Source organism: Tursiops truncatus, chromosome 12 (genome assembly GCF_011762595.2).
Source record: "Tursiops truncatus isolate mTurTru1 chromosome 12, mTurTru1.mat.Y, whole genome shotgun sequence".
Lineage (NCBI taxonomy): Eukaryota > Metazoa > Chordata > Mammalia > Artiodactyla > Delphinidae > Tursiops > Tursiops truncatus.
In genome coordinates this window covers 86,363,767-86,435,263 of record NC_047045.1, presented here as the reverse complement: position 1 = coordinate 86,435,263, position 71,497 = coordinate 86,363,767, and the positions used below count along the sequence as shown (strand labels likewise).

The 71,497-nt window shown below is 45.7% G+C and overlaps 1 protein-coding gene and 1 long non-coding RNA gene across 4 annotated transcripts; both read left to right on the top strand.

Annotated features, from left to right (window-relative positions):
* Positions 1-18,990: 18,990 nt before the first annotated feature.
* On the top strand, positions 18,991-27,400 carry TBXT (T-box transcription factor T). 3 transcript variants are annotated; one of them, XM_004314988.3, is made up of 8 exons: positions 18,991-19,196; positions 19,679-19,943; positions 20,706-20,840; positions 21,669-21,730; positions 21,846-21,907; positions 23,891-24,064; positions 25,109-25,238; positions 27,127-27,400. In XM_004314988.3, exons 1-8 carry the CDS (start codon positions 18,991-18,993, stop codon positions 27,398-27,400), a joined length of 1,308 nt encoding a protein of 435 aa, XP_004315036.1. The 3 variants fall into 3 exon arrangements, with proteins under 3 accessions (XP_004315036.1, XP_033723256.1, XP_004315037.1); XM_033867365.2 differs by having other exon boundaries at positions 23,888-24,064; XM_004314989.3 differs by lacking the exon at positions 23,891-24,064.
* Positions 27,401-35,305: 7,905 nt separating this feature from the next.
* Positions 35,306-41,775, top strand: LOC141276112 (uncharacterized). The gene is made up of 4 exons (XR_012325062.1): positions 35,306-35,528; positions 36,625-36,715; positions 41,229-41,311; positions 41,718-41,775. It is a non-coding gene; the product is annotated as an uncharacterized lncRNA (long non-coding RNA).
* The last annotated feature ends 29,722 nt before the right edge of the window (positions 41,776-71,497 follow it).

Sequence of the window (71,497 nt, the reverse complement as noted above, 5' to 3'; positions counted from 1 at the left end):
TCAGAGCCTCCCTTGGCCGGCTGTCCTGTCCATAAGAATTTGGCTGAATGTCTTCAGAATATTCTCTTTCTTTGGGTTAAACCAACTCCAATAATTACAGAAATGCAGCAAGACATGATTGAATCATGGACGGTCAAGGTCTCCTCTTCAGTCCGCTGATCCATTTCCTGCACACAAGGAGAGAAGCAGGGAGCTCCATGGCGGGTACCAATGTGACACCCACGCTCTCTTAGAAGCCAAGGCCCCAGCTCCTGGGAGCACTTTGTAGTATTTAATCTGTGCACTTGGGAGACACCCTGTTCACTTTTCTAACGAATAAGAACTGCAAAAGTTCAAATTTAAAAAGATTGCAAGACCAGGTTTTCCAAAACCTTCATATGCCTCATTGTTCCTTTATTTTGCTCCCATTTTCCCATATTGTGTACGTGGAAATGTGAAGATTTCAGATTCTTAGAAGCGCAGATGACTAAGGACAACCCATCTGGGGGAAAAAAGGTCCTTGCAAAGTTGAGTTTGCAGCCAAACTCAGAGCCAAGGTTAGCGGGACTCCTTACTTCTGCACCAGATACTGCAGCAAAGGCCACCACCCTTGTGGGAAGCTCCTGGCGGCCCTTCGGGGCCTGCAGCTCCTGGGCCGCAAGGATGACAGGCTTGACCCTATCCCCACTGAGCATCCAACAAAGGTGCCTGTAAAGCACCAGAGGTCGTGTGAGCCTGAGGCCCCAGCCCAAGGGAGGGCCCAGGACCCGTGGCCTTGGCTCCAGTTGGGGGAACCAACACAGGCAGCGATTCCGAAGCTGCCCGGCTCCGCTCTGCGTGGCTCTGCTCTGCGTGTTCAGAGACGCAAGGAGATGCTTCTCCCCTCCGCTACCCAAGACCCGGCTCAGCAATTAGGAGAAACTGCTCCCGGCACCACAGTGGGCCTTCAGGGGGCATCCGTGCACGTTTTGTCCACTCTTCTAGCTAAAACGTCTGCTAGCTTCCTTTACTGCTCCACTTGCCTTTGGATGACAGGCGAAGTCCCTCCTCTGAGACTGGGTTGACTCACTGCCTTTCCCTCCCCTTCTTGCCCACAAATCCATCACCCCTTCCAGGAAGCCTTCCAGGATGCATTCCCTCCACTCATTAGCTCCTCCTAAGCTGGGGCTGAAATTGCCCTTCTTCCACTTACATTCTTTAGCTGTTTGAGCTCTGTAAGAGCCTCAAAGGCAGGTACCGCGTCTTCTAATTATTGTGTGTCCTCCCATAAGCCTGAGTACTTTCCCAAGGAAAGCAATTTGTCAAACAGCTGTTCCCCAGGAGGGATAAAAGGCTGTGTTTGTTTCTGCCTCGGTGTTTGCTGTATCGTGTGTACAGAGGCAGACGGCAGGCAGGGCGTTCAGGCATCTGTCTCATCCCAGTGTGAGGGGCACCCGTGCCGAGGGAGCCCGACTTGCCCCCCACTGCTGGCGCCCCAAGCCTTGCCGTGCGCCCACCTCGCCAGAGCTCGCCCGCGGGGCAGGCGGTCGCCCTGTACTTTGCTTCAGCTGTTCTGGCCTCACCAGGAGAAGCAACGCAGAAAGAGAGGATGAAGCCCCGGGGCCTAGCCTAGGGCCACCACCGGGAGCTGTGACACTGGGCACTTGTCTCACCAGCTCTAGGGTCTGTGTCCTCACAAATCAACCGGTGACGACAACCGTTACACCGCGTTCTCTAGAGCTGCTGTGAGCACCAGGTGAGAGCGTGTGGGGCCTGCAGCTGCCACTGCGGAGGGACATGTCCTTGTCACCATCCCTGTGGGGTCCGAAACTGTGGCCCTAAGGGTAACCCTTGGGTCCCGGCCTCCTGAAGGGACTTCCCCATGAGACCGCGGCCTCCTGGCCTCTGTCCCCATCTTCCCAATCCTCCCAGGATGCAGGCAAGGGAGGGAAGGCACAGCCTGGTGACAAATATTGCATCTGTTATTAGCATTGAGAGGGAGGCGGCAGCTAGTGAGGCCGATGGTGTTACAGGCACCAGGCAAGCATCCCCTGCAAGTCCCTCTCTGAGTCACTGGTGTTGCAGACCAGGAAGCAGGCTCAGGGGCTCGTGAGTGCTCTCGTGTCCACAGCAGTGAGCAGCCCGCCCAGGCGGGGGGACAGGCGGGAGAACTGAATCCTCACCCCCTTCCGGGAGGCACCCCTCCAGCCATGCGCTCTCCTTCAGCCCCAGACTTCCCGGGTTTAGGCCCAGTTTGTGCCAGGTGTGATTCCTCTGATGCTCTAGAGGAATAAAAGGAAAGCGCAGTTTCTTGGGCTATAATAATGGGTGGATTCAATATGCTTCACACAGAATCCATATAACTGTCCACACGTGAATGCACACTGCATGGGGTCGGGAAATACTTTCTTCCCGCCCCCCACCCCGTCGTTTGCTGTTGCTTCTTTCAGGATGGGTATGAGCCAGCGGCTTCCAGCGAGGAAAAATATGGAGGCATCCTAATAACAGCACTGTGTGTTCAAGGCGTGCCGAGCCTGACAGCTTGCTTCTGTGTTTGCTTTTCTCTGTTTGGTGCTACCTTGAGCAGACTGCTGGAGAGGAGCAGCCAGTTTGCAGATGTGGACCCAGAGGGCAGAGCTGGCGGTGTGGTCAGTGTTGTCTTGGTCTGGAAGCTGCACAGTGAGGCTCTGTCTTAGATCTGGGGTGGGGGGCGTGGGAAGGGGCGGCCACAGCACAGTACCCTCCTGGCTGCGTGTCAGCAGACTGTGTGGTGAAAGTCCTGACACATCCAGGGGGGCTGCCTGGAAGCAGCGGCCACCATTTATAACTAAGCATGAAAGCACGTCCATGTGTACTGAACTGTGTTTTCATTCTGGGTCTTGATGTGGTGACCAGAGGACAGAGACATTAGTTTTGGTCTTAGAGACATAAAAATCTAATCTTGAGTCGAATTTACAAACAAAATGAAACCAAAGCAGTGCCCGCCTTTCTGTGGTCTGATTTTCCTACCACTTTTCTCCATGGACTTGTACAGCCCAGCAAAGCTGCCCCTCAGTAGGCGATCACAGACGGGACGAACCCTGACTTGAATGGTATTTCTTAGCGATAAGGTACTATCTTCTAAAATATCAGGTAGTATATAATGAAAATTTGAAATATGAATAAATAAATACACATTTTAGAGATTGTTGTTAGTCCAACTTTACCAAATTCTGTTTTAAAAATTATGTCTCACATTTTGAATGTAATGAAAACAATAACCACAGAAATCATGTTTGCTTCCGATAGCCGGGTCCCGTGTTCCCCAGGGCACACAGGCAGAGTGGGGTGCGGCCCCCAGGGAAGTGGCCAGAGGGCTCCCGTTGGGCTGGTCACCAGCCCAAAGCACGGCCTCCCCTCAACTTCCTGGGCTTCCCACAGCCCAGCCAGTGGGAAAAAAGATTCCAGTCAGAAAACAAGAAGACACCAGGCGGCCCTGGGTGGCATGTGAGTAGTCTAGAAAAACACCAGAAATGAGAAATATTTGGAAAAAAAACAAAAAAAAGAACAAAAAAGCCCTGCTGTTTTTGAGAAGAATTTGGTGGAGAGAGGGGAAGGGAACTGAGGGATTCTGGTTTCATGTGGCTCCTCCTTAATGTTATTTTATTTTTAATTTTGGCTGTGCCTCACGGCCTGCAGGATCTTAGTTCCCCCACCAGGCATCAAGCCCGGGCCCACAGCAGTGAGAGCCTGGAGTCCTAACCACCGGACCGCCGGGGACGCCCCTGTGTGGCTCCTGCTTTCGATCTCAACCCAAATATCACTTCCTCCAGGATGCCTTCTGGAATGCCGTAGGGCAGCAGGGGACACGCACTGCCCTCCCATGGCCCTCACCCTTCCCATCTGGTGTTTTCCTCCTCTCATCACCATGGAGGGATGGATGCTGGCTTGTCCGTCTGCTCCCCTCCTTTCTCCCTCCCCCACCCCACCCCATGTTGGCAACCCAGCGAGGCGGCAAGGGCTGTCTTGGTCCCTGCAGGGTCTCCTGCTTCTGGAACAGTAACTGGCCCACAGAGGAAATCAATTAATTTTTCCTAAATGAATGAGTAAATGAGCTCCTTCTGGCTCAGTTTTCCATCTATAAAATCTGTGTAATGCCCCCCCCCCAACCCTTCTCGCCCGGAGGCAGGATGGCGCCGCAGGCCGGCAGGACACGCCTGGTTCAGCTCCTGCCTGACCCTTTCTACCCATGTGACCTTAGTGAGGCCCGGCCTTGGTGTCCTGGTTTCGTGCGGTGGGTACAAGGATACCTACTCCAGGGTTGCTGTGAGGATGAACTCAGCAAGGTAGTTAAGGTGCTTACATAACACCCGGCTCATGGTACAAGCTCTTTGACTGTCCAGTACGTTGTACAAGATGGGTTGCATCCATTCAGGTGGTGGTGGTGGTGATGTTTCTAGTGTACGATGGTGCACGTCCTCCATGCCAGGTACAACCTTTCCCAACAACCTCGTAAATAACCGGAAGGGGAGGCTTGGGCTGCCCGCTGGGGCCCCATGGGTGAGCCGGCCTCCGACTAGAAGCCCAATTGCAGCCTGGTCGCTGATGGAGGCCGATCGCATCTGTGAGTCCAGATCGACGTTAGTCCCGTTTGACGTGGCAGGCGCGGGAAAGCCTTCAAGACAAGACCCTGGGATTCAGTCTCTTACTACTTGCTCTCTGGTCAACTCCCCTTGTCTTTTGGGGGTCCTTATCAGATGGAGTGAAATGAACAGAATTCAAGTTTTAATTAAGGGACCTTGCACTGTAAAGAGGCCCCATCAGTCAGAGGCCGAGGCCTTGCAGAGAGGTCGGGAAAGCCAGGATTCTGGGGGCGCCTGAGAAAGCCGGCCCGCTGCTGGTGAGGTGTCGGAAGCTCCCCTCCAGTCCAGGCCGAGCCTGCCTCTGCCCTCCGAAAATGTCACGGATGCCTTGCTTCTGGGCACGCAGGTGCAGACCCATCACTGAAGACAGGACAGGGTCATCGGCTACCAATTGTCCTGTAGGCGCTGTCTCCTGGGGAAGCCTTCAAATTCTATCCATTTATAGGTGTTTTACAGATACTGACTTCCAGTCAGCACATAACAGCAGATTTGGATTCATCAGTCATTAGTTTGTTTGGATTTTCATGCAAGTTGCGGCAGAGATGATTTTTTTTCCTACACACACAGACACACATATACACATACACATACACACCCTTATTAGTAACTATTTGTTTTATTTCTCTGATAATTGATTTTGGTGAAGATTGATTAATTCGTCTTGCTAGAAACAGATGCTGTTTTATCTATTTAGCCAGTACCTGTGGTTCTCAAATCATCTTCCCAGGCAGGATTGTTGAGTATGAAATACTAATCCAAATTTTATATGCTTTTTCCCCAAAATTTTGGAGAACTTTTCCATAATTTCCCCAGTGGTCAAAATTTCCAATTTGAGATATAAGAGCCTTGTGAAATTACATGATAAGGATAGAAAGTAGGAATATTGGTAAGGGTGGATAGATACACAATGAGAAAATTTACAGGTAAAACAGTCTTGAGAGAACCACTGAATTGGTGAATCTATTGTCAAACTTACAGTAGACCAGGGTGCTTAACATCAAATTCAGAAACTTTGGGGGTGTAACCCCCTTAAAATATGTTGTATATGATTATGTACATATGATTTTCTTGGAGACAGGATTCATAGTGTGTGTGTGTTTTAAATTAAGTTTTTAAGGAGGTCTGTGATCCAAAAAAAGTTAAAATCATGAAGTTTTATCCAACGAAGTGGATAAAACCTTTTATTTGCAGAAAAAATTATACATTGGTATAGTAACCATTGTTAATATTGGTACTGCCACCATTTAAAGAGTTTATGTATAGAAAAAACGATTGAAATACAATTTCTTTTCCAGTTTTGTTGAGAAATAATTGACATGCGTCACTGTATAGGTTTAAGGTGTACAGAATGATGGTTTGACTTATGTATATTGTGAAATGTTTACCACAATAGGTTTAGTTAACATTCATCATCTGATATAAATACAATAAAAAGAAAAGAAAAAATATCTCTTGTACGAGAACTCTTAAGATCTACTCTCTTAACAATTTTCCTAAGTATCACTACAACTTTCTTATACGCCACACACAGCAGTGTTAGCTATAGTCATCATGTTATACATTACATTCCTAGTGCTTATTTATCTTATAACTGGGAGTTTGTCACTTTTGATCAATTTCTTCTAATTCTCCCTTTCCCGAAGTCTTGCCTCTGGTTCCACATATAAGTGAGATCACACAGTATCTGTCTCTCTGTCGGACTGACTTCACGTAGCATCATGCCTTCGAGGTGCATCCATGTCAAGATTTTTTTCTATGTTTTTTTCTAGGAGTTTCATGGTTTCAGATCTTACATGTAAGTCTTTAATCCATTTCAATTTGATATTTGTGAGTGATGTAAGAGAGATGTCAAGTTTTACTCTTTAAATGTGAATATACAATTTTTCCCAGCACCATTTATTGAAGAGACTGTTTTTCCATTGAGTATTCTCGGCTTCATTGTCAAATATTAGTTGTCCGTATATGCTTGGGTTTATTTCTGGATTCTTGGTTCTGTTCCATTGGTCTATTTATCTGTTTTTAATGTCAGTACCATACTGTTTTCATCACTATAGCTTTACAGTATAGCTTGAAACCAGCAAGTTTTATGCCTCTTTCTTTGTTCTTCTTTGTTCTTCTTTCTCAGAATTTCTTTGGCTATTTTGGGTCTTTTGTGTTTCCGTATAAATTTTATGAGTTTTTTTCTACTTCTGCAAAAAATGCCATTGGAATTTTGATAGGGATTGTGTTGAATCTATAGATGACCTTTGGTAATATTAACATTTTAACAATATTAATTCTTTCAGTCCATGAACATGGGATACCTTTGCATTTATTTGTGCCTTCTAAGTTTTCTTTCATTAACGTCTTATAGTTTTCAGAGTAGATATCTTTCATCTTCTTGGTTAAATTTATTCCTAAATACTTAATTGTTTTTGATGTTATTATAAATGGGATTGATTTCTTTTCTTTTCTTTTCTTTTTCTTTTTGTGGTACACAGGCCTCTCACTGCTGTGGCCTCTCCCGTTGCGGAGCACAGGCTCCGTATGCGCAGGCTCAGCGGCCATGGCTCACGGGCCCAGCCGCTCCACAGCATGTGGGATCCTCCCGGACCGGGGCACGAGCCCGTGTCCCCCTCATCGGCAGGCGGACTCTCAACCACTGCGCCACCAGGGAAGCCCTGATTTCTTTTTCAGAAGATTCATTGTTAGTAAATACAATCTTTAAGAGAAGGCTCTGTCTCTTTCCTTTAGGATTAACCTCCCAGAACACGTGAGGGGTGAGCCTACTTCTCCGGGGATGACCACAGTACCCAGGACCACAGTACCCTTGACCCTGGAACAAGCAATTCAGATACACCATGTTGTGGTTGGCTCCTGTCTTTTCTCTGCCCAGAGACTTAGAGGATGTAGTTCCCCAGGAGATCAAAGAACAAGTTAGAGAGGGATTAAAAGCAGGAGATGCCAGAGGTGAGAGACTGTGGTTGGAGCAGGACACTGAGTTTAAGATTTGAGTCCGCACAGCACTGGACAATGCCTAAGGGCAAGAGTGTGAGCTCCTTCCCTTGGCGGAGTGGGGGTGAAGGTCACTGAGATTTCAGGGATGCTGAATTAGAAGGGTCAGCAGCCTGAAGAGATGGAAAACCCAGGATAATGGCAGGGGGAAAGTGAAGGGGCATGAATTGTTTCCCAGTTCCTTGGTGAATAAGAGCCAACAGCCAAGAACTGCAGTGGGGGGTGGCACATCTCCAAGGCACTTTGCCTTCAGAGTTCGTACATGTAGTTTTTTCCCTGTTTTGCTTCTAGGAGGCTAAGACAGCAAGTCAATACTGGATTAAGTATGCAGATTGAGAATGAGACTGTAGTATCCTACCTAGAAGAAAAGGATGAAGACACGCTGAAACTCCCAAAGAAATAATTAAATGGCAGATTTCCTTTTCTTTGATTCAAAGTTATGAAAGCAATGATGGTACCATCAAGTAAATAATAATATATTTATTATGAATGTAACATTTCCATGGAGAAACCCAGAACCATGAATAAGAATCAGCAGAATTAGATTCACACAAAAAAAATCAAGATAATGGAAGTTATCAGATGTGGAAAGTAGAATAAGTATGATTGATACAGTTAAATAACTTTCACAAACAAATTTTAAATTATGAGTAAAGAGCAGGACACTATGAAAATGAATCAAATTTGTTTGAAAAAGGAAGAAATAGAATTTTTAGAGTAGAAACAATAATAAAAAAAATATGTAACAAGTGGGTTAAAGAGTAGATTAGACATATATATGAAGATAGAATTAGTGAATTATGTAGATCAACAGAAATTACCCAAAATACAGCACAGAGAAACAAAATGGTGGTAGAACATATAACAGAGCGTTAAGGGACATACAGGCCAGAGTAAGAAAGTCCAACATACGTTTCATCACAGTTCCGGTGGAAGTAATCAAGAGGATGGGGAAGAAGCAATATCTGAAGAAAAAAGTCTAAAATTCCAGAATTGACAAAAGACACCAATCCTTAGATTTATGGATTCCAAAGAACCACAAGAGCAATAGATAAAAAAAACAACAGGGCTTCCGAAGTGGTGGCGCAGTGGTTGAGGGTCCGCCTGCCGATGCAGGGGACGCGGGTTCGTGCCCCGGTCCGGGAAGATCCCACGTGCCACGGAGCGGCTGGGCCCGTGAGCCATGGCCGCTGAGCCTGCGCGTCCGGAGCCTGTGCTCCGCAACGGGAGAGGCCGCAACTGTGAGAGGCCCGCGAACCGCAAACAACAACAACAACAACAACAAAAAACACCAAATGTAAAGTGAAGTTCTTTAAAGAAGCCAGAGAGAAAGGACAGATCACTCACAAAGAAATAACAATTAGAAATACAGACGACATCTCAATAGCAACAGTGGACAAATCATTTTAGTAAGAAGAAATAGAAAAATCCAAATAGTCCTGCAATTATTAAATAAATTGAATCCATAATTTGAAAACCCTCCCACAAAGAAAATAAGAAAATTCTAGGCCCATATGGTTTCACTAGTGAATTTCATCCAAATATTTAGGGGAAAAATAATGTCATCTTTTCTAAGTAAACTCCCCAGAAAATGGAAAAAGAGGGCGCGTCGTCCATTTCTTTTTGCGATACCTGCATAGCCTAGAAGGAAAAAAACAGGCTAATCTCACTCAAAAATGTAGTTGCAAAAATTTTAAACAAAATATTAACAAATTGAGCCCAGTAATATATTCTTTATTTCAGTAATTTCTGCTCATAATGAAAATGATAGCAAATTATAAATAAGAGGGAAATTCCTTAATCTGTTAGTATATTTTTAAAAAAATTGTTAATAAATAATGTACTTAATGGTGAAATGTTGAAACTGTTCCTTTTGAATTTGGGAACGACAGAAAGATGCCTATTTATTCCTATTTCTCTTCAAGCTGGGACTGGAAGTTTGACCAGTATAATAAGAAAGAAAGAAAAAGAAAAGCCATAAAGTTCATAAAAGATATAAAACTGTATTTTTTAATAGAAAAACACCAACAGAGAAAAGCAAGAAAGTAATTATTATAATTTTCCGGAAAATGTTTAACTTTAAAGGGGAGGTTGGGGCTTGTGATTGGGAAGTGAACCCTCTGGGGTGCTGCAAATGGGCTCTTTCTTGATCTGGGTGGGGATTACTAAGTGTTTGTATTATAATGAGGTGTTATATGAGATTTTGTAATAAGATGAAAGTGTTTACATAAATATTATTTAAAATGCGTGATTTTATAAAATAATTTGTAAAATATTCCATTTACAATAGCAGTAAAAATTAATTATCTAAGATTAAATTTGGGGAAAAAATGTGTAAACCCTTTATGAAAAAAATTATAAAACATTACTGCGAGACACTGAAAAAGACCTAAGTAAAAGGAGTGTCATGCTCATGGAGAGAAATACTCTATATTTCAAAGATGTCAGTTCTCCCCAATCGGATCTTTAGAGTTAATGCAATTTCAATCATTTTTCATGGAATTTGACAAGCTAATTCTTACGTTTATGTAGAAGAGCAGCCAGTTGTAACAGACAAGACACACTGGAAACAGAAAATAGTAAGGGCTGGGGCTTGTCCTACATGTCAGGCCCTAACTTAAAGTCATAGAACAATTAAAATAGTGCCTCATTGGCACCAGCATAGATAAGACCATCCATCAGTGCATTAGAATAGGGAGCCCAGAATCCGAGGGCCCAGAATCAGATGCAGAACAGAAACTATTTATGGCAGACTTATTGCCGATCTTTAGTGAAACAATGGGTGATTTAATAAGCGGTGCTTAGACAATTGATTTTCCACGTTGAAAGGGGATCTCTATCTCATCTTATGCACAGAAGGCAGTTCTGAGTGGTTTAAAGTCCTCAACTAAAAAGGCAGGGCTATACAGCTTTCCAAATATGAGAGACTATCTTGGGAGTTGGAATGGCTCTCTTAAACAAAGGCACAAAAACCAGAGGGTGGAAAGGAAAAGTGTGACACCTTTGACCATATTAAAATTGAGAATTCCTGTTGGCAAAAGGGTATCATCAAGGACATGAAAGACTCGTCATTAAGGGAGAGAATGTTTTACTGTCTATAAAATAGCCAAATGATCAGTATTAGCGTTACAAAAAAACCTCCTGTAATTGAATTAAAAAAAATTCAATGGACAAATTCCATACGCTATCACATATATGCTATCTAAAATATGACACAAATGAACTTATTTACAAAACGGGAACAGACTGACAGATAAAGAAAACAAACTTACGGTTACCAAAGGGGAAAGGGGGTGGGGGAGGGGTAAATTAGGAGTTTGGGATTCACAAATACAAACTACTATATATGAAACAGATAAACAACAAGGACTTACTCTACAGCACAGGGAACTGTGTTCAATATCCTATAATAAACCACAATGGAAAAGAATATGAAAAAGTTATATATATGTATAACTGAATCGCTTTGCTGTATACCAGAAACGAACTCAACATTGTAAATCACCTATAGTTCAATTAAAAGAAAAGAAAAAGATTCAATAAGATGCTCAAAATCCTTAGTAATCTGGGAAGTGCCTTTTGAAACCATGACATTCTTTTTTATACCCTTCAGATTGGAAAAATTGTAAAATTCGACAATATCAAGTGTTGGCCAGGATGCAAAGAAAGAGGAACCTTACTCACTGCAGGTGGCATATAAAACTGGTGCAACATCTTTTGGAAAACAATTCAGCCAATTCTATAAATACGGAAGGTGGACCTTACCCAGAAATTCCCTTTCTAGGGTTACAGCTCATCTATGGGAACTCTTACTCACGGGCATCACAAGATGTATAAATTTATAGCTGTATTCAAACCTCAGCAGATAACACTGTACAAGTTCCCACAACGTTCCAGGTTTTTCTTTCAGTGCCTTTATTTATTTATTTGGCTGCGCAGCATGTGGGATCTTAGTTCCCTGACCAGGGATCGAACCCTGGCCCCCTGCATTCGAGACATGAAGTCTTAACCACCGGACCGGCGGGGAAGTCCCTTTCTCAGTGCCTTTAACCTCATCAATTCCTCTAGCACCCAAAGGAAGTAGCTACAATAGTAGAGTGGTCTTTTTTTAAAAGCCAGCCTCTGAGGTTAATGATGATCTTGAAAGTTATACAAGTTGACAAAAAGTGAATCAGGCAAAGTCCAAGAACACAATTTGAGTCTTCCTACTTACTTCTCTTCTGGAATTACTGTAGTCCACTAGTATAGCTTGGAGTTACAGTTCCACATGAACTCTGTGACCCTGGGGAGACTTCTTCACCTCTCTGATCTACATTTTATTTTATTATGAAAATTTTTAAAAGAAGGAGGATAATAATTCTGTTTTGCATAGGGTGCTTCGGAAGCACAATTAGGATGATGTATTCAGGCTTAAGCACTATTTAGCCTTTGCTTTTCTAATTACCAGCATCTCCCGCTGGATTGTGAGTTGTTTAAGGATGAGATGTTTTCCTCCTCCAGTTCCTATTATATTGTCATCCTTCGTATTATGAAACTGTTTTTTCAGATTTTTCAAAGTATTTAAGCCAACCAGTTCCCCTCCCCAAACCACACACACACACACACACACACACACACACACACACACACACATGCACACACACACACGCACACGCACACACACGCCACATTCCATTTATAAATAGTTTTTTGAACGTGGTGGGTAGGAGAGAGATAAACACATTTGTTTCCACTTGCCATATATTTAACCTAGTTTGGTGGAAACAAGATGAGTTTAAAGTAAGACAAACCAGAAATCCAGCTGCTCTCCATTTTTCCCTCCCTCTAGAGCCTTAGTTTCCTGAATATAAAAGAGGACCTCTCACCACCTTGCAAAGCTGATGTCTGGCTGATAACATATGCGGGACTCCTCGCATATAATAGACCCGAGGTGAATGTTACTTCCTCCTGCCTGTGTTCTCGGGCTGGGACACTTGGACCCTGGAAGCTGTGTGAGTTGAGGTTGTAGAACGTGCTAATCCTAATTTCCAAATGGGTTTTCCCCCTCAGCGGCTTCTTTTCAGCTGGCAAGGTCCCCGTGGTGGGAACCATTGACTGGGGCCCTTTTCTCACCGACATGCCAAGCCCTCCCCTTTGTCCCGTTTTTTACTATCAGTCTGGTACTTGATATGGAGGGAGGATGCATCTTAGCTCCTCCTTCTTGTCGTACCAGCCCCCAGCTCTCCCTCGGGGCGCCCCCCATGGACACCCTCCGGCTCTCTGTTCTCACCCCAGCTGCGGCATTTCTGCTCAGGGCTCCGTCTGTCTTCCCGTCTTTCCCCCTCCCCCAGATAGGCCTTCCCCAAATATCCTTACAATATCTCTCCTTCTCCCTTGTTTTCGTCTTGGTCTATGGTATTTATGGGAATTTCTACAAGAAGTCTCTAAAAGTGCCCCCAGAGTTTCTAGTATACAGTGCAGACCTTTCTAGAGTTCTTCCTATCTAGTCCATGAAGATCCCAGAATCCCACCGTCTCAAAAGCCTGCCCAGTGCCCCACCCCCATACCTGCCTGCTGACCTCTGCCCTCCGGCGTCCTCTTCCCAAACCACAGGGCACCTAGCACACCGGCCTCACCTTAAGCTTTCCCGCCAGACTTGGCCCTCCTGTCTTAACGTCCCCTTTGTTCTTATTAAATAGGTGATTGGGTCTTTGGAGTCTCCACTGTCATTAAAAGTCCAGTCTCTCTTAGTTGTCCTCAGCTTTGCTCCAGAATCAAGGCACTGCATGCTGTTTTTTCCATAGAAAGAGCAGCCTCCCTCCCACTCCTGGGCCTGGGACCTTGCGCTCTCCCTGCTGCTTCCTCTAGGAAGCGTCAGGCTCCTGAACCTCTGGGCTCAGAGCCTGCTGTGCCAGCCCCTCTCACAGCAGCAATCACAGGCTGGCCTCATTTGGGACATAATGTCGGCCTTTCCTGTTGAATAGTTGCACTGGGAACCTCAGAGCTGGTCCAGCACAAGCAGTGTACACCACTCATTCCCAAATCCGTTCGTGTCCAGCATTCTTTCCTATAAGAGAATTGGTTTGGGACTTCAGATTTATTCAGTGCCAAAGGAGGATTTTCTAAAATAAGGTGTAGAGAAAGGAGAAATGCCATTTTATAAGGTCACCGATTAAATGATTGGGTAGAGTTCCCAGGCATGATTTCTTGAGTAACTTTATACCCGAAATGATGTTCCTACTGCTTCACCCTCACTGCTTCCCTTGGAAGAGCTGATTTCTTTTCATTCTTGGGTCTCATTCTGTACACGACTCCGCAGGGGACCCCTGCTTTACCGTCTTCAGGACGCTGGGCGATTCAAGTCAGTGAGTAGTGACTCAATAAAGGCCGCTCCGGATCCCGTGGCTCTTGCATTTTCGTGAATGTTAAGGGTTCATGTGTCGCCCATGTGTTGTTAAAATGCCCCCTAGCAGGTCTCCAGGGAGGCTTGAGAGCGGCTGGGCCCGTGAGCCATGGCCGCTGAGCCTGCGCATCCGGAGCCTGTGCTCCGCAACGGGAGAGGCCACAGCAGTGAGAGGCCCGCGTACCGCAAAAAAAAAAAATAATAAAATAAACAACAACAAAAAGCCCATGCTGGGAGCATCCCAATTTTGCCAATCTAGGCACTCAACAGCAGGAGTTCAGTGCTGGTTCGAGTGAGTAAGACAGACCCTACCCTGCACCTCGCCTGCCCCACAGTGTGGCTGAGGGGTCCCTGGAGCAGCCAGCAGGCTGGGGACCCCCGGGCACCCCGTCCCAACGGAGGAGAAAGAAAAGAGCAGGGAGCCAAGTGTGAAGGGTGAGGGGCAGTGGGGTTATTCCTAGAACTCAGAGGAGAAGCAGCCTCTGGAAATAATAATCAGCAGGAAGCAAAAGATGAATTCAGAAAACTGGCCTTTTCAGTGAGACACAAAAGCATGGCTTCTAAGAAACAGCGCCTCAAGGAGCCAGGGGATTGTGATGCAAGGCAGAGGCAAGGGACTTGGGGGATCAGGACTGTCAGAAAACCGAGGCGACAGCAGAAAAAGAAACTGTTCATTGGAGGCAGTAAAAACCAAAAGTGACGGAGAAAAGCAAACTGACAGAGTGGTGTGGGAAAAACATTTCACAAGCCACTTAATACATGCAGAAGAGGCTAAGGGATGAAACAGTGGAGAAGCTGAGAACAGGCAAGGAATCTGATTTGGAAACACAGATAAGGTGGAAACAGAAGGACTGAAATTGTTACCACAACGCAGGCCAGAGCTGAAGACGTGGCTGAAAGGGCTTTCCCGGCCTTCCTGGAAAAACGGGAGAAAGACATTTCACCCTGAAGACAAACTATGAACTACGAGGCCTGAGAAACTCAAGAACCCAGGAGAACAAGCTACCTGCCACAGAAGGGACCATAGTCCAGCCACCTACAGATTTCTCTTCTGCTGCCTGGGATTCCAGGACGGAGGCAACTGCGCTGGAGTTTTACAGAGAAAAGTCACAATCCCAGGCGTTCAGCCTCACCAGGCTTGTTTGTTTGTTTTTGGTGTGTGAACGCCCATCAGGAAACCGTACACTGTCATCTGTGACAAAGCTTTGTGGCCGAGAAAGTATAGCCAGGATGGATTTGGTCTGGAAGCACTTCCTCGGGCTAATAATCCAACTCCACACCTGCCAGGGCCACACCCTCCCGTGCACTTCCGGAGAGAGGTCTGGGAGCTCAAAATGAGAGCCCGACTGCCCTCTTCCTGGGGCTGCAGTGACGGGTCAGCCAGGTCCAGGGCTGGGACACTACTGGGAAAGGCTTTGAGAAACAAGTCTTTGCTCTCTTCCACAAACCAGAGATGCCCCAGACAACCCAGTGGCCTTTGAAAACTTTCAATGCTATGGAGTCTAAAGAATTATATTGTGCAACTTTAAAACCATAACAAAATTCATCGGGTTTCTTTCAGTGGGAGAGACAGAAAAGCCACTAGCGACGGAAAAGATTTGCTATCAAGCGCCCTTTATATGTTGTCTTAAATTTAGGACGCAAATGCTTTTGTTAAGTCTGCTTAACCAGGATGGAAGAAGGGCTCACCAGAAGAACAGAATGAAAAAAAAAGTTGAGGAAAACACACCTACACATGCAGTGATCAGCGCTTGAGGTTTGCATTTGCATACGCGCGCGCGCGCGCGCGCGCGCACACACACACGAGCACACACACATCATGTATATTCAGATATGTACGTCCATCATGTGTCCAGTATATTCTACAGTGAGCACAAATTATCTAATCAAAAATCAATTTATTTTTTAAGGAAGAAGAAAAAATAAAAGAAGGAAACTGGAGGGCATGGCGGGGGTCCCACAACGCTGTCCCTGCCCTGACTGCCCTTGAGCCTGTTACGGCACCATTGATACTCGCTCCCACAAGACAAATGGTTTTGTTGCTTGAGAGGAGGGTGGGTCTGGGGAAAACCGCCTCTCTGGGAAATGAGGGGTGTGTGTGTGTGTGTGTATGTGCTTTTTTGTAAAATGTTTCCCAAGTTATTGGTGGAGCCTAAGGCGTTCACTTATTTTTCTGGACCGGCTGGCTAGACTTCCCAACGGGAAAAAGACCTTGGGAAAGAAACATCTGGGGAGCCCTGGCCCCTCCTCCCCCCAAGGAAGCACCTTGTTATTAACTGGGAATTCTTTATAGCTGGGCGGGAGGAAGTTTTTGGCTGTAAACTGTCATGCACGGCAGCCTTCATTGAAAGGACCCGGAGAGCGGAGACGCTTATCCTGAGAACCAAGAACAAAGATCCAGAAAATCAGGCACAGAGGAGAAAGGAAAAATACTAGGCGGTGACAGCCCGGAGACCTCCCCAGCTACGGCGCAGCCCCTAAGCCCCCGCGTCTCGCCCAGCTGCGCGCTGAGCTTCCCGCGCGCCGCTCTGGAACCCTGGACCTTCCTTCTGGAGGGAAGAAATGTCGCTGCTCACGTTTGAGAGCTAACATCCTTTTCTGCCGGGGCTTTATTCTTATTTGTCCTTCCCCCTCCCGTTTGTGGAGCCGAATTGAAATCGGAACCACAGTTACTGGAGCGACCTGGTAAACCCGCGGGTCCTCACCCGCGCTTCCAGACTTTGGGAAAATCGACCCCGAAGCATCAGCGCCAGGAGAGCTCCCGCCTCAGGGGCCAAGGAGTGTCCTAAGCTTCGCTCCCGGCCGGGGGTTTTAGAGACCCTCAACTGCCTGGTACCCAAGCTTCTTCCCCCTCCACCTCACACCCACCCCCCTTTATTCTAAGTGCGCAGGCTCGGGAGGTCTCAACCGCACAGATGACCTTTAGACATCTTTAATTTCTCCGGAAAGCCCCCCAAAGCCTATGGCCCGAAGAGCCTGGTGGAAGGCGACTCAGCAGGGTCCGGGTGCCGGGAGCAAATGAGGTCCTTTTACTGCCTCTTTCCAGAAGGAAACTGACCCCTCGGGTCAGCTCCCTGGGCATTTCCTTGCATCCTAGACAACAACAACAAAAAAACTGAGAAATGCGACAGTGGCGGGGTGCGCCGGGCCTCGCGACTCCGCAGGCCCCATCTGGAGAGGGGCGGAAAGGTAGCCGGGGGAGCGCGCTCACCCCTCCCCAGGGGGCTGCGGGCGCGCGGTCCCCCGGCATTCTCGACCCCGGAGAGAGCCCGGCCCCGCGCGGGGCTGAGCAGGGTTAGCGCGGGGCGCAGATTCCACGACCTCCCCGCAGAGCCAGCCCCCTTGCTAAGTGCAGGGTTGTTCGGAATGGGTGCCCCGCCGATGCGTGGCTTTTCCCAGAGGGCGTGAGGTGGGGTGAGCGCCGAGCAGACGCGGGGAACCGAGGCTGGGACCACGCGCCCTCTTTACCGAGGCGCGCAGACCGCGTCCCGACGCCGAGCATCTGCTGCCGTTCCCCTTCCTGGGCTCCCGTTTTAGGAGGAATGTTATTGTCTGAAGAGACCCTATTGAACTATTTCCTGCTCTTTGTCACCTTTCCTTCGCTCTCCTCGCGGAGGTTCTCCCCGAAAGGTGATAAACCACTCGAGCCGCGCACGGCCGGGCGCTGCGGCCGGCCGGGTGGGGAGACGCCCCTGGAACCCGGCTCGCCAGGAACGCCTGGCCCGCCCCCTCCCACTCTCACCTTCCGCAAAAGCAGAGACCAGAACCCACAGAAGTGGAGCCACCTCTCGGGTTACACTCAGTGCGCGCACAGACCTCGTCCTCAAAGTCCTGCTTGGATAAGGGGGGAGCGAGGAAACATCCCCCAAGGGGTCGTTTGGTTGATTTGGGCCTATCATCTCCCTCTCGGGGCGCTGGATGGGCCCGTGGGCAGAGACTCCGAGCGTGGGCCCTCCCTTTCCAGACAGGCGAGGGCTGCGGAGAACAGGGGACGCCGGGTGGGCTGATCCATGGTCGTGGGTGTTAGCGGAGTCACCTGAAGCGCCGGGGGCCGAGGGACGTGTCGGGACGGGACCGGGCTCGGTGGCGGGCTGAGCTTTCGGAGGAGCGGAGACCAGCCCGACCCGGGCTAGGCACAGGGCTCGCCCTTAAGCGTGGCTGTGCGCGATGGTCGCTGGCGAGGGACGGACACAGGCTCGGGCGCAGGTGAGAGCCGCGGTGCGACTCCAGGCTGGCACACCTGCGGGGTCCTGGGTGCGCTTCGAGAGAGAGAGAGAGAGAGAGAGAGAGAGAGAGAGAGAGAGAGAGAGAGAGAGAGAGAGGGAGAGGGAGAGGGAGAGGGAGAGGGAGAGGGAGAGAGAGAGAGGAGGGCCCCGCGCGCGAGAGCTGGGGAGCTTCGCGGGCAGCCGGGCAACTCCTCGGCGAGGTGCGTGCGGGGCGAGCTCGGGAGCCCTGCCCATCCATCCCCACGCCGTCCGTCCCCCATCCCCTCCCGGCTTTCGGGGCCAGCCCGGCCGCTTTGATGGAGGTGCAAACATTTGGAGGAGGGCGGAGGTGTAGGCGCTGGGCCGGGGCTCGCGGGGCCTGGCTCCGGATTTACAGAAGGCAGGCGCGGGAGCCCATTGTTGGCCCCCCGCCTCCGCGGCGCGCCCGGCTGAGTCTGATATGGCCGCTCGCGGCCAATGGGCAGCGGCCCTGGCACTTCAAAGGGCGCGCGGCCCAATCCGCCGCGCCCCCTCGGCGGCTCCCGAGGCTCTATTTATGCCGAGGGGTGATTTTCTCTCCCCGGAGACCTCCTCCAGTAGCTCCTTGCGGGAGTTCAAGTGGAATAACCTTCCCCCCCCTTCCCCCGCCCCTCCCCCCCGGATCTCTATCCTCGTCCTCCTCCCAGGTCTGTGCTGGCACCCGGGCGCCTCGCAGGTCTTGGCCCAAGCGGCCCCTCTTCCTGGAAGAGCGGCCGCCTACTGGGGCGAAGGTGGCTCTCGGGTAGCAAGTCGGGGCTTCGGGGGGCGGTGGGGAGGCGCAGGCGGGAGGATGAGCTCCCCCGGCACCGACGGCGCGGGGAAGAGCCTGCAGTACCGAGTGGACCACCTGCTGAGCGCCGTGGAGAGCGAGCTGCAGGCGGGCAGCGAGAAGGGCGACCCCACGGAACGCGAGCTGCGCGTGGGCCTGGAGGAGAGCGAGCTGTGGCTGCGCTTCAAGGAGCTCACCAACGAGATGATCGTGACCAAGAACGGCAGGTAGGCGCGCAACAACCCGGCGTGTGCCACGCGCTCGGGCGGGCCGGGCAGCCGGGCTGCAAAGTTCCTTACCTTCCAACACTTTCTCCCGGTCTTTTTGCTCATTTCCGCTCAGACTGGGGAACAGACCCCTGTGGCCCCTAATTGTCCCTCTGGGACTTCTTCGCGTAATCCTCACTTCTGGGCATGAGGACTCCCGGGGGACTCCCTCGAGCCGCGCCTCGCCCACGCTTGCCCCGCGGGCTGGACCCGAGTGCTGCAACCCTCTGCCAGGTCCTCTCCCGCCCTGCCTCTGGAGGCCGGGGGTGGGTAGTGAGGAGGGCTCCTGTGGATCTAGGAGAGTCCTGGGAAGGGGGGCGCTCGGGCGTCCCCTTTGTAAGTTCCCAAGGGGGCTCCTCTTTGCTCCAAATGCAGATGCCCCTGGCTTCTTCGTTCTAACGGGTCAGATCCGGGGTCCTCCAGCTGCGCTCCTTCCTTTCCAGGAGGATGTTCCCGGTGCTGAAGGTGAGCGTGTCTGGCCTGGACCCCAACGCCATGTACTCCTTCCTGCTGGACTTCGTGGCGGCCGACAACCACCGCTGGAAGTACGTGAACGGGGAGTGGGTGCCAGGGGGCAAGCCTGAGCCGCAGGCGCCCAGCTGCGTCTACATCCATCCCGACTCGCCCAACTTCGGGGCGCACTGGATGAAGGCGCCGGTCTCCTTCAGCAAAGTCAAGCTCACCAACAAGCTCAATGGAGGGGGCCAGGTAGGTGTGATGGGGTGCGGACACGGGGCGGCGGACGACGCGAGGAGGGGCCCCCGAGACTCTGCACCTTGTCCCCGGGGAGTCTTGGAAGGGCGCTGCGCTCACGGAGGTGACATCTGCCTTCCTCGGTTCAGCCTGCAGTGTTGTTTATAGTAAACTGACGACGGTAACACCAAGGCCTGGAGAGCGGGGAGAGGGCGCAAAGCCTCCCCTTTGAACACTCGGGCAGATCTCAAGTTTGGGGGAACTTTTGCGTCCTAGCCCTCAACTTTCCTAGGGGTAGAGAAAATACCAGTCTTGACAGTTAAACGGTCGCTTTAGCGCTGAATACGTCCACGTATTTACTGCGTGGAGTCTGAACAAACTTGTAAATCTGTCCTTTTCTACAGAACATCTTTACTTGGGGATTGTTCCTGGGAGACCCGGTGTTCCCGTAAGCTGCGATCTCGCTCAAGCATTTAAAGCTGTCTGCAGCTGCCCTGGAAGCCTTAGAACTTTACTCTACCAGGTCAAAGCATTTCGTGATGGGCATTCATTGCCTTTAATGGTGTGCAGCATCTCACATTCCTTTTCCAAACTAGTGGTGAGAGCAGCACCTAATGGGAAACCTACCAACTTCAACAGGGAAGACGTTTTCCTGCGAGCTGCAGGGTCTTCTGCATCTTGGATGTATTTTTCTCCTCCTCAGCAGGACACGTGGACGTTTTCTTGTCTTAACGGTAGGACTTTGATGATCTCCATTCCCGTGTTTATGTCTCTCAGATCATGTTGAACTCCTTACATAAGTATGAGCCTCGAATCCACATCGTGAGAGTTGGGGGTCCGCAGCGCATGATCACCAGTCACTGCTTCCCGGAGACGCAGTTCATAGCGGTGACCGCTTATCAGAACGAAGAGGTGAGAGGGGCGCGGGCAGCCGTCGGTCTGGCGAAGGCTCTGCGGGAGGTTCCCGGGAATGCCAGGAGCCTGTGTGATGATTGTACTTTTAGACTGATAATTAGTGCCCTTTCAAGTAATTTACCGTAACTATAAAATTGGAACAGCGGGAGAAAAGTTTTAAAATAAGTACTCATTCAAGCACTTTCCCCTTTAGTTTTCCATAAAAGTGTCCACTACTAAAGGCTCAAAATGAAAAGATGAATAAAACATTTAGGTTAAAGGACTGTAAGAATTTAAGAACAGGACTTCAGAGAAAGGGGCGGGGGGCCTCTCCTTACTCTGGGAATCTTCCTAAGAGGGTTGGGGGCATCCCTCCAGATCTGTGGTGTGAGGAGTCGCCTAGATACAGAATCCGGTCTAGTGCCTGTAAATTCATATCTAAGTCTGACCCCAAAGTGCAGGCGGTTTGTGATTAGCGGGTCAAGGTGTCGGTGGGTGTTGACTGCCAGCTAGAACCAGTCACTGTTCCCAAGCAGACCCGGGTTATGTTCTGAGCCCTGTTTGTCTGGTTGATACACACAGCACATTGTCAGCAGGAGGTTAAACGTATTGTGAATTCCACTCGGAAAGTCAGCCTCTAAAAGCTTTCCGTGACTGTGCTCTTCTTTATAAAATATGCTGATTCCTCGGCTACTTCAGATCCAAATAGAAAGATATACCAGGAAATAAATCTGATTGCATTTGAATATGTAGAGGGGGCGCTGGGGGTCCCCGATTTCTTGGGGCCCGATTGAATCCTCTGGCGAATGAGCAACCTACTAGTAAACGCAACTTCTTGTTTTTCAGATCACAGCTCTTAAAATTAAATACAATCCATTTGCAAAAGCTTTCCTTGATGCAAAGGAAAGGTGAGAGAATTCTAACTATACCCTTTGAGCAAAGAAGTGTGCAGAAAGCTGAGCTATTGCTGCAAATACTGTGTGTGAATGTCCTCCTTGACAATTCGCTGCACTTCTTTGGCAGAAGCCATCACAAGGACGTGATGGAAGACCCCGGAGACAGCCAGCAGTCTGGGCACTCCCCATGTACGGTTTGTTGCGCTCTGGCCAGATGTACCTTGTTTCAGGGGCTAGCCTGCTGGGAGCTGGAAGCTGGGGATGGAGCAGACAGGGCTTCTGGGTGCCCTTGGGGAGCACATTACCCTTTGCTGTGCGAGGCACCTGGCCCTGTGTGTTGATGCTGTTAGGACTGGTCCTCAACCTCCTGGCCCTCAGCCTCTGCTCCATCTGGGCTTGCGGATGCTCCCCCCGCCCACAGGACTCCTGACAGAGAAGCCTGGGGAGAAGTTGCGGGGGTTCTTTTGCTGTGCTTCAAGGCAGCTCCAGCCATGGCCTGGATGGGTGTTTACACCCTGCTGTGTGGGACAAGAGGAGAGCCCGGCTCGTATCCACTTTGAGATGGTTTCTCTTTTTGTTAATGACTGAAAACTGGAGGACCATGTTTGGGACGATGCTTGTGATCACGTGTGGTTTTCCCCTTAGCCTGCTTCGGTTCTGGGTATGGCCCATCAGCTCATGCTGGAAGCAGTGGAGCATAGGATGGGAAAGTCTGCTTTAAGTCTAGCTTCCTTTAGGAGTTCCATGAGCCAGCGAAGTGATGCAGGTCTGCAGCAGAGTCCGTTAGGAGGAAGGGCTGTGTCTAGCCCTCCTCTCCACGCAGGGAGGGGACCCTGAGAGAGGAAAGTTAGTGTTTGCTGCCCACTTCAGGAGTCTGGACGAACCAGCGTGGCATCCTCCTCAAACTGTGTGTGTTTCTTTCTTTTTCTATTTCTTTTTCTTTCTTCCTGTCTCCCTGTCTCCCTGTCTCCCTGTCTCCCTCCTCCCTCCCTCCCCCCTCCCTCCCTCCCTCCCTCCCCCCTCCCTCCCTCCCTCTCTGTCTCCCTCCCTCCCTCCCCCCCTCCCTCCCTCCCTGTCTCCCTTCCTCCCGGTCTCCCTCCCTCCCTCCCTTCCTCCCTCCCTCCCTCCCCCTCCCTCCCTCCCTCCCTCCCTGTCTCCCTCCCTCTCTGTCTCCCTCCCTCCCTCCCTCCCTCCCTTCTTGTCATCTTCTGGACTAATTTAGCAAACAGCTCTCCTAAGTGGCTCATGGGCTGCCGCGTCATAGAGCAGAATATGAACAACTGCTTTGGCAAGTGATGGAGCCCAAACTTTGTGGCCACATCTGGACCTTCCCCTCATTTGAATGTTGTCTGAAGAATTGTTTGTAGTTTGGGAATTGGAGCCAGAGTTGTCGTCCTCCTCGTGGTTGTTTTTCTGATTTCTTTTTTAAAGTTAAAAAGGAAATGGAGAAGAAATTGGCGTTTTAAAGGAGGGCAGGGCAATGTTGGAACAATGTTCTGATTGATGTGTAAGGCGGGGAGAGTGTGGGCCTAAAGCAGAAGAAAGGTGAGCGGAACATGGGTGCCCCTCCAGCCAGGACAGCAGCCCCTCTGTGCTACGGTGTGGGGTGGGACGAGGGGGACGAGGGCCTCCGCTGCACGGCTCGCCCCGTGTGTCCTGAATGCGCCTGGCTCTGAGTCTGAATTCTGTCTTTTTTTACATTATATTCAAGCTCAGAAGGTAGGCCCTGAAAGCTAACCTGCCTGGGGGAACGGAACATCCCATAAGAGGCCGGGAGGATTCTGGGTGTTTAGGAGGCATCAGGCTTGACTGAGGTCGGGGTCAGTCTCCCAGGGTTTCGGCTGTCCTGTGGATTTAGAAACCTTGGCCAGCCTGAGGCACCTGAAGACTCCGCTGGGTCCTCGGTGTTCCCGAATCCTGAGCAAAAGATCTGCCACTTCCTGGCCTCTGCCCTCCCGTCTTTTGGTAGTTTTTGTTTGTTTGTGTGTTTTGGGGTTTTGGGGGGCCATGCCGCTCAGCCTGTGGGATCTTAGTTCCCTGACCAGGGTGAACCTGGTCCTGGGCAGTGAGTTCGGAGCCCTCACCGCTGCACCTCTGGGGGCTTCCCCTCCTGTCCTTTAAATAATGGAAGTGGTGAAAAGTCAGGCACTCAGCATTCTTCTCTCACAGCAGGGGGGTGGTTGCTTCCTGGAACCAGCACCCTGTGTCCACCTGCCACCCCTCACCCTCAGTTTGGAGGCCCCCTCTCTCTTCCCTCCACGCATGGCTGTGAAAGGTACCCGGCCCTGAGGAACCACCGCCCAGCCCCCTACCCCAGCCCTTACGCGCATCGGAACAATTCTCCAAGTAAGTCCTGAGCGGAAGCAGGCCCGGGCTTTGGGGGTGGCCGGAAGACCTCTGGAAAGGGAAAGGCAGTCTGCAGGGATCCAGAGGGACCTTCTTTTCATGTCCGTGTTACTGCTGGCTCGACCACAGAGACGTCCAGTCCAGGGGGCCTTTGGGGCTGGATGTGGCCGTTGTTGCTCCAGCGTTCTTACTCCAGGACTGTGGGCCCATGTCTAGGCGCCCAGGTTTGGATATTTCATGAACCCTTCGAAAGTGATGATGTCGGGCCAGCCAGGCACTCGAGTTCCTAGCTTGACTGGCACACGGGTGTTTCTCCACGTATGGTACCCGGGTCAGCAGCCCCAGTATCATCTGAAGAGCCCCCAGATTCACGGAATCAGAAGCTCTAGGGGTGGGCCCAGCACTTGGTGGTTTAACAAGCCCCTAGGCGACCCTGGTGCCGGCTTGAGTCCTGTGATCAGCGGGCCAGACCGTGAAGATCCTTGGACCTAATTCTCTCGAACACCATGGATGCCCAGACTTCATTTTGTCTGGCTCCAAAAGGAGGGAAAAAGTGAATGAACACCATAAAACAATGAAGCAATTAAAGCTGATTTGAAATGAAAGGAGCTTATTTGGGAAGGAAATAGTTGTCCAGCCAGAGGCTAGAAGATCATATTTTAAATTTTGCCTGGTTTCTAAAGCCCTTTTAATTCTTAAGAAATAATCCTTTGGGGAAAAGGCAGGTTAAAATTGCATTGATTTTATTTTTAAAGGTAATTAATCCTCAATCATGTGATTGTAGGATTCCATTTCTACAGGGCAGCTGTTGATCTAATGATAAAGAAAAAGCCTGGGGACTGGAATATATTCAAATATATACATTGGACAATAAGTGTTAGCCTCTGATGACCAATTTAGCAGGCTAGTGGACTGTTTTCTCTACTTAATATCGCACACATTTTGTTTTCAACGTTGGGTAGCTCCAGCTATTGGTAGTATTTCAATGCACTTTGTCACTCTTGGAAGATCCCACCAGTAATGACACTTTCTTACGTCCCGTAGCGTATTCTGACAGTTCATCTGCGTGTTTGTCCATGCTCCCATCCCACGACAATTGGTCCAGCCTTGGAATGCCTGCCCACACCAGCATGCTCCCCATGAGTCCGAATGCTGGTTCTCCTACGGGCTCCAGGTAACGTATGTCTGGGGAATGATGCAAACCGTCCCGGGAGTGCCTATGACTTCATGCCGTCTCATTCACTGGCCTCTATTCTGCCCTTCACTTATGGGTGTTGAGTTTTTGCTTATAACTTGACCGTTTAGCCAGGTGTGTCCGGCGACCCCAGGTCACACGAATGCTGTGAGTTCCTGCTTCAGCCTGTCCTCTGGAAAGACCAGTTGCTCCCTCAGCCTGGATGGGAGCTGGGCTGTGACGCAAGGGAACCAGGAACCCTATCCTGGCTTTGCTGTTTACTAGTTCTTGTGATGGACAAGTCTCTTGAGCCTTGTTTCTTCAAGAAAAGGGCACTAGGTAACCCCAGCCTCAGCCTGTCTTTACAGGGTTATTGGGGTCAGTAGGTGAATTTTGCAGAAATGTTTCCAGAACCTTTTTTGACAGGCGGATTTAAATTAAGGAAATAACTTTGTTGGATTTCTGTGGATGTAGAATCAATGTTCTTAACGTATATGCTGGGTAACTTGTAAAGAATGATGACTATTTTCTTAACTCGAAAATTATATAGAGGGAGACTGGCTTAAAAAATCGAGCCGGTCGGTAAATGTACTGCACTTCTTCATAGGATTATTACAACAGAGAACTAAAATAACAAAACTAGAGGTCAGTCCACATTTTCTAATGAGGAAATGGACTCAAAGATATTAAATGATTGGACAAGTTGGCTTACAGCAGACTGAGTCTGTAGACAAGGCATCTTGACCTCAAAAGCAGAACAGTTTCTGTGTATAGAATATCGCTATTTGCCTAAGATCTTAATTCTTTAGTTTTAGGAAACAATTCCTTTAAAATAAGAATCTGATTGTCTACTGTTAAAAGTAAAGCAAGCAATACCTAATCCGCGGGCTCTTCCAAGGCTCTGAAGGCATCTAGAAAACTGCTGTGAATTGGATGGTCTGTAGGTTACAAAGGGCCCCCCCAACCCCGCCCCGAGGATGTTAGAGGTTGTCAGTGTATCTCGGAGCCTTGTTTCTCTGCATCTGTAAAATGGGGATGGTAACCTACCTCACTTAACTCAGGCCCGTTTGCATGTTCAAATGCATCTGAAGTGCAGGACATGGCTTGGTGAACTGTATAGCCCATGACAGTGTATAGTCTCATTATTCATTTATAAAAGGATTCTACTATAAGAGAGAGACATTTTCCTGAAACAAAATTGTAGCCTAGTGTCATGCTACTCAAGCCTGTGTTCCCAGACCGGGGGGTTTAATACCCATTTCCAATTCCTTCTTTCAGAGATGGGGAAACAGAGCCTCAGAGGTGGTCGCAGAACAAGGCTAACGTGATAAAGCTATTTAACCAGGGTTTGCTTCCGGGTCTCACTGCTGGTGCACTTCTTCCTGCCGTGGGTCAGGCTAACTAACGCGTGCTGAGATGTGCTGCCCATACGGCAGCCACTGGACGCTCACCCTCCACCACTCGGTGTTTGAGAAGCCTGTCGTCCCCCTCGAAGGAATCCCTGCAGGGTGGGGGGCGTGCTAGTTAACAGATACTTAGACACATCCTCTGAAACATCTGATTCAGTATATCTGAGAATTTTGGATTCTGAACATGAGCAAAGCTGGAGTGTTTTGCTCTGCCAGGAGTTATGTCTACGTCAGCAGCCTTTTTAACTATTGATTTTGTCCTAATGATTTTGTTCATTGTTAATACATGAGACAATAACTTCTATGCACGTCAGAGTGTGGTTTAGTGACACAGAGGAAGGGGCCCGTTTGAAAGAAAGCTGCCATGTAACCCACTTATCAGGAGTGGGATTTGGGGGGCTTGTTTTCCCCTCCTGCAGCTGATCTGGAGCCCCTCCCCAGGTCTCTGACTTGTCTGTTTTTCCATTTTTCCATTTCAGTCAGTACCCCAGCCTGTGGTCTGTGAGCAGCGGCACCATCACCCCCGGTGCCCAGGCGGCAGGGATATCCAACGGGCTGGGAGCCCAGTTCTTTCGAGGTTCTTCTGCTCACTCTGCCTCTCTCGCCCATCCAGTCTCCGCTCCCTCCTCCTCGGGATCCCCACTGTACGAAGGGGCCTCCTCGGCCACAGATATTGCCGACAGCCAGTATGATGCCTCCGCCCAGGCCCGCCTCCTGGCCTCATGGACGCCCGTGTCACCTCCGTCCATGTGAGCCGGAGCCTGTGTCTTAAAGATGCAATGACTTTCTCGTGGCAGCAAGTCTTGGTTTGATTGGTAGGCTCATGGGGAGGGGGAAGGGAATAAGGCCTTAAAATAAATAAGAGGAGAATACACGTTCTTTCGAGAGCTGCACTGACACCACCTTTGTTCATCTTCTGTGGTGGCAGTGCCGTCCTGGGTCCTTGTATGCTGCAGGTGAATTCAAGCGTGCAAACAATGCAGTTGGCCTAACTCGCCATGATTCACAGTAAAAATGACTTGCTAGCATATGCAGAAACTTTGTTTCTCGTACAGCACGTAGGTGACTCTGGCACATATGTAAACTCCACTGGTCCTACTCTAGTGAGATAAAAAGCACACTTTTAATTCTCTTCCTTGTTGCTTTCAAGTAGCCTTCAGGTCCCCCTTGCGGCAGGGGTCGCAGTTGGAGCTGAGCTGTGAAAGACAGAATTAAATCATAGTTGAGGACGGCAGATTGTAGTTAAAGTGGAAATGTCCAGCTCTGCCCGCTAGCATGTTTATTTTATGCATATGTAGCTAATCTCTTGTACTGTTAAACCTACCACTGTTTATATTTTTCTCCTGATAATGTAGCCAAAGACAATCAGCAGAAGGCATTTTCTGCAAAATAAAGGCGATGTGCAAAGTTGGTTGGTCTAGTTATTGTTCAGACTTCTCCTCTTTCGGAGTGAGATTTTGCTGTTCGTTATAGCTGGTGGTTAAGACTGTCCTGGAGAAGCGCTTTCAATCTGTTCCAGACTTTAGTATTTGACCTGATCAGTTGCAGGACTGGAAGTGAAATTTGCATGTATTTATTTACTCAAGGCTAATGGCCACAAAATGCAAACAATGTTAAAAGATTTTCCAGAGAGTCGGCACTGAATCATGAATATGGTAATGGCAGAATGTAGGACATACAGATGCCATAAAGATTAATATGGGATGTCTACCCCATTCAAGCAGAAATACATAAAACGAATTGACAAAATGTTACAGTTTATAAATGTAAGGTGTAGTTGCCACAGTCATTTAAGCAATATGGCCCTTGTAAATATCTGTCCTGCAGGTAAGATTTCCCAGCAGGGAGCCAGAACCGCGCTTGTGCTAGACTGGGGCAATTTCTCCATCTAGTGGCAGAATCCTTCCTTTAATCCTACTGGTTCAAGCTTGATATTCTGAACCTCTGCTTTCTAACTTAGAATGTAAGTGTAAAGGGCTGTATTTTTACTGTGTGTGTGCCTGCTTTCCAAGTGGGACGTGCTTCTTGTAAACTGTTTGCCACTTAAAGTTTTTCTGGGTTTTATTCCTACTAGGTTTTATTGCAACTCATGTAGAAATACCCCAGATCAGAAGACTTCTTGATAGAAAAGTATTGGAAGAATATTTTTTAAAAAACCAGTGCCCAAGTAGGACTGGGAAGTAAACTGGCCTCAGTGGTCTGGCCCCAGGCGTAAAGTCTACTGGAGAAGGGTGAGGGGCCTTAGGGAAGAAGGTGAGGGGTGGATGGTACACGCTGCGATCCCGGGATCCTGTAGTGCAGGTGTTTCCCAGGAAGCTTGTCTGTCTCCTCCATCACCCGGACTGCTCTCTGAAGGCTGGGACTATATTCCAAGGACCTTCCCCAGCCCCTGTCCCTTCCCGGGCCTTACAGAGCGCTAATGAGCAATGACTGACCTGGGCTTCAAGAGGAGCCGGGGTCCACTGAGACTCGGATGCTGCGGCTTCTTGAGGAGCTGTTCCCAGGAGCACCGCCGGGGGACGTGGCCCTGCCCCACACTGGGGGCTGCAGGGAGACGGAGTCACACAGTCCTGACCCCAGGGACCTTCTACTTAGGGCTTTGACACGGTTGAGTTTCTAAAGGTGACCCAGAGTTCAAATTCAAGGAGTTCATATTTTAATATACCAAATAGCATCTTTTCAGCTACGCAGCGGGGCAGTGGCAGCCGCATAGCCCCAGGAGCCTGCAACTTGGTACAAAAGGCCTGGATATGAGTGCCCATTTGCCTCCCTTGCTGTGGGACCCCAGGAAAGTTAGTTACCACTCCAGAAGTTCAAGTTCCTTATCTGTCAAGGTGGAGAAAGAAAAAACTGGGTGGTGTTAAAATGGATCTGTTTTATCCTGAGCACACATCAGGGCCTCAGTTTGTCCCATCGGCCAATTGGAAAATGCTGTGAAATCGATACAAGAAGAGACTTAACCTATAAGATACCAGGAATTTTCATCAACAGCATACAAAGGAAAAGGATTGTGTCACACAAGAGCAGGGGAAGAGGCCACCAGGGAAAGGAGAAGTAGAAGTTACTGGAATGACAGCATCTGAAGAGGATTTCACGTTGTTGGGAGAGGTGCTGCATCTGAGCCTGGGTGACAGTAGAGACAGCAGAAGATGGCCACAAATAGATAGAGGACAGCTTACCCCCCTTTTATCCTTCCCTGCATTTTAACCTGTAATTACTGTCTACCACGGACGGACAGAAGACCTGTGTTAGCAAACATTATTCTTAAAATAAAATTTGGCTTTAAAAACAAGAAAGGGGGCTTCCCTTGTGGCGCAGTGGTTAAGAATCCGCCTGCCAATGCAGGGGACACGGGTTCGATCCCTGCTCGGGGAAGATCCCACATGCCGCGGAGCAACCAAGCCCGTGCGCCACAACTACTGAGCCTGCGCTCTAGGGCCCGCAAGCCACAACTGAGCTGGTGTGCCACAACTACTGAAGCCCACGCGCTTACAGCCCGTGCTCCGCAACGAAGAGTAGCCCCCCGCTCACCGCAACTAGAGGAAGCCCGCGTGCAGCGACAAAGACCCAGTGCAGCCCAAAATAAATAAAATATTTATTAAAAAAATAAACATAAAAACAAGAAAGCACTGTAATTACAAAGACATTTATTAATGGGAATAGCAAAATCCCTTAGAAAACCAAAAATACAAATAAAGCAAAACAAAACCTACAGCTGGACACTTCCGTGTGAGAAGGTGCGATGTCCCATGGGTGAATGCACGGGAAGGGGCCCCGTAAGACGTCCGATCCCTGGTAGAAGGGCTGCAAAGGAGCACCCACACCTGCTTTCTCTGCAGCGCGTCTTCCTCTGGTGAACGTTTGTATGGACACGTTTTCCCAGATCCTCAAACCCATATTTCCTCTTTCCTAAAGCTGGTCTGCTGGAGAAGGGCCTTGAGGTGGAGGGTCCCCCTTCCCAACCTTTCACTACTGCCCCTTTTCCACTTAGAAGAAAGGTTTACGGCCCACTCACCAGGATCTTCATTGACTCAGGTGTAAAAACCTCCGGACATCAAACGAAAAGACAGTTGTTCAATTCTAAGGCCTCATAAAGGTTCCCAAACTCCCCTCCCCAGTAGATCCCACCAAGGATCCACATGGTAGAGGGTGCTCGCTTCCCGCACCCAAACGCACATCACTTCTGGCTCCCAGCTTTAAAGTCCCGGGAGAGGATAACAGCTGTCATTTTGGTGCTTATTATGTGCCTACCCCTGTTCTAAGTGCATTGCTTGTGTCACTTTGACCTCCTATGAAACCTCTCCTCTTTTCACAGAAAAGCAGGTGGAGGTACAGAGAAGTAGAATGTCTTGTCCAGGGTCAGGTCATTCAGCCAGCGAGTGGAGGGTAAGAGACGCTCCCGGGAAACCTGAGCGTGGAGCCCCTACTGGCTCCCCGTGTGCTTGGCCCAGCAACGCGAGTCAGGCGCGCTTCCCTGGTCTAATCACGTGGGACCACGGAGGCTCGAGCGGGGTGCACGGAGGTGCCTGCCACAGTCCTAGGAGAAAGGTCTGGTGAGCTGCTAGAATCCCAAGAGGCATCTGATACCTTGATGACGGCGTGCACCGGAGACGTGGCTTACCCTGCCTTACAAGGACCTGAGACTGGATGCCGAGGTGTAGGTGGGGCTAGGGCGCAAGATGCTGAGGTGTGAATGGACCGTGAAAGAGTGAGAGCTGCCCGTGGGCCTGCAGAGCACCCACAGCGAGTTAGTGGGTCACCCCGAACCTCCACGCGCTGCTGTTGCCCAGCCCACCCCCGGCCCTCCCTCCCTCCCTTCACAAGTCTGTGCTGAACACACCTTATGTGCCAGGCCTGGGCATGGCTGTCGGAGGTGGTGAGGGAGTTTGTTACTTTACCCAAAATTGTGAAGATATCCTCCAAGTTTTCTAGAATTTGTGTGGTTCTTAGTTCTATACTTAGGTTTGCTCTGTACCACACATTTTTTTTTCTGAGTATGGAATGAGGTAGGGGGTTACTTTTCATTTTTTTTCCATGGAGCTGTCTAGTTGTTCCACCTACGGTTGTTAAAAAAAAATGTTCCTTTCTACATTGGTTAACGAGTAACTGGCCAGACAGGTATGGGTCTATGCTTGACTTTCTATCCTGTTCCAGTGATCTGTTTTCCTATCTTTATACCAGTGTTTCACTGTCTTGCTTTTTAATTAATTAATTATTTTTTGGCTGCGTTGGGTCTTTGTTGCTGCGCATGGGTTTTCTCTAGTTGCGGCGAGCGGGGGCTACTCTTTGCTGTGGTGCGCGGCCTTCTTATTGCGGTGACTTCGTTTGTTGCAGAGCACGGGCTCTAGGCGTGGGGGCTTCAGTAGTTGTGGCACGTGGGCTCAGTAGTTGTGGCTCGCGGGCTCTAGAGCGCAGGCTCAGTAGTTGTGGCGCACGGGCATAGTTGCTCCGCGGCACGTGGGATCTTCCCGGACCAGGGCTTGAGCCCATGTCCTCTGCAATGGCAGGCGGATTCTTAACCACTGCGCCACCAGGGAAGCCCCTCACCGCCTTGTTTTATAATAATTCTTGAATTTAAAGAGTGTAAGCTCTCCAACTTTATTCTTCTTTATCGCTTTATAATATATATATACACATACATATATATATCTCTTACAAATGGTTATTATTTTTGGTTTAAACCATCAATGTATGATCTAATATTTACCCCTTCTGGGAATCTTCACCTTTTCCTTCAGATCTGGAGTTCCATCTGGGAAATTTCTATTAGCATTTCTCATAGGATGGGTTTGCTGGAAAGGAATCCTTTCAGTTTTGGTCAGTGACCATCTTTAGTTCACGTTCAATTTGAATAATATTTTTACCAGGTATAGAATTCTAGTTTGTTTGTTTGTTTATATACTGTGGGTGTTTTTTGGTCATTCCCTTGTCTTCTGGCCGCCACTTTTTCTGGTGAGAAGCTGGGCGTCATTCACATCACTATTATCTATTGTGCTATACCTATACCTTTTTTCTCTGATGCTTTTAAGGTCTGTTATTTATCTTTTGTTTTCAGCAGTTTTACTACGATGTTCCTAAGTTTATTTTTCTCTGCATTAATCCTGCTTAGGGTTTGCTGAGGATTTTGTATCTACGAGTTAGTGTTTTTCACCAGTTCTGGGAAGTTCTTAGCTATTGTCCCTTGATAGGTTTCCTCTGTTGCATTATCTCCTCTTCCTCTGGGACTCCAATTATTTGCATGTTTGATGTTGTCCCACAAATATTGTTTGCTCCTGCCTGATTTTCCTCTTTTTATTCAGTTAGGATGCTTTTCATTGACCTGTCTTCGATTCACTGATTCTTTCCTTTGCAGCATCCAATCTAGTATTAAACTTATCTAATGAATTCTTTATTATTAATTGTTTTGTTTCTAACATCTAGCATTCTAGATACTGGTTCTAATTTCTAGTGTTCATGTGTCTGCTGAGTTCATGTGTTCGTGTGTCTGCTGAGTTTAGCTGTCTCTTATACATGCTATCTTTTTCCACTGGATTCCTTAGCATTTTTAACATAACCATTTAAAAGTCTCTGAAAAATAAATAAATAAAAGTCTCTGACTCTTAAAAACTCTCTAAAACTTCTGAGTTTATTGACAATTTCCTTTTTTAAAAAACATGGGTCTCTTTTCCTTACTTTTTCATGTGTCTTGTAATTTTCCATTTTCTGCTGGATATTTTTGTAGAAAAGAATAGTAGAGACTAAAGTAAATAATATTTACCTCCAGACAGAGGCAAGATCTTATTTGGTCAGGCTGAAGTGAGGGGATAAGCCAGTCGGATCTGTCATTCAGTGCAGTGTGGGTTTTGTTGCCGTCTCACTTTGATTCAATTCACTGCTGGCTTACATATTTTGATGGACGGGTCAGCAGAGCCTGGGATTTGAACACTGGCATGGTTCCAGGGGCTGTCTCAGCTGTTTCACATCTGAGCTGTGGCCCTGCAGTCTTGAAAGTCTCAGGACACCTAAGAAGGGATGCTCGCAGCTCTCTTGTGCACCTCTGGCCTTCTGAAAGTGATTCCCTGTACCTGGGTGAGACCCACCTGACTGGACTCACTCTCAGCTCTCATTCCCTGACCAGCTTTTGCTCTCAGCACCCAGTGAAGTGCTCAATGGAGGCCTATGGAGAATGACTGGCAGTTGGGAGCAGAATTGATTCAAGACTCCGGCTACTCAGGATTCTAGGTAGCCCATCCAGCTCACGTGCAGATGTAAAAAATTTGACTATTTCTTCCATGGTAGATTCATCCTAGTGTTGCCGTTCTGTCACGGATGCGAGCATTCTTGGGTGTCTTCCCTTCTGTGAATGGCTTGTCACTTTCTAGACTTTAGTTCATTTGCATATCTTTGTGTCCTCAGAAATCTGAACAAATTTTGTGATTTTGTAGCTTATCTCCTTTTTCTTATTAAGTTAAAATCAGTGGTCTCAGGCAACTTGTTTTTTATTCAGAACAGAAGCAAAAACTCCTCTGATGTGTCAATGTGTTATTCCCCTATCAAATGCTTTCCTTTTTCTTTCCTCTGACTTTTTTTTTTTTTTTTTGAGATTTAAATGTCTAGGTATTGAGCTGGTTACGTTTTCATTGCTCATCTTTACATAAAATGAGATTTTTTTCCTGGCCAGCTATTGAAAGGAAAGTATAAGACCATGTTTTACACTAGCAGGAATTTCCCTTGTTCCCCAGATGTGTGTGTGTACACGTGTGTGTGTGTGTGCATGTGTGTGTATGAGCATGCATGTCTCTAATGGAGATAGGTGAAAAAATGTACTGTGCTTAGAGTGGTGTCACTCTTCTGTCTCTATGACACACTTATTCCTTCCAAGATAACCTGTCTCTGGATATCCTCACTTCCAATTTAACTTCTTGATTTTTAAATTCCTAATGATCATAATTTAAGTCTGAAGTTCTTGAGCACTTCTTTTTGAAGCATATAATTTAGCATGTAATTAAATGTATAGTAATTTGTATTGCAGTCTGACTTTCATGGGTTACGTTAACCACGTTATCTGAGTTGCTGGGGCTTCATCCGAGTAATAACCCAGCTACTATTGACTCTCATTCTCAGGCACTGAGGTAGTGTTCTGGATTCCTTCAGATTTCCCTCTCGTGATTTTGCAAGTCCTTGGGACAGTGCTGTTTCTCTACTGAACGGTGTCGCCAGAGCTGGCTTTAGCCCATATGGAATCCTTGTCATATCAGAGTGAAGACCTGCTCTGGACTGATGCAGCCATGTTGGGTGGGCAGCATGGGGTGCAAGCTGGCTTTCGGCCACAACTCTTCTCTCCCTGGTGCGCTCAGACAGACACATCCTGCACTGTTATATACAGTACCTGCCTCACCTGGAGACTCCTGTAGTTTTAAAAATCTGAATGTGCTACCAGATTATTACATCAAATATTATTACATCAAAGATTACATTATTACATCAAATATTACATTATTACATCAAATATTACATCTCTGGCTGAACACTGAAGGCTTTCACTGAAGCTGTCCTTGCCTGGAGGCCGCCAGGTTTGCCTTGGAACCCTTGCGGTGTCAAAGGTAAAAGATGACTGGCATATTTGGGGAAAGCGTGCCCCTCTCACTTTTGTATTTCGCTCTGTAAGAGGAGCTCCAAATTTTTTTTCGTTTGTCCCTTAGGGATTAAGAGAATTGTTAGTGAAATGTTTTCTTTTTTTCTAATTCGAAAAACCCTTACAACTGTCTTCTGCCTAAAGAGGCATTCACTACAGCACACAAAATGACAGTTAACGCCTTGTTCCTGGGTCAAGCCCATCACACCGGGCTCTTCAGCCGTCATAGAAATCAGCTTCTACCAGATCCTTGGTTAAACAGTGCAGGTATGTGTGCATGCAATTAGGTACAACTTAGTGCCCCAACACCGGGCCGTGCAGCAGTATCGCTCCAAAATCCACTGAAAGCAGGTTGCATGTAGGGGGCCTATACCTACATGCCTTTCACTCTTGATTCTTCCTTGCAGCCCACCAGAATTCTAAGTCCACGTGGCTCAACGAATATTTTTACTTGATTTAATGTATATGGGATCTGAGGCTCTGATTAGAATTTATTTATACCCAAGAGGGGTATGAGTTTTGCAAAAACCACATGGCCCCAAATAGTCCTGGGTCAAGTTGGGCCTTCTTTTTGCATCACATAATGAGAAACTGGCGAGGGGTAGTCCAGGATTTACGATAAGGCTTCATGTTGCTGACAGGAGCCCAGATTCTTTTCTCTGCTCCGCAGTCTTTGCCACGTTGAATTTAACCCTTATGTTTTCGCCTTGTTCGGGGGGCTGTTACATTTCCAGGCCTCCAGTGCGGGAGGCTGAGAAAAGCTCTACAGACAGCTTTTATAATCTCTGTGGTAACGACAGACAAAGTAAAAGAGGGCTGAGTAAGCTAAGAAGATGTGCAGATTCCTGAAGCTTCTCTAGGAGATGGAGCTTCCAATATGACACGGGTGTTGAAATGTTGACAAGTGATGGTGGTGGCCAAGGGAGTATCTTTCGGGTCCTTCACGAATGATACCACCATCTATATAACCTTTTGTCCAGCTCCTTCTCAGATGGTACTACATATTGTAGCTTCAACCTCATCCCTTTTCATTGCTTTGAATTTACGCCTAATTTTCTAGAAACAAGAATTCTGCCTTATTTTCTACTTAGTAATGTTGCTTAATAATATACTAGAAGACAGACCAAAAATGGTTTGAAAAATTACAAGAAGTGTAGAACAGATTTCTTTCATGACCTTGCTCTTCAAATAATCTCCTCCAGCCCAGATAGGGCTTCCAGAGTACTTCTGACTATATCACGTTCTTTTAGGCAACTTCCCTCAGAACGTGGACATACCGTTTCTACGGCAATACTTGGACGTGCTATTTTCCTGTCAAAGACCAAGATTTCGTTAAAATCACTTTTGTTGATTCATTTTACAGAGACAAGAAAGCACTCCCCCGACACAGAGCTACGACGTCTCTCTGGTAGGAATCGGGGCTGCCCTGAGGCCAGCACACGCAGGCACAGGGGGTGCGTAGCTCCGATCTCCCGCTGCAGGCTGCATCTCCGTCCAAGTTTTGTGTGTGTGCTCTGCTCTTAGAGGCCCAGTGTGTAAATGAATGCCATTCCTCACCTATGTAGGAGAATTTTCTCATCAGGAAAAACACATAGTTCAGACAGCGTTGAGGAAAATTCCTTGGGTTTGAGTGATTGATGGAAGGTGGGCTGAAAACCAGGAGGTGGTGCGTATTCCAGTTAAATGGTACATGTTTTTGAAGAAAGTGGCACAACTTCAGAGTGTCTAAAGGGCTCGTTTTTGACACAGATAACTAGCTATAGTTGAACCATGACTTATATCTGACTTTTTAAATAAAGTGTCTCATAAAAACAATTGGCATTCGTGTGACTTGTTTTTAACACGTATTTTCATATTAGGGGAAATGAATACCCTGAGGAACATACCCAGAGAACAGTATTTCATGAACTAAGAGTGTTTCTGAGATGCTTTACATTGTTATTCGATATATTGAGATGAGATTAAAGAAAGAGCACGCAAATTATTTTAGAATTAGAAATAACCTAGTTTTGCTGTTTTCAGAAGAATGCTACTGTGTTGAGAGTATTCAAAAGCAAGAAGGGACTGCAGTTTTAAGAATCTTGTATTAGAAACATTGTAAGCACTCATGAAATATGAATTATTTGTTTGCAAGTTTTAGTTTACTGTACTACCAGAAATAAACTGTTTTGTTGTGTTACTTAATTCTGGGCTTCAATTTTTGGTTTTGAAAATGTGTCCACTGTATCTGTGTAAGTTTTGCAAGGAATAGATTAGCATAATGGCCCTAGTCTTAATGAATAGTTTCATGTATCTTGTTTCATTTCTGCATGAAGACTGTTATGGAGAAGAACGCTGAGTATAGTAAGATAAATTCTATCTTTGAATGGTTATTCCCCTCATGTCTTCTACCTTGGTCGGAATTAGCTGCTTTCCATGACGTGGATGGTTTTTCCCTCTGTTCTTCCCTTACTAACTTCTCACCTTCTGCTCCTTTCATAGCATCTCTTCCATAGTTTAATTTTCTGTTTCTATTACAGATATTGACCTTTCAAAAAGTCAGAGAGAACCTTGAAAAAGCGTGGTCATCATAGCTCACAGACTCACTCACTCTGTAGACTCACTTACTCTGTGCCAGGAATTACACCTAATAATGTGTTCTTATTTTCTCTCCACACTAACCCGTTGGGGCAAGCGCCGTTCCTACATGCAGTTTATACGGCAGAGCCCTGGGACCTCAGAATACAGCACATTCCCCAATTCAGATGTGAACTACAGAAAACCAGAGGAGGACAGAGGGAAAGCAACATGTCAGTCTTATGCTGGACAGTGAAATGCCCTGCCATAGCTATCTGTCACCACAACAACTTTGATGGGGTAGGGGTCACATAACTACTTTTATAACCTTACCGCATCTTGGAGTTTTCAGACGCTAGGCCAAGCTTACTTACTTAACGGGTCGCTGAAAGTGAACCCAGGTCTGTGTCTGTCTCTAAAGCCCGTGACCTTTCCACTACTTCTTGCCCAGGATGCTTGCAGGGACAAGATAGTTACCATGGGACGTGGTCCCGCTCACCTAATGTAACTAAGTTAAACTTAGATTGTTGGATTAGTCATTTTAAAAGTCATTCTACATAACTCTTTTTTTGTTGTTTTAAAGACTCATCTCCCTTTTTTATTTTATTTTATTTTATTTATTTATCTATTTATGGCTGTGTTGGGTCTTCGTTTCTGTGCGAGGGCTTTCTCCAGCTGTGGCAAGCGGGGGCCACTCTTCATCGCGGTGCGCGGGCCTCTCACTATCGCGGCCTCTCTTGCTGCGGAGCACAGGCCCCAGGCGCGCAGGCTCAGTGATTGTGGCTCACGGGCCCAGCCGCTCCGCGGCATGTGGGATCCTCCCAGACCAGGGCTCGAACCTGTGTCCCCTGCATCGGCAGGCGGACTCCCAACCACTGCGCCACCAGGGAAGCCTCCTACATAACTCTTTAAAGTGTAACAGCGTATGCTTCAAACGGGATGACACTTGGCTCAATTGTTCAAAATTTCTTACCGTCTAAGTTTAAAGTATTATTGTGAAATCTGTTTAGTTCTTTTCTGTATCCTGGTAAATTAATGCCATGGGTAATGCATTTGAAAACAAGTTCCAGTGAATAACACTGAACGTCACAGAAAAGATTTAAAAAATCCTGAAGATGTGATGGAACCATATTTACTGAGATGGTTTTCTGGCTTCCTGTAGGTATAAAGCCACAGGGATTTTTACCCCTGGTGCCCATGTGTTCTCGGGCGAGGTGATCAGCACAGGAGAGTGACTGCACGAGCCAGAGTGGTGGCTGAGTTACCTTCTGTGGATGACGAGGTGGCCAGGGTGCCTAATTGTTGCTTTCTGTCCCGCTAACTGAAAGTTGGGTGGGCATAAGATTCTCCCAGGGCGCATCTGGCACTGGTGTGGATATTTTCTTCATGTCATGGCGACGACTCATGAAAAAGTTTCTGACGCAATTTTTAGGAAGAGAACATGTTGAATTGGAATTCTTTTTTTTTTTTTAATTTTTTAAATTTTATTTTTTTATACAGCAGGTTCTCATTAGTTACCTATTTGAGTTAGAATTCTTTAAGATGGAGTTCTCATTTGTTTCCAAAACACCTTTTAGGCCGCATAACTTTTAATTAGATGTGGCTGGCAGTGTAGAGTCGTCCTTCTGCGTGTGGGTGGGGTGGTAGTGGATCAAAAACGTCAAGGGGAGGAGGGTGATATACGACTCTGCCTACTGCAGTCCTGACTGTGAGAATACTCCCTCCAGACGAGGCAGACAGAGCCCATGTGTGTTCTTGGACGCGTGGTTACTCAGGAGGGTAAACAGCTCTGACTGCAGGGCTCCTCGGGCTGGTTGAGTGATTTGCAGAGGTAACTGTGCACAAGTTAATAGTGGGCCCTTGTTCTGGAGGCTTTACTAGGTTGAAGGAAAGTCTTACAGTTCTGAATCCAAGGACAGTGCAGGCAGAGGCGCAGCGGGAGGGAGATGAGCTGGGGCCTGGGGCGTGGAGAGAGAAGGACCGCCAGCACCCGGGGCTGAGACCTGGCCTTTGCCTGACTTTCGGTCCTAAGGATAGACGTTGCAATATGCAGCATTGCCCTCAACATTTCACATATCTTACTGTACTTGGCCGAAGCCAAGTAGCATAGCTGTTGTGAATGTGGGTAGTAACTGGTTGGGATTGAATCCACGCTCACCCAGCTCCACAGCTGGTGATTTTCTGTGACTCTAGGTGGTCTCTCTTTCAAGTGCAAAGCACGGGGCAGATAAGGAAGTAATAACATGAAGCTCACAGTGCCATGGGACAGACATGAATTGAACTTCAGTGACTACATGCTGAGCCGCTCTGCTCACCCTCCGCACAGCCCACCACTGCTACCGCCTGACCTGCTCCTTCTTGGTCCTGCTGGCTCTCCCCCAAGCCCCTCACAGACTGACCCCTTCAGAACTCTCTCCCGCCCCCCGTCACTCCAACAGTAATTTGACTTCCTTACTTTACCTCTTATGTAAAGACTTTTTTTTTCCTTTGAGTAAAACTACCAGGATCAGAGACTCTTGTCCTGTGTGTCTGACCTGCAGAAACATTTCGTTTGGTCACCTAGTTTTAAAAATAATTTGAATTTAAATGCCTTTTCCAGGTTGGTCCCATCAATGCCTGTTACTCTGTTCTGCTTTTTTAATTAATTAGCTGTATCTTCCCGGTTCTTGCAAACACTGAATTGAGACCCTTTTATATACAGTGTCATCTGTGGAAAAGAAAAAGTCATTGTCTCACTTCAGAAGGTGGTCCCATTTCTCAGGCGAGACCATTACCAGCTTCTCGCTCGGTTGTACTTCGTTTTCGGTGGTTTTTTTATTTTTTATTCTTTTCAGTATTGCATATGTTAGGTTTTGCCCTTTGATTCGATTTGAGAGTCTATATTTTACAAATGAGATTAGTTCCATTGCACTGATTGTTATGGAGGATGTTTTTAGTGTTTTGTCATAATTTTTACGTTACATTTACTATTTTTATTGCTTATTTAAAACATGTTTTCCACTAAATCGGTCTGTGTTTGTTTTTGTGGTTGTTTTGTTTTACTTGTGTACTACTAGTAAGCTGGACATTTGTATTTTGTTCTAGCAGTTACTTTTTTTTTTTTTTTTTTTTTTTTGGTACGTGGGCCTCTCACTGTTGTGGCCTCTCCCATTGCAGAGCACAGGCTCTGGATGCGCAGGCTCAGCGGCCATGGCTCACAGGCCCAGCCGCTCCGCGGCATGTGGGATCTTCCCGGACCGGGGCACGAACCCGTGTCCCCTGCATCGGCAGGCGGACTCTCAACCACTGTGCCACCAGGAAAGCCCTAACAGTTACTTTTATTACTATCCATTTATACTTCCTGTTCTGTCCTTTTATATTTAAGTGACAATTTGGCTTGGTAGAAAATTTATCGGTCACATTCTTTCTTAGAAAACCTGCAGATAGTTTTCCCCAGATGGATGGAACGTTTCTCGGAATTACTCTGGAGCCAGTCTGATACTTTCCTCTGACAGGTGACTTAGTCTTTTTTGTCTGAATGTTTAAAGGTTTCTTCTTTACGTTGCTTTTCAGTCACTTGTGAAATGTTCGGTGTCTGTTTTTCAGTGGCTACTGTGGACTTTTCAATCTAAAGAGTATATTTTAAAAATTTCTTCTAACTTGTTGTGTATTTCTGTATAATTTATAGCTTGATACTTGTCCTGTTCTTTTGGTTCCCTGTTTTAGGGCTATCTGTTTTACATTTGTCAGGCATTATATGCATGTCATTTGCACTCATCACTTTTACCTTGACTTCTTTGAATCGTTATTCATTCCCACTCTATTCCGCTTGCTTCTGAATTGTGTCCTAAACCTCACTCCTGTGTCCTAAGCAGTTTCCGTCCGCTGCCATCCCCATCTGAATTTCTTTGTGTATTACAGACACACTGACTGTAGTTCCAGCAGTCTCTTTGACCTTAGATGGGAGCCTTGTGACAACAATGATAGAGAAGAAATCTAGAAGGACCTGGGCCTCTAAGACATCATGGACCTTCAGTACAAGCCTTGAATTGCCTCCCTCGAGATTTATACGTTAGAGAAAATTAAACTTCAATCTTTTCAATCTACTGTAATTTGAGTTTTCTATTTTATCTAGTAAAACTTGTCTCTTACCTGATACGACATGGATGCATTACAAATCACCTAATTATGGACATTTATCTTATCTGCAATATCTTGCTGCAAAACATTGCTGAGAAAAATAGAAGAAGATCTAGGTAAATGGAGAGATACACTATGTTAACGGCTTAGATTAGAAGCCGATATTGTTAAGACGCTGGTTCTCCTTAATTTGATCTATAGATTCAAGGCAAAATTTCAATTAAATCCCAGCAGGCCTTTTTTGTTAGGTGTTGAAAAGCTAATTGTAAATTTTAAATGGAAATGAAAACGACCTAATATAGTCAAAGTAATATTGAAAAAGGACAAAATCCTAAATGATTTCAAGACATATCGTAAAACTACATTAATCAAAGCTGTGTGTTACTGGCATAAAGATAAAAAAGATAAATTAAATAAAAACTACAAAAATAGATCCACATATCTATAATCAGTTGACAAAGGTGCAACGGCAATTCAAGGCTAATCTCCTCAACAAATGGTCCTGGGGCAATTGGTAGCCATATAAAAACAAAAACAAAAGTGTAAACACCTACTTCTCACCATTTAAAGCATCAACTTGAAGTAGGCCCCAGGCCCAAATGCAACAGATAGAACCATAAAACTTGTAGAAGAAAACAGAGGAGACAAGCTTAGTGACCTTGAGTTTGGCAAAAATTTAAACCCCAATGCCACAAATTGTAAAAGACAAAAAAATCAATAAGTTTGACTTCCTCAAAGTGAAAATGTTTTCTGTTTAAAATACCAATACATTGTTATGAAAATGAAAAAGCAAGTCACAGCCTGGGAGAAAATATATATCCAGCAAAGGACTTGTACATATACAGACCTCTTACTGCTAAATTATATGAAAACAAACAACTCATTTAAAATGGACAGAAGATTTGGACGGACACTTCACAAAATAAGATATATAGATAAAAAATAAAAATGAAAATACACTGTATATAATTATTATGGAAATGCAAATTGAAACTACAATGAGAAACAACCACACACCTGCTATCATGGCTAAAATTTAAAAGACTGACTGTAATAAGTATTGACAAAGATTTGGGAACTCTCACACACTGGTGGTAGCAATGTAAAAGTGTACACCTACTCTGGAAAATGTTTGGTAGTTTCTTTAAAAATTAAAGACATGGGCTTCCCTGGTGGCGCAGTGGTTGAGAGTCCGCCTGCCCATGCAGGGGACACGGGTTCGTGCCCTGGTCCGGGAAGATCCCACATGCCGCGGAGTAGCTAGGCCCGTGAGCCATGGCCGCTGGGCCTGTGCATCCGGAGCCTGTGCTCCGCAACGGGAGAGGCCACAACAGTGAGAGGCCCGCGTACCGCAAAAAAAAAAAAAAAAAAAAAAAAAAAAAAATTAAAGACATATCTATATGTGGTCCAGCTTTTCCACTCCTAGATATTTGTCCAAGAGAAAGGGAAATTTTGTTCCACAGAAATACCGGTGTACAATGCTTACAGAAGCTTTATTTGTACTAACTAGCAACTGAAAACAGCCCCAATGTCCATCAACAGGTGAATGGATAAGCATATTTTGGGTGTATCCACACAATGGAATACTACTCAGTAATAGCAAAGAATAAACTATCTATACATGAAATAACACCGAGGAATCTAAGTATAATTACGTTGCAAAAAAGCAGACAGACAACAAAAAGGACAAAGTATATTTTTCCATTTATATAAAATTATATAAAATACAGTTACAGAGAACACATCTGTGGTTGCTGCAGGGTGGAAGTTGGGAGGGAGAGATGGCTCACAAAGAGGAAATGTTTGGGTGTAATGGACATGCTCATGACCTTGATCGTGGTGATGACCTCACAGGAGCACACACACGTCACAACTCATCAAACTGCACAAATTGAACACGTACAGCTTATTATATGTTACTTATATACCAGTAAAGCTGTCCAAATTTGAAACAAAAAGAGCTTTCAGATGTGCAGTGGAAGGGTTTGGGAGTGCACAGAGCAGAGGAGGGGGTCTGGGTGAGGATGATCTGGGTGACAGAGTGACTTGGTGTGACAATCTCTTGGAGGAGTCAGCTCAAGCTGGACGGTCCTGGGGATACTGGCCACACCTTTGTCCTGCAGAGGCTGGTGTGGCCCCCCCAGGATGCAGGAGGGGAAACCTCTGCAGGGCACTGCTCTCAGGCAGGAAGGGGGCTCTGGGACCTGGGGTGGTGTGGGTGCAGGCAGGCGGCTTGGCGCACCTGGGGCAGGGGTCAAGGAGGTGATCATGTGATGGTCGCTTTACATACCACATACATACTCACATACATATATACATGCTCATTTAGGCATACACGCATATCCATGCACATAGGTACATATTCATATAGGCTCACATGCACACATATATTCATATAATGTACATATACTTATCTTATACATATACATAATGTACATGTTAATACACACATTCATAAACATATATACATACCCACACACACATATATTTTAATTTTTATTTTGTTTTACTTTTTCCCAACCAAAAGCTTTATTTCGGCAAGGGTGAAATTAAAAGGAAAATAGCGATAAAGGTGCTTTAACTGTGAATAGTGTATACAGTGCACAAAGAATAGCACAAAGAATAAAATGTTTCTTGCTATTTTGAAAGTTCATCTGTCAGGAAAACCCAGTTAGGAAAAACTTAATCATTGCATTTTTAATCTTTATTACAATTAATGGAGTGGTTCTCTCCTCATTCTGCCATTCTGAGCAAGATACATTTCGGAGATAGGAGGGAATTTGCACAGTAAAATTCATAATTAATACTACGTAATTAATGATGAACACACGCAGCCCTGATCGCTCCCTTGCCCGAGTCTAGAAGGGGGAGGGACTTCCTCGGCAGCAGTCCTGTGAGCCTGGCGCCGTGCCCTTGATCCTCGACCCTGTATGGCCGGCCTGGCTCGGCCGAGCTGATGAGGCTCACTGCCCACAAAGGACCCTCCTTAGCCGGCTGCGGGCTGAGCCTTCCCCATGCTCCCGGCACTCCCGTTGTCCCCACGCCTCCAGACGGCCCGTCCCCTCCACTGCAGACCTGGCATCTGTCACGTACACCGTCCTCCGAGCCGTGACTCAGCTTCTGTACGTGCCCCACGGTGCCCCTTGGAATTCGGGGGTGACACCTTGCCAGGGTATCCCACGCGCTCTCACTGCGGCGCTGCTCAGATGGACGGGACAAGAAGCTTATGTGTCTGAGAAGCAGGTTGGCTTCATGGAGACGTGCACAAACAAACTGTTATGTGTTGTTTCTAAGTTGTTTGCCCTCCTCCAGGCCTACGAGACCTTGGGGTGATGGGAGGGGAAGTCGGCTGTTTCGGGAACTTGCTGATTTTCACACAGCTGTCATACTCTGGGCACACTTTTTACCTGGGGGAGGGGGCAGAAAGTTGATCCCAGTAACTGGAAAAATGACGCATCACTCTCTCGCAGGCTTCCCAGGTGCAGCCTCGCAGCAGCAGGGACAGAGCTGTGCTCGGTGGGTGACACTCCCAAGTCTCCCACCTGCTGCAGGAATCCTGGCTCCCCTGCTCCCATATTCCCTCACCTCCAAGGAAGCACTGTGGAGGGAAGTCTCAGCCCAGCGTGCCTCCAGCCCCGGCCCCGGGCAGTCATCACCTGTCACTGCTCTGGCCCCGGGACTGAGTACTGTCACCACCGTCACCACGCCCTGTCCTCCATAAAGTGATGCTGGTGGAAACGCAGCCGCCCGAGAACTCTGTGGGGTGTCAGAAGGGATGTTGCCTCCCCTGCTGCCCCAAGGCACTTGCACTCCAGCCCCAAGAGGGAGATTTCCCTGGACGAGTGAAAAAGATTCGATGCAGCTGAGGCGCCAGGGGCAGGGTGACGGCGGGCGGGGGGGTGGGTAAGCGTGTTGCTCAGCTAGGTCAGTTTGCCCCACATGCAGCAAAGCCAACACTGAGATGCAGAGGTTTGCTGCAGAAAAAGGGTTGAAACTCGAGGCAACCATACGAGGACATGGGAGAACAAATCTCAAATCACTTTCCCCCAAGCTCCCCGGGCCTCAGACCACCCTTTTTCTTTTTCCCATAAGTATCCGGAGCCCTTTGCCTTCAGGAGGAATACTTGAGATTTGCCCAGATGCAACCACGCTACAGACTTCTTCATGGGTTGCGTGCTCAGAAAATGGCAGCGTTAGCCAGCTCTGAGGGTGGATTTTCTGGCTCTCTGACATCAAATGGTCACCTGTCAGACACTCGCATGTGCCCAGTTGGAGGGTCGATGGGTCCCAACCAGTCTTAACCAGCTTGAACTGGAACTGGACACAGCTGACTCCAAGTTCCAGAAAAATAACTCAAGCAAACATCTTAATGTTTAGGCTACATGCCTCTTGGAGGACATGCAAGTTTTTGTGAAAACACAGAGAGCTCAATCAGTGAAGGCAGGTTCATTATTTATTAAACCAATTACAGTTTAATGGATCTAACTGATGACTACCCTGACTTTCAAGAGTGACACCCAGGTCAGTTACGAGGGAGAAGGGAAATGATGGCAGGATTAGGGGAAGTAGTGAACACTGGGGGAGAGCACATCAGGTGGGAAACAGACGAGTGTAGACATATCGTTTGATGCAGCTGTGAGATTTACACATGGATTTGTCAAATACCATTTTAGGAAGTCTGAGCTGGGTATATAAATCTGGGAGTTGCTGTGCACGGGTGGATCATGAAGTCAAAGAATGGATGAGTTTCTTAGCAGACTTTGAGGTGAGGCCCAGAAGAGGGCTCTGCATGGAAATCGGAGGGACTTTTTTTTTTTTTTTTTTTGACCAAATCGTGCGGCTTGCAGGATCTTAGTTCCCTGACCAGGGATTGAACCCTGGCCACGGCAGTGAGAGAACGCCGTGGAGTCCTAACCACTGAACCGCCAGGGAATTCCCCAAGGAGGGACTGTCATTTACAGATCAGAAAGGGCAAGGCGCTGGCAAAGACCACAGGATGGTGACATGGAAGGACTAAAACAGCACTGATGGACTGACAGATGAGGGAAGAGAACTTCAACGGGGACTTAAGCCCCGCCCGGTATGATGAGGACTAAAATGTGGAAGCAAATCCTAAGAACCAGGTTTAAAAGAAGAATTGCTAGAAAAACAGCTCCATTTTCCTCCTGTTTATTCTTATCCGTCTGCAAATCTGCCGTGGCTATTCACCTTGCTCTCTGCAGTGTTTTATTGGATGCTCGATAGCAGTACCCAGAATCAGGATGCCATACGAACCTTGTGTGTCTGGTCCAGGGTCCATCCCGCCCCGGAGGCCAAGAAGCAGTTAGTAAAAGCCAAGAGGAAGCTGAGATGACTCCTCGTAGCTGTCCCTCAGGGTTGAAAAAAATACGAAGGCAGTCTGGCGGTTTGAGGGATTTGGGTTCACTACTGTTTCTTTCCTCTCGTTTTGGCTCAATCCACATCTACTCCTGCCGATAAGAAAGCGTAAAAGCTGGGAAGATTTTGCTTGTGTCGCACAAAGATTAAAGCAAGAAGCAAATAATGGTCTCCATAGGAATCTAGAGACGTAGGAAACGTCTGGGGGAAAAATGGTGCATGGTTGCTAGGGACTGGCTACTGTTCTCTGTCGAAGCTGTGAGTTATCAATTCCGACAAAAATAGCTCACAGGAGCCTGCTGAGTCTGGGCAGAGAATCTCACTGCACCCTCCTGGATGGGCAGATGGCATCTCTCTGTGAACCAAGACAGCTCTAGGCACGGAAATCATGGTTTTTGAAGGATTTTCCCTCCTCCATCTGATTCCCCTTTCTTGCATCGCAGGGACACAGGGCATCCCACAGAAACACTCTTTTCCTTGGAGGCAACCTGCAGTGGAGAAAAAAGTACCACCGCAAAGCAAAGGTATTTGCTGACCCTGTCAAGTTTTTCAAACCAGAAGCTTGAATCCTGGATCCTGTGGGAAGTTCCCAGGACATTCGTGGACTCATGACGTTGATTGCAACCATTTTTGTATTGTCTTTTTTCTGTGCACTTTCTTTTTCTTTTTAAAATTTTTATCGGAGTATAATTGCTTTACAATGTTGTGTTAGTTTCTACTGTACAGCAAAGTGAATCAGCTATACGTATACATATATCCCCTCTTTTTTGGGTTTTCTTCCCATTTAAGTCACCACAGAACATTGAGTTCCCTGTGCTATACAGCAGGTTCTCATTTGTTGTCTATTTTATACATAGTATCAATAGTGTATATATGTCAATCCCCATTTCCCAATTCATCCCACCCCACCCCTTTCCCCCTTGGTATCCATATGTTTGTTCTCTGCATCTGTCTCTATTCCTGCTTTGTAAGTAAGGTCATCTATACCAATTTTTGTGCACTTTCCTTTTAATAATTTGTTATAAAAACATATACAAAAATTTCAAAGAATAATGCAATTAGCACCTAATATCTACCATGCAAAATAAAGTCACCTCTCTAAACATCTTTCTGATCGTATTCTCCACAATCCTGACTGCAGGGAACTGTTCTGAATTGTGTTCATTTCCAAACAAACACCTATTTTTTGGCTATTATGAATAATGCTACTATAAACATTTATATATGTTTTGTGTAGACATATGTTTTCATTTCTCTTGAGTATATTCCTAGGAGTAGAATTGCTGGGCCATACAGTCACACTATATTTAATGTTTATTTAATTGAAATATAGTTGATATTATGTTATAAGTGTACTACATATTGCTTTGACATTTGCCTACATTAAGAAATGATTACCAAGTCTAGTAACCATCTGTCCCCAACCAAGTTATTGCAATATTATTGACCATCTTCCTTATGCTGTATATTACATTCCCACGGCTTATTTATTTTAGTTTGTTATTATTTTAAGTTTTATTTATTTTGGCTGTGTTGGGTCTTCGTTGCTGCGTGTGGATTTTCTCTAGTTGCGGTTAGCGGGGGCTGCTCTTTGTTGCGGTGTGTGGGCCTTTCATTGCAGTGGCTTCTCTTGTTGCGGAGCACGGGCTCTAGGCACGCGGGCTCAGTAGTTGTGGCGCACGGACTTAGTTGCTCCATGGCACTTGGGATGTTCCTGGACCAGGGCTCGAACCCGTATCCCCTACATTGGCAGGCTGATAATTAACCACTGCGCCACCAGGGAAGCCCTGGCTTATTTATTTTAAAGCTGGAGGTTTGAACGTCTGAATCTCCTTTACCTATTTTGCCCAACACCACCCCTGCTCCCAGCACCCACTGTTTGTCTTCTATCTCTAGTCATCTGTTTTCATTTCGTTTGCTTGCTTTGGTTTTTGACTTCCACATATAAGCGAGGTCGTGTGGTATTTTCTAGAACATATGGCAGTTTGTTATTTGTTGTCTTTCTGTTGATAATCATTCTGACAGGTGTGACGTGGTATCTCATTGCGGTTTTGATTTGCGTTCCCCTGATGAGTATTGACGTTGAGTACCTTTCATGTGTCTGTTGGCCATCTGTATCTTTTTTGGAACAATGTCTATTTAGGTCCTCCACCCATTTTTACTTTTTTTTTTTGATGTGCAGTAGTAAGAATTCTTTGTGTATTTTAGAAATTAACCCTTATTAGATATATCATTTGCAAATATCTTCTCCCATTCAGTAGGCTGTCTTTTTGTTTTGTTGCTACTTTCCTTCACTGTGTAAAAGATTTTTAGTTTGATGTAGTCCCATTTGTTTATTTTTGCTTTTGTTTCTCTTGCCTGAGGAGGCAAACGCAAAATATATTGCTAAGACTAATGTGATAGAGTATACTGCTTATGTTTTCCTTTAGAAGTTTTATGGTATCATGTAAGTCTTTAGTGGTCTTACATTTAAGTCTTTAATCCATTTTGACTTTATTTTAGTATATGGTGTGAGAAAGTAGTCCAGTTTGATTCTTTTGCACGTAGCTGTCCAGTTTCCCAGCACCGTATTGAAGAAGCTGTCATTTCTCCATTGTATATTCTTATCTCCTTTGTCATAAATTAATTGACCATATAAGTGTGGGTTTACTTCTGGGCTCCATATTCTTTTCCATGGATCTGTGTGTGTGTGTTCTTGTGCCAGTACCATACTGTTTTGATTATAGTACCTTTGTAGTATAGTCTGAAGTCAGGGAGTGTGATTCTTCCAACTCTGTTTGTCTCTCTCAAGATTGTTTTGACTATTCAGGGTCTTCTGTGTTTCCATACAAATTAAAAAATTATATGTTTTAGTTCTGAGAAAAATGTCATTGGTGTTTTGATAGCAATTGCATTGAATCTGTGGATTGCCCTGGGTAGTATGGTAATTTGAGCAATATTAATTCTTTCAACTCATGAGCATGGTATATCTTCCCATTTGTTTGTATCATCTTGAATTTCATTCATCCATCAGTGTCTTATAGTTTTCTGAGTACAAGTTTTTTACCTCCTTGGTTAGATTTATTCTTAGATATTTTATTGTTTTTGATGAAACTGTAAATGGGAATCTTTTCTTTTCTTTTCTTTCGTTTTTTCTCTTTGGCCGTGCTGTGTGGCTTGTGGGATCTTTAGTTCCCTGACCAGGGATTGAACCCAGGCCCTCAGCAGTGAAAATACAGAGTCCCAACCACTGGACCACCAGGGTCCAAATGGGATTGTTTTCTTAATTTCTCTTTCTTATAGTTCATTGTGAGTGCATAGAAATGCAACAGATTTCTGTGCATTAATTTTGAATCCTGTAACTTTGCTGATTCATTTATTAGTTCTAATAGTTTTCTGGTGACATCTTTAGGATTTTCTCTATATAGAATCATGTCATCTGAAACAGTGACAGTTTTACTTCTTCCTTTCCAATTTAGATTTCTTTTATTTCTTTTTCTTCTCTGATTGCTGTGGCTAAGGCTTCCAATACTATGTTCAATAAAAGTGGTAAGAGTGGACATCTTTGCCTTGTTCCTGATCTTAGAGGAAATGCTTTCAGCTTTTTACCATTGAGTATGTTGTTAGCTGTGTGTTTGTTATATATGGCTTTTATTGATGTATGCTCCCTATATACCTACATTCTTGAGAGTTTTTATCGTAAATAAATGTTGAGTTTTGTCAAAATCTTTTTCTGCATCTACTGGGATGATCATATAATTTTTATTCTTCAATTTGTTACTGTGGTGTATCATGTTGATGGATTTGTGGATATTGAACCATCCTTGGGATAAATCCCATTTGATCACGGTGTATGATCCTTTTAATGTATAGTTGGATTCAGCTTGCTAATATTTTGTTGTGGAATTTTGCACCTATGCTCATCAGTGATATTGGCCTGTAATATTTTTTCTACTGTCTTTTTCTTGTTTTGGTATCAGGATGATGCTGGTCTGAAAGAATGAGTTTGGAAATGTTCCTTTGCAACTTTTTGGAATAGTTCATGAAGGATATACTAACTCTTATTTAAATATTTGGTATAATTCACGTTTGAAGCCATCTGCTCCTGGACTTTTGTTTGTTAGTAATTTTTAAAATTACTGATTCAATTTTGTTACTGGTAATTTGTCTGTTCATATTTTCTATTCTTCCTGATTCAGTCTTGTGAGATTGTATATTTCTAAGAATTTATCCATTTCTTCTAGGTTGTCCATTTAATTGACATATAATTTTTCATGGTAATCTTTTATGATCTTTTGGATTTCAGTTGTGTTGGCTGTAATTTCTCCTCTTTCATTTCTGATTTTATTTATTTGAGACCTCTTTTTCTCTTGATGAGTCTGGCTAAAGGTTTATCAATTTTGTTTATCTTTTTAAAAAAGAGTTCTTAGCTTTGTTGATCTTTTCTACTGTTTTTCTACTCTTTATTTCATTTATTTCTGCTCTGATACTTTTTATTTTAGGCTTAGTTTGTTCTTCTTTTTCTAGTTTTTTTTTTAGGTGTGAGGTTACATTGTTTATTTAAGATTGTTCTTGTTTCCTGTGGCAGACTTGTATCGCTAAACTTTCCTTTTAGAACTGCTTTTGCTGTGTCCCATAGATTTTGGATCATTGTGTTTCCATTTTCATTTGTCCCCAAGTATTTTTTGATTTCCTCTTAGATTTCTTCAGTGACCCATTTGTTGTTTAGTAGCATATTGTTTAGCTTCCATGTGTCTGTGGGTTTTTTTCTTGTAGTTAACTTCTATTCTCATACTGTTGTGGTCAGAAAAAAGCTTGATATTATTTCAATTTTCTTAAATGTACTGAGGCTTGTTTTGTGGCCTAGCATGTGATCTATCCTGGAGAATGTTCCATGTACACTTGAAAAGAATGTGTATTCTGCTGCTTTTGGATGGAATGCTCCGTATGTTTCTATTAACTCCATCTGGTCTAATGTGTCTACTGTTTCTTCATGGATTTCCTGTCTGGATGATTTGTCCATTGATGTAAGTGAGGTGTTAAAGTTCCCTACTATTATTGTGTTACTGTCAATTTCTCTCTAATGTCTGTTAATATTTGCTTTATGTATTTAGGTGCTCCTATGTTGAGTGCATATGCTTACAATTGTTATATCTTCTTCTTGGATTGATCTCTTGATCATTATGTAATGTCTTTCTTGTCTCTTGTAACAGTCTTTATTTTAAAGTCAATTTTGTCTGATATAAGTATTGCTACGCCAGCTTTCTTCTGATTTCCATTTGCATGGAATACCTTTTTCCATCCCCTCACTTTCAGTCTGTATGTGTTTTTAAATCCGAAGTGAATCTCTTTTAGGCAGCATACAGATGGATTTTGTTTTAAAATCCATTCAGCCACTCTCTCTATATTTTTTCCTTTTTAACATATTTATTGGAGTATAGTTGCTTTATAATGTTGTATGAGTTTCTGCTGTATAACAAAGTGAATCAGCTATACGTATACATATATCCCCGTATCCCTTCCCTCTTGCGTTTCCCTCCCACCCTCCCTATCCCACCCCTCTAAGTGGTCACAAATCACCGAGTTGATCTCCCTGTGCTATGCAGCTGCTTCCCACTAGCTATCTATTTTACATTTTGTAGTGTATATATGTCCGTGCCTCTCTCTCACTTCGTCCCAGCTTACCCTTCCCCCTCCCCATGTCCTCAAGTCCATTCTCTATGTCTGCATCTTTATTCCTGTCCTGACCCTAGGTTCTTCAGAACCTTTTTTTTTTTTTTAGATTCCATATATATATGTGTTAGCATATGGTATTTGTTTTTCTCTTTCTGACTTACTTCACTTTGTATGGCAGACTCTAGGTCCATTCACCTCGTTACAAATAACTCAATTTCAGGTTTTTTTTACGGCTGAGTAATATTCCATTGTATATATGTACCACATCTTCTTTATCCATTCATCTGTCAATGGACACTTAGGTTGCTTCCATGTCCTGGCTATTGTAAATAGAGCTACAGTGAACATTTTGGTACATGACTCTTTTTGAATTATGGTTTTCTCAGGGTATATGTCCAGTAGTGGGATTGCTGGGTCATATGGTAGTTCTGTTTTTAGTTTTTTAAGGAACCTCCATACTGTTCTCCATAGTGGCTGTATCAATTTATGTTCCCACCAATGGTGCAAGAGGGTTCCCTTTTCTCCACATCCTCTCCAGCATTTATTGTTTGTAGGTTTTTTGTTGATGACCATTCTGACTGGTGTGAGGTGATACCTCATTGTAGTTTTGATTTGCGTTTCTCTAATGATTAGTGATGTTGAGCATCCTTTCATGTGTTTGTTGGCAATCTGTATATCTTCTTTGGAGAAATGTCTATTTAGGTCTTCTGCCCATGTTTGGATTGGGTTATTTGTTTTTTTGATATCGAGCTGCATGAACATTTCTTGTAAAGGCAGTTTAGTGGTGCTGAACTCTTTTAGCTTTTGCTTGTCTGTAACTCGTTATCTCTCCTTCAAATCTGAATGATAGCTTTGCAGGATGGAGGTATAGAGGGTGCAATAGGTCTTCAAGTCTGTGGGACAATAGAACTCTAGGTCAAATGTGCAAAGTTAGGTATGTATGTTTTAATCCATAGAACAGCCACTATAAGCACAAAGGGATATAGCTGAAAAGACCATAGGTAAATTAAAATAAAATAGAAAAAAAATCAGATATCCAAAAGAAAGGAGGATCAGAGGAACAAAACAAGAAAATAATAATAAAATGGAAGACAAGGACCCCACTATTCAATGCTTACATTAAATGTTGATGGTCTAAACATGGTAATTAAAAGCCAGAGATTGTCAGACCAAACTACATGCTGGCGACAAGAGACATACTTTAAATATAAAGACAAAGATAGCTTGAAAGAAATGGAACAAAAAGCATACACCACGAGCAAGAATAAGTACGATATAAGAAAGCTTGAGTGGTTGTTGTAATAGCAGAGTATTACCAGAGACATTTTATTATCATAATAATAAAAAGTAACCATTCGTCAGGAAGACTTAGCAATTAAATATGTATATATGCTTAACAACAGAGAGTCAGACACATAAAGCAAAAATGGACAGAATTGGGACATATAGACAATTCTGCAATTATGGCTAAGAGTTATTATGCCTCTTTCTGCAACTGGTAGAACAGACTGACAAAAAATTAGTAAAGACACAGATGATTGAACAATACTATCTACCACCTTTATCTAATTGATATCTAGAGAATACTGCATTGAATAAGTGCAGAATACAAATTCTTTACCAGTGCACGTAATACATTCACTAAGATAGGCAATATGTTGGCACATAAAGCAAGTCTCAATAAATTGAAAAAGATCAAAATCTTGCAAAATGTATTTCTGAACACAATGGAATTTGGTTATAAATCACTAACAATAGGGCTTCCCTGGTGGCACAGTGGTTAAGAGTCCGCCTGCCGATGCAGGGGACACGGGTTCGTGCCCCGGTCCGGGAAGATCCCACATGCCTTGGAGTGGCTGGGCCATGGCTGGGCCCGTGAGCCATGGCCGCTGAGCCTGTGCGTCCGGAGCCTGTGCTCCGCAACGGGAGAGGCCACAGCAGGCCCGCGTACCGCAAAAAAAAAAAATCACTAACAATAAAATATCTAGAAAACACCCCCCCCCCAAAATATCTAAACAATACAGTTCTAAATAATTCATGGGCCAAAGACAAAATATCTAAACAATACAGTTCTAAATAATTCATGGGCCAAAGACAAAATCAAGGGGAAATTAGAAACCATTTTGAAGTGCATGACAACAGAAGAAAGAAGCTTATATCTGTGAATGCTTAAATGAGGAGTCTGAGCTTGGGGAGTCTGAGGTCAATGGGTGAGATATGGAATTAGCGGCCATTAACATGCAGGTGTAATGGGCCAACACACACTTCCCAAGGAGAAAGGCAGAGGCGAACACTGACTGGACCTCAGCGAACACTGACTCTAAGGGATGTGCACAGACACAGACAGAAAGGGAGGTAAGAGAGAAGCAGGTGAGCATAGGAGATCTGATTAGCTTCTGACCTAGTTCCACCAGCCCATGGGCCAGCACAACAAGAATTATCCTCATCTGGAAAACAGCTGTGAAAATGCAGTTCCGCGGTGTCTTCCGCTGCAATAGCCTAAAAGGCCACACGATGGCGGAACAACATCGGCAGTGCTTCCCAGGGCCCAGTGTCATAAAATGCGTGTGTGTTAGCGCACCCTCTTCTGTTGTGTGACCACACACTCAACCACTTACTACGTCGCTTATTGTTCTGACAAATATTTATGGAGTTGTTGCTATGTGTTAGGTACAAGCCCTACTACTGAGAGCAAGACAGTTTACTCCCCACGTGTGGGATTGGGGTGCAAAAAACCGTAAGTCAAACAGGATAATTTCAGAGAGCAGTAGATGTCTGAGAATAATAGAAATCCACCTTCTGGACAGCAAGTAGTGCTGGTGGAGAAGCAGAGCTGTAGGCGAGACTTGGCTATCACTGTATGGTCAGGACCTGCCGGTCACACACTGACGCACAAATGTCCGGGACAAGCAACACACACACATCTGACCATCGAGGCTCATACTCACCTTTACTGCTCTTGTCACCCTTCAACACTGAAATAAACAGCTTGTATTTTGCCTAGCTGTGGTTTGACTTTCCTTCTGATGTACGGATCCAGTTTACCTGTCTGTCTATCTATCTAACTACCTACCTATCATCTATCCATCTGTCTGTTCCCGTCTGCCCATCCATCCATCCCTCCATCCATCCATTTAGGGCCCCATTCCACTATCGACCCCCCCACACCACACACACTTTAGATGCCACTTACATCTTCTTGGGGAGCGTCCCTCTATGTGCTGCACAGATCCTCTCAGGCAAGCAAAATTCAGAGTTTAAGTCTACATAAATTGGGACAGGCTCAGTGACAGGAGAGTGGAGAATAAGAAATCATATCTTGGGTTGCAGTTGAAGGAACTTGGGCTGTTATCTAGAGAAAAGAAATCTCAGAGTTTCGGGGCAAAGTCAGGGCAAGGTGAGAGCCTTCCATACCTGGAGTGATTGTGTGAAGGGCAGGGATGGGGTTTGCCCTTGGTGACCTCAAGCGCAGAAGTGAAAACGGCTGTCAGAAGCCGGTTTTGATGGGATACGTGATAGAGCTCTCCACAGTGTTCGGTAGGCAGGGTGCACTGTCCTGCATGTGGGCATTTAGAGAGGGGTATGGGGGGCGGGAGAGGTCAAACAGTGGATGGCAGTTCAGGTAACTTTTGAGATGTCTTATCATCCTGAAATTATCTGATTTTTAAGAGAAAATGAACAAGTCAGGAGTAACTAGAAAGAGAAGTCAGGAAAAGGAGTCAGACAAGATGACAAAGTTGGAGAAAAGCAAGAAGGTACAAGACGGGGTCAGGAAGCCAAGGGGAGGGGCTTACACATATGTACTAGTAGCCAGATTGCAAGGGGCCAAAGAGAGGGGCCGACGCAGGGGCTAAAGAGCAGACAACATCTTATAAACGTGTGCCCTGCGGGGACACGTTAGGCCTGGAGCTGGAGGGAAGGCAGGAAGGAGAAAGGGGTTTTTGTCTCTTGGTCTGTTTGTTTAAGGATTTTGTGAGCAGAGGGGATTTACCAGCAGAGAAGATGGACAGGGAACCGCTGAAGACAAGTGATCATGGAAATACTCAGTTTATCAAGGAAGAGACCTGTTGGTGTTAGGGGGTATTCTTGGCAAAGGTCAGTGCTGTCTGTGAGGTCACCACAGTAAGACAGTGTGAGAAAGGCAGCCAGGAAGCATGGCAAGAGGAAGGACTAGGGATTGAAAACAGAACCGAACCTGGATTTGAACCCTAGCTCAACCTCTTCAAATTGTTGGGATCTTGGGCGAGTCATGTAACTAGAACAATCTTGGGTTCCCATCAAGTAATATTCAAATGATTGCTATGATTTATTGAATGTTTATTGAGACCCAGCCCTATGCCAAGTGAGCGCTCCCCACGTGTCAGCTCACGGAATTCTTAACACTGCGCGTCTGGTAAAATGATTTCCCGAGGTTGCAAAGCTGACCCCAAGCACTATGGGACATGGGGCCTCCCTAGCTGTCTGCCTCACAGTTGTTCTAAGGGTTAAAAAATCTTTAATATTCAGAGTAGTTGTGATTATTGTGCTGGGATAAATATGTTTTATTTTATATTACTTACTGTTTCTTATATTACTATATAGCCCAGTGTTGTTTTTTTTTTTTTGCAGTACGCGGGCCTCTCACTGCTGTGGCCTCTCCCGTTGCGGAGCACAGGCTCCAGACGCGCAGGCTCAGCGGCCATGGCTCACGGGCCCAGCCGCTCCGCGGTGTGTGGGATCCTCCCGGACTGGGGCACGAACCCGTGTCCCCTGCATCGGCAGGCGGACCCCCAACCACTGCGCCACCAGGGAAGCCCTGTTACATCTTTTTGAATGACCTTGAAAAGATCCTGCTGCTTGTTAACAGTTTGCCAGCTGCAGCCACACTGGCTTGGTCCACACGCAAGCATCGTGCAAAGTGCCGGGGAAACATGGGGTCTCAAGCTCCCCAATCCAGGGCGCTACCTGTTTCACCTTTTCTCACAGTGAAACATACTCTTATGGTTCCGGTGTCTCCTCCACTGCTGTCTTAGAGGGATGGCAATAACTAGGTATCTGTCAAGAAAATAAATAGTGAGTAGTTTATTGCTTTAAAATATGCAACCAAAGCAAAGAGTATAAAATGCAATCTTCAGATAAGTAGGTAACTTAAGATGTGTTTCACAACCTGATAAATGCTATAGTTATTAAAAATGTTACGCTACAGTGCTTTTATGCACTTTTTCAAACATATTTTTTGAGCCCATAATGTGTGTCAGTGGCCTTGCTACATGACAAGGGTAGAATGATGAGCAGATAAAATGGTGTAAGTCTTCATGAAGCTTGAAGTCCAGTGGGGCAGGCCATATTGGTCACATAATCAATCAACACAATGTCAGACTTTAACGGTGACAAGTGATATGGAGAAGAATGCCCAGGTCAGTGATGGCTTCAGAGTGAGGTGTGACCTCATCCAGGAGACCAAGCCCTCAGGGAACCAGTAAGTGAACTAAAATCTGTTGGATGAGCACAGCTGATTCTTTTAGAAGCTCTGAACCTCATTTTAGGGCTGATTTCGCTCGTTTATTCCCCACTGGCCTTTTGCAGATTACGATTTGCGATCTTGAAGGAAGGGGAGTAAAAACCAGAATTCATCCAGGTCGTTGAATTTCCCTAAAATTGCCAACCTTCCCTCCAGTTTCCCATAGAACTTGCCCTTCCTCCACATGTTTAGAGAGTGCTTTATAAAAATCGTACTGTCTTTTTAACGCAATGTAAACAACTATATTGCCAATTATATAGATAGCACATCTATATGAAGAAAATTCACATGAAACAGAAAATTAAAAAGAATAAATCAAAAATCATTTAAAAACTCGTAGCCACTAAGATTTCAGTAAACTTTCTTTCCAGATCTGTCTCTGTACAAGAACAGACATGCTATATTTTTAAACTTTATTGAAGAAAATTGACAGACACAATTTTATATATGTAGTGTACAATATGATGATTTGAGATACATACACAATGTAGCATGCGTACCTAGATCAATGCGTACCTAGACAATTCACACATCCATCACCTCACATAGTCAACTCTGTGTGTGTGTGTGTGTGTGTGTGTGTGTGTGTGTGTGAATGCTTAAGATCCACTCCCAGCCACTGTCAAATCTGTGATACAGAATTATTAACCATAGTCACTAGGCTGTACATTGGATCCTCAGAACTTATTCTTGTAACTGAACAATTATATCCTTTGAGCTACATCACCCAATTTCCCCTCCCCCAGCCCCTGCTAACCACCATTCTATTCTGTTTCTATGAAATTTTATTTTTTTAGTTTCCACATATAACTGATACCACCCAGTATTTGCCTTTCCCTGTCTGGCTTATTTCACTGAGCGTAATGTCCTCCAGATTCATCCATGTTGTTGGAAATGGCAGAATTTCCTTTTTTTTTTTTTTTAATTCCAGTGTGTGTGTGTGTGTGTGTGTAAATATATTAAATTTTCTTTATCCAGTCATCCATTGAAAGACATTTAGATTGTTTCTGTGTCTTGCCTATTGTGAATAATGCTGCAGTAAACATGGGATTACAGACGTATCTTTGAGATCCTGATTTCACTTCTTTCAGATTTATACCCAGAAGTGGAACTGCTGGATCCTATGATAATTCTAGTTTTTATTTTTTGAGGGCCTCCATACTGTTTTCCATAGTGGCTGCACCAATGTACATTCCCACCAGTAGTGCACAAGAGCGTTCCCTTTTCCAGCACTTGTTATCACCAGCACTTGTTATCTCTTGTCTTTTCGATGATGGCCATTTTAACAGGTGTGAGGTGATACCTCACTGTGTTCTGATTTGCATTTCCCTGGTGGTTAGTGGGGTTATGCACCTTCTCATGTACTTGCCGGCCGTCTGCATGTCTTCTTTGGAAATGTAGGTATGGACGTGTTGATATCAATTGTGGCTCCGTGCTGGGCAGCCTTCTTCGTGGTACAACATGCCAGGTCGATGTTACAGATGGGTGTCACTCTCTCCATGGCTGTGTCGTGGTCCACAGGCAGGGAGGCAGTCCCACACTGAGAACATGAATTCACTAACCCTTTGCCGCATACGAGGGCTGCATTTCTCAAGATACCCTCTCACCCTCCGGAAGGTTAAAAATCTGGTGCCCTGGGACCTTCTTATTTCTGGGAACTCATTTTTCTTGTCCCTTCTCTCTCTAAGGTACTGCAGATAAAGAATTTCACTGAGAGGAATCATGGGAGAAAAGAGGAGACTTGGGTGAGGACACCCCAGCAGGATGAGGACGGCGCTGGTAGGAGTCCTGCAGGCTGGCCGGCTTCCCTCACTGGAGCGCACAGCAGCCCTGGGGCTCCAGGTAGAACACGAAAGCCCACACTATCGCTGCCTTTCACTGCAACATAGACTTGGTAAGTTGTATCTTTCCATTGCAGTAAAATGATTGGTTTTGTAGAAAGGTGTTGCACGGGTAATTCGGTTTTAAGAGAAAGTGGGTGAAGACGGACGGGGTTTGCTGGCTTGTACTCTGTTAGCCTGCGGGACGTGCCTTCACGTGTGAGAAATCACATTCCCTTTGCTTTAGGAGGAAGCTTTTAGCCAGGGTTTTTTAATAGGATCCCATCCAGGTTCCAGTGCTAACTCTGCAGCACCCTTGGTCAGAATAAAATGGGGTATTTCCCTCCCACTCACGTGTTACTAGTTAAGAGCAGTCCTATAGATGTCATTAGTTTTGTTTCTTTTTTTAAAATTTTTGTGTTATATTGGAGTATAGTTGATTCACAATGCTGTTAGTTTCAGGTGTACAGCAAAGTGGTTCAGTCATATATATACATGTATCTATTATTTTTCAGATTCTTTTTCCATATAGGTTATTACAGAGTATTGAGTCTAGATCCCTGTGCTATACATTCGGTCCTTGTTGATTATCTATCGTATATAGTAGTGTGTATATGTTAATCCCAACCTCCTAATTTATCCCTGCCCCCCTTTCCCCTTTGGTAACCATAAATTTGTTTTCTAAGTCTGTGAGTCTTTCTGTCTTGTAACGAAGGTCACTTGTATCATTTTTCTAGATTCCACATATAAGTGATATCATATGATATTTGTCTTTCTCTGTCTGACTTACTTCACTTCGATAAGTTTGGTTTCTGATTTATAGAAAACTTCCCTTCTGGGGAGTGCAAATGTGTTTTCTGTTTATCCTCTTAATCTCTCCTGAGAGATGTTTGGTGATTTCCGACGCAGGGAGGTGAGCTCAGAGCCCAAGGTCCCAGTGACGCACGGCACCATCTGTGGCATCCCTTGAAGTTGGTTGATAATAGGAGTCACATAAAGCCTCCCAGGTTTGGAACTCTTTGGTCTTTTTTTTAAACTTTTATTTTATTAAAAATTTTGCACACGGTAAAATTCACCTGTTTTTTTGGGGGGGTACTGTCCTATGGGTTTTCACACATAATGATGCCTGTCACCACGACACAGAGAGGATACAGAGCAATTCTCACACCCATGAATTCTCTCCCGCTGCCCCTAATCGCTGGCAATCCCTGACCTGTTCTCTGACCCTAGGGTTTTGCCTTTTCCCAAGAGTCGTATGAATGGAACGGTGGGGTGTGTGTGACACGGCTCCTCCTGTTCTCAGCAGAATACTCTTGAGGCAGGGCCGTGCCATTCTCTGTATCAACAGCTCATTCATTTTTACCACTGAGTGGTGTCCTTGGCGTGGATGGACCACAGTGTGTTCACCCATTCACCCACTGAAGGCCATTTGTGTTGCTTACAGTTTCTGGTGATTATGAATAGTAGTGCTATAATTATTCATGTGTAAATTTTAGGTTTTTGATAAGGTTTTTGTTTCTCCAGGAGAGATACCTAAGACAAGCTGGGCCGCATGGTCAGCAAGTACTCACCTCCGTGGGAGACGGGCCTTTCTAGCCACTGTCCCTTCCGCATCTGCGCCTTCCTCGGGTGACCTCGTTCATTCCATCTACACACGAGAAGGCTCAGATCATGTCTCCATCTTTTGAAATGCAAGTCTGATTATTCCACTGTCTTATTCATGTCTCTTCTTGACCACTCGAACGTGACTGTCCACATGGAGCTCTCCCGTCTTCCTCCCAAACTGTGTTCTCCCCGCCTCAGTAAACGGCACTGCCGTCACCCAGTTCCTCAGGCCAGAAGGTCCACCTGGACCCCTCCCTTCCACTCTGCCTCATCTTCACAACAGCTCTTAAAACCACCTACTTTCCTCCCTCTCTGACCTGCCATCCTGTCCACACCACCATCGTCTGGAGCTGCATTATCACGACAGCTTCCTGATAAGTTTACCTGTTTCCATTCTTGCTTCGCTTAGCAATCCAGGCTCCAGACATCAGCCAGAAAGAATTTGTAAAGGTATAAATAAAGACAACTGTGGACTGATAGCCTAAGAGCAGAGTGAGGGGCTCCGTGGATGGGAATTTACTAAGAGGAGCTTGACTAGACATCAGGGTGGGGATTCTCAATAAACTGACTCAGCAGGAGTCTTTGATAAAATTGGGTTCAGCAGGCCAAGGGCAGGCAGGCCATGGGCAAGGCTGGTCAAGACGAGAGCTCAGAGGAGACTGACCGCAACTGGTCGAGGAGAGGGTCTTTGTCAAAGGACAGCAGAGTGGAAAGATCTTTCCATCTGGGACCTTGGGTCTCAGACGACATCCCTAAGAGATTGTGGGCTAATCCCAGGGTACAATTAACCTCTGGTGTTCTTGTCATATGAGATTATAAATTCCTTATATTTTAAGTCACCTTGAGTCATATTGTTGTTATTATTATTTTGGTTGTAGTTTTGTTTGTTACTTGTAGCCAGAAACATCCTAACTGATAAAACATGCTTGCCACAGAGTAGGTTGTTAAATATAATTTGGGGTGAATAAAAGAATTCTCCCACATAAATGACGTGGGTATTTAAAATTAATTTGCTGAAGAGAATTTTTAAAAATCAGCATGTGTATTCTTGTAAAAAATTTCAATGACTTTTATTATTATGGGATTAGACATCTTATATATTAAAATTTTACCAGTATATAGGCATAGAAGGTAAAGACCTAATATACTTACTTAAATTGTTTTACAAAGTATTTTCCAATAACATGGTTTAATTTGATTTGCCTACTCCTGAAGTATGCAGCATGAGTCTTATTATTAAAATAATGATTTTCACTCACTCTTCAAATATTTATTAAGTGCTTGCTGTACATGAACGTGTTGTGCTGGGTGCTGGGATGGAAGGTTGAATTGGACAGTCTGACCCAATGCTCATGGCATGTGCTCTAGAGCAAACTGACATGGTTCTCATAATGGTATGTGTGGGCGGGGGTCATGGAATAACTTCACGTGGTGTGATATTTCGTTAAGACCTAAAGCATGAGAATATGACTAGTCACACAAATAGTTTAGTTGCAAGGATTCCAGAGAGAGGAAACACAGTGCAAAGAGCCCTTGAGGAAAAATACAATTCGGAGTATTCTAGGAAGTGATGAAATTCCACGTGAGTGAGTGAGAGACAGAGCAAATCAAGGAGAGAGTGGAGAGGTGGGTCAGGGCTTATCCAATAGGCAGGGTCTTAAAGGCCATGATAAACAATTTAGGGAAAAGAGATGGGCTGGTGGGGGAGGGGAGCACAGTGAACGCAGAGGACATGTTAGGGGCGGGCAGCCCTCCCTGTGAAAGATGAGAGCCCAGGTTGTAAGGCCTGGAGAGGGATGAGAGGTGGACCGGCATTCATTCTGGGAGTTGGTGTGCCTGGGTTTGCTGGGAATTGGGTGTGAACACGAAGAGAAAGGGGCGGGGAACTGAGCTGTTTCTGTCTGTTTCTGTCTTGAGTAACTGGATGAACAAAGGCCCTACTGACTGAGTTGGGGGGACTGGGTGTTGGGTGCATATTTTAAGGGAGAAATCCAAAGAGTTTCCTTTCAGACACCTGAGTTTGAGATGCCTGTGATTCCTATTGGGTAATCAAGTTTGAAGCTTAGAAGAAAGTGTGGACTAGAGATGAACGTTTAGAGTCTCCAGCATGAAAATGGTAATTGAATTTCTGGGACAGATGAGAAGAAGGCTTAGAATCAGGCAACATTTAGGGCTCAGGAAGGGGAGCAGAAGCCCGCCAAGGAGAGAGCGATGGAGCTGCTGTGCAGGTGGGGCATCCCAGGGGAGAGCCAGAGGGAAGAGGTCAAGGGAGGAGGGGTTTCCAGCTGGTGCCAGCTGGGAAGATGCTCCTCCAGGTAAGGTCAGGACAAAAACATAACAAGATGGAAGGTGTGGTGAAGACTGCGAGAACCAGGTCCGGGCATGTTGGGGATGGAAGCTAGACCCAAGAGAGACCAAGGGTACATGGCCCAGAGTGTGCAGACAGAGTGTAGACAGAGTGTGTAGACAAACCCATGGAAAGGTTGTCCGTGAGGAAAACAGGAGTGTGGTGTCAAATGAAGCGACAGCGTTTAGAATGTGCTGTCCTGGAGAATGACTGTGTCCTGATGGGAATCGTCCAGTGGAAACAGAGAAACTGCTAATGTGGGACGTCCCTGGGATGTTCCTGTGCCAGGGCCCAGGCCACGCATGCGATGTGCTGGGTCCCTGTTGACGGCCTGCATGATAAGTCTCAAAGCCATGCTGATCGGCCCCTGATAATCCCACTTGCAGGTGAAGAAAACAAACTCGCAAAGAGGTTAGTGAATTTACCCCAAGTTATGCAGTAGCGGGACTCAGAACTGGTTTGCTCAGCCTGGTCTTGGTCTCTCCGCTCGTGGTTCCTGCAGTGACAAGTTTACTTATGAACAGTCAGCCACAGAGCTTCCCTTGAACCTTCTCAGATGAGAAACCTTCTCTGCCCGTGCCTGGGCCCTGCTCCCCCCGAGCCACAGGCAGACGCGCTGGGTGGGGACACTGCTGCCATCGTGCGAGGCCATCGGGAAGGGGGCAGACCAGGTAAGGAGGTCCCACCCAGACCTCACCTTGGTCACACTGTCCTCCGGACGGTGGAATGAAGGAGGTCTGCATATTCTGGGGGGGATCCTGAGGGGAGCCGGAAGATCCTGAACGCGAACCTTTGGCAGACTGAAAGTAGTTTTCGTTATTTGAGATCAGAATGTGTGGAATATTCAACTGGAATAAATGAACAAATAAAAAATGGAATCCATGTATTCAACTGGAATAGCTTCAAAATATGACCAACGATCAAAGTGAATGCATTGAAAACTCCGCTTGTAATACTTCTCCAAGCCCACAGCTACTCTGATTTAATTCTAAGGTACTTAAAAGTAAATCCATGATTAGCCTTGTGTGTGTGTGATTTTTGGGGTGGCCTTTGGAAAACAAATCTGGACTCAAGATTCCTTCCTCTCTCCCTGCCCCCTTCCTCCCTCTGTCCCTCCCTCCCTCCGTCCCTCCCTCTTTCCCTCCTTTCCTTTCCTCCATTCCTCCCTCCCTTCCTTCCTTCCCATCCCCGTTTCTCTGGGAAGCTAAAGAGCTACTTGGGAAACTGGACCTTGGAAAGCTGACTCTATAATTTATCTTTTCCATCTCTACCCCTCTCTTGGCCCATCACATTTTTTCTGAGTCTGTGTGTGTCATGATAAGACATTCAAATGAAAAAGGATGATTCCAGATCGTTGTCAAATAAAAATCGTCAAATTCACACTAAGTCTTATTCTGTGTTCCCTCTCAGTGTTTGGAGACGGTGAGGAGGGGTCCCCGAGGCTGGCACTCCTGTGGGTGACAGAGGAGCAAAGCTCCAGGTGGAGGCTTTTGGCTGCCGAGTCCTGTCTATTGTATGTCCGTCTGGATCAAACCATTTACTAAAATTTTTGGATGTTACCTGAGATTTTCCAAAAGGCAGTTGACTTTGCTCATGTTAGGAATTAAATTTCCAAAGTGGGAACGTGTGTCTCCTGCCATTGGCTCAGTTCTTTCAAACTCAAAGAACTAGAATCATTGTTAGTCTGCCCATGTAAATTTTTTTTAATATTTATTTATTGCCCACGTAACTTTTTATAGCAGGGCTCTTATTTCACACACAACCACGCGGGCTGAAAACCTGATTAGAATCGGTTTCAATTTAAAACTGAAGTGAGAAATGAAGGCCTCTCATCTCAGATGGGGGGCTGGCCTGAGGTCTAGGTGAGGTCACAGACAGTCATTTTTCACTCAAATTTAAACCGGAAATTGTGTCATCTAAGTTGGCATCTGTAGGACGCATTTGCACTAAACTATGAAAAACACACTTTGGTGTTGTCAACAAATGTTTCCACGTGGCTAGGTTTTCTGCATTCAGAGTTTGAAAAATAATTGGGCAGAAACCTTGGTGATCTGAATACGCTGAGTCTAACACGTACATTAACTATGACCAGCCTCTTCTGTCCTTCCTGGACACACGTGCACACTCACACATGCACACGCACACACACGCCCCTGGGGCAGTCCAGTTAGGCTTGTTTAACAATTACTTCCACGTCCTGAGGAGCAATGTCCTGTATGTTTGGCCCTGGGGTAGAATAGACCTTTGGAATCCTGGCTCCCCCTCTTGGCGAGAAACTTCCAGATCCTTCCTGATTCTTCATGTGTTTAACTACCAACTGGGGATCGTATCTCCTCCCCCTAGACTATTGTGAAGGCTGTTTGATAGGCACCAGGCCCTTCTTCCCTGCTGAACCTCCTCTGAGTTTTGGGGGCGCCCCACTGCAGGGATGGACTTGCCCACGGTTCCTCAAATATCCGCCTCCCTGGGTCTGAGGGGTGGCGCGGGCACATCCCAGAATTCTTCAGATCTCAACCCTGCTACGCGGTTAGGATCCACTCCTCCAAGCCCAGTACATTTGTCTTCATTCAGACCGATAGGATGGCTAAAAGTCAACTAGGTGGTACCTCGGAGATAACACTCTGTGTTTCCTTTCCTCCTGGTCACACAGCTGGACCAGGGTCACTGAGTTAAGGAGCCACGTGCCTGAGTTCTCCCCGATGGGTGGGGTGACGTCCACACTCGACTGGTCCCCACTCTGCCAGCCCCCCGCTCTTGCCCATCTGTCACCTGAAGGCAGAGGACCCAGGGCCCCTGGGGTTCCAGGGGAGGGAGGAGCCGTGAGCCACCAGACGGAAGACGCTGGGCCCTGGAGGGACCACGTGCAGCCCCCAGTGCCTCGCCAGCCAGGGCTGGATGTGACGCGGCAGTGACACGGGTCAGACTACCGGGGCCGTTATTTTCTGAATCAAAGGCGAGGATTTACAATCTCACTGAAACGTGTGCTAAAAGGAGCAGTGAGGTGAAGCTCTGAAGTTAGGGCTCTTCTGGGAGATCCGGGAATATGAATAACGTTCCTTGTCTCAGCCCTAACTAACTGAACGTCAGCCAGAGGCATGAGCTGGATGGCACACTGAGAAACTTCCACGGCTCCTCCTTGCCGTCCCATCTTATCTCTAATAAAAGAATTTGCTGCGTTTGACTCTTGAGAGTCATTTTGGCATTTGCATATTTCACTTTAAAATGTATTCACTGTTCTTTCTTCCCAGCTGGGAATGGCCGTTGCTGCCCCATCACCCTGCTGTTCACCGGGTGGGCCCCAGATGAACAGAATCAGCATCTCCCGGGGGCCGGTGGGAAATTCAGAATCTCTGTTCTCACCCCAGACATGCCAGATCAGATCCTGCATTTTAACAAGATACTCAGGTGGTTTGCATGCACATTAAATTTAATGTTTTTTTCTCTCTCTCACAACACTCCATAATGTGGTATCTGGTCACCCGTTCTGTGAACTAAGAAATTGAAGCACTTAGAAAATGTATTTCTTCCCAAGAACCTTATTCCTAGAATCAGAGTGGTTTTTTTTTTTAATTAAGAAAACATGGAAGCTGTTTTATTAGACTGTAAGGTCGACATAGATTTAAACCAACCCTCACCGTACCTTCAAGTATGAGAGTGATGGACGGACACTATATAAGGCTGACATACAAGCCCAAGAGTTGTAGGTACCAAAGGCCTTTGCTTTTTATTCCGAGCCTCACCATCACCTCGCTGTCTTTTCTCTGACTCTCTGTAGCTCCGACCTACCTGGAGCCCACAATAAGTTGATTTGTGCTTCTTTCCATGAGAGCGCAGAACAGTCTGGAAACTGGCCACTGATGACCTGAAATGTGGCCACTGTCACAGCCCCTGCCTTGCATGCTCCCTGTCCAGTGGATGCTGGTGCCCACACTTCCCAAGAGCTTGGCCCCAGAGCAGGTTACCCCTTCCCACCCATGCTGGGGACAGAAATGGCTTTTCTCTGCCTCAACTCTCCTGGAAAGAAAAGGTGATCAAGTGATTCAAACCATAGCAGATGTCCACCTCTATGCTGGCCCTGAAAAGGGATTTGGAGGCTTGTAAAATGACCAGTCATGTGCCATGACTGCTTTGAGGGAAGTTGGGTTGTTTATTTTTCCAAGTGGAGGTTCTACCCACGTTTCTGGAAAAATCTAATAGCTGTGTCTCTTAAAACATAGGGCCTCTTGCTCCTACACAAAAGGGGTGAGTCAGCACTTTACCAACCGTCATAGCTATGGGCAACCTTTCAAAGCTTTGGAGAGGCAGTCGATTTTGTAATATTGATTCCAAAACTCAGATTTTTTATTCCTAAGCTGTTTCAACAGTCAACAAAATTGGCCAGAGGAGGCTGCTAGCTGCAATATGCTTAAAGATATTTAAGGGTTGCATCTTCTGTTAAGAAAATCAGACACCGAAGAGAGAAAAAGGGAAAGATAGAAGATTGGCAAAGACATGTCATTTGAGGTCCTTAATTTTACAAGAGCATGTAAGAGGAGACCTTGGGTGATAGAAGTTCCGTAACAAACATGATATCACTTATATTTTTACCTCTTTCCAGAACTAACATTTATAATAATACTCTGTGTGTGTGTGTATATCCCCGAAAAATGCAGAAATTGATCTCTCATTTTAAAGTAATTCTGCAAGTTTGCCTGTCTAATCGGTAAGCAGTAAAGCCTGGATAAGTACTTGTTGTTTTAAAAGTGTATGGTTTTGATAATTCAAAAAGACACATGTATCCCAATGTTCATTGCAGCACTATTTACAATAGCCAGTTCATGGAAACAACCTAAATGTCCAGCAACAGATGAATGGATAAAGAAGATGTGGTACATATATACAATGGAATATTACTCAGTCATAAAAAGGAACGAAACTGGGTCATTTGTAGAGAGGTGGATGGACCTAGAGTCTGTCATACAGGGTGAAGTAAGTCAGAAAGAGAAAAACAAATATTGTGTATTAACATATACATGTGGAATCTAGAAAAATGGTACGGATGAACCTATTTTCAGGGCAGGAATAGAGACGTAGACATAGAGAAGGGACATGTGGACACAGCGATGGGGGGGGATGAATTGGGATATTGGGACTGACATATACACACTATCATAAAACAGGTAGCTAGTGGGAACCTGCTATATAGCGCAGGGAGCTCAGCTCAGCACGCTGTGGTGACCTAGATGATTGGGATGGGGGGTGGGAGGGATGTCCAAGACGGAGGGGATATATGTATACATATAGCTGATTCACTTCATTGTACAGCAGGAACTAACACAGCATTGAAAGTAATTATACTCCAATAAAAAAAAGTATATGATTTTGAAAGATCTAACGCTTTCCCCAGTAGCTCAAAAAGTATAAGGGCAGAATACTTTATATGCTTATTAACACTTACATTTTTAAATGCTTGATACAGATAAAAACTACCCCTTACTTAAAAAAGAAGTCAGATGGGTGTGTTACTCTATTGCTACTCAGCAGTTTTAAATCTAATTTTCCGTTTCATTAAAGAGAATATGGTACAATTCAAAATAAAATTTTTTATTGATGTTGAAATCTGAGGGTAAATTTTTAGTAGAAACAGCAACTCAAGCACTTTTGTATTGATGCAAACAGAAGGGATCTTTGCCATGTTAAAGCTACCAGAATTTAAAATCCTTAGATTAATCTTTATTATTTTGGAGACTAACTTATTCACAATTAAAATGCAATTGCCTGCAGGAGATATAGCTACTTGGTAAAGAGCTCCACACATAAGGAACTTGTCTGGTATATTTGTCAAGGCTCCACCTTTTAGTTGGTGCCTTAAAATCTGCGCTGCCCATCACTCTAAATATGTTTGTAAAAGTTTCAGCCAACAGCAGGGCATGGGCGTTCACTCATGGGCTGTTTAAAAACCAACAATCCACACCAAGAACTCCACTCACGATGATGGGGGGGGGGGGGGGTATGATGTTTCCCAAGGGAATTACGTTCAAATACGACTTCTGTGCACTTCAGGACAGGACTCAAAATTAACTTTTCTCCTTTTCATGTCTTTACATATTTTTCCCTACTCTTTTCTTGGTGTGTTTTTCTATTTAAACATTTTGATCCTTTCAGGTAACAGGTGTCAGTCCCTGTGAAACCGGCCCTGCCATGATTTGGAGGGTTGTGTCTTCAATGTGTTGTTAGGATTCCAAATTATAAAACAGTCATAAAAACACCTATTAAAAAAGCTTACACGCTCTTTTAAAAAAGTATAAAACCACATTGATGAGTAACATTAATTCATTGACGAATTTGAAATATTTTGCATCTTATCACATGCCAGGAGCTGTCCTAGGGGGGGTTGGCCTAAGGACAAATACCCAGTTTACCCTTAAAGATGTCACATATCCAGAAACGGTAAACACTGAAACCACCAGATAGCAAAAGAGTCATTAAGAAGAGTTTACTGTGCACGTAAGCGCAGTTTGCAAACTAGGAGCTTTCAAGCCCCAAACTGATGGGATACTCAGAGGCATGACAGCACAGGGCGGCTTATGAAGAGAAAAGGTGGAAGTTGTTTACCCTTTACAGTGACTGGTTACTACAATGGGCAGGGGATTCGTTAAAAGTGATTATCTTATACCATTTTAGAAGATAACCTAAGTTTCTTTTATGAGTATCAGAGACACTCATAAGAAATAACCTAAGTTCAGTTTTGCTTACGTTCATGAAACAAGTTAGATTTAGCTTTGCTTACCTGGCCCGCTTGGTTTTGTCTGCTTGGGAGGGTTTTAAGCCTGGGCTCCCTTTTATTTTATTTTAACGGGGTTAATGCTCTATTGGAGAGACGGGCTTGTGAATAAAGTTGATGTCTGTGAACAGCGCTGTGCTGGGGGTGTGGACCTGGTCACGTCTGCTTAGAGCTGACTTGCTTCTTGGGGAGAGAAGACGAAATAGCAAATGCATGGGTGTTTCCCACACACTTTGTCTTTGCACTGTGCCAGGCACTTGAACTTTTACAATCTGATTTTAGTTTGAACAATCTTGGGAGGTGGATACTATTTTCATCGCTATTTACAGATATGGGCAAAGATGGTACTGAAGGCACACACATCATTTAACTAGTAGATGCTAAGTGCCAAGTCCTGACCTGAATGCCAAAGTCAAAATTATTTTAAAAAATGTTTAATGTGTATTCATTTCTTTTTCCTTTTTGCGTATTCATTTCTATTATAGAAGCAAAGAT

What these genes read in the sequence shown, in the direction of transcription:
- TBXT (XM_033867365.2), top strand. Translation starts at nt 18,991, where the DNA reads ATGAGCTCCCCCGGCACCGACGGCGCGGGGAAGAGCCTGCAGTACCGA. An exon ending in TTCCTTGATGCAAAGGAAAG is followed by an intron (nt 21,731 to 21,845) that starts GTGAGAGAATTC and finishes CTTCTTTGGCAG; the next exon opens with AAGCCATCACAAGGACGTGA. An exon ending in GCAGTCTGGGCACTCCCCAT is followed by an intron (nt 21,908 to 23,887) that starts GTACGGTTTGTT and finishes CTTCTCTCACAG; the next exon opens with CAGGGGGGTGGTTGCTTCCT.